Source organism: Triturus cristatus, chromosome 2_1, assembly GCF_964204655.1.
Source record: "Triturus cristatus chromosome 2_1, aTriCri1.1, whole genome shotgun sequence".
Classification (NCBI taxonomy): Eukaryota; Metazoa; Chordata; class Amphibia; order Caudata; family Salamandridae; genus Triturus; species Triturus cristatus.
Genome location: NC_140581.1, coordinates 1,085,069,552 through 1,085,141,640, shown reverse-complemented (window position 1 = coordinate 1,085,141,640; position 72,089 = coordinate 1,085,069,552).

The window sequence follows — 72,089 nt, the reverse complement described above, 5'->3', positions numbered from 1 at the left end:
GCCTTGCTGGAGCTGCGTTGCGCTTGCGACGCAACTCCAGCAATGCGCCGCCTTTCCAACGGGGGATGCGTCACGCATCTGCACATCCGAGCACCACGGTGCGCCGCATTGTCAATGCGGCGCATCTGTGTTGGCGCACGGGTGGGCAGATGCATCGCAACTCTTCTGACGCATCTCTGCTGATTAGCAGAGATGCACCAGAAGTCGTAAATCTGCCCCCATGTGTCTGTGATATATCCACACTACTCCAACCCAATGTTCCGTAACACATCACACAACTCTGCAAATGAGCACCTAATATGGACTACATGTACCATAATGCAAAGCAGGAGAAACAGAAACTGAAACTGCAGATATGTCTTGAAATGGTCTCTTCCCCCTCTTGTCACATTTTAATAATTCTCACATGCACTGTCTTTTCTTTTTGATCCACAACAGAACAGCAGGATGGCAGTAGATTTGATTCCTGGTTGTGGATGGATCTGGATGAATACAAAATGGCTGCCAACTATTTCCTGTGATGTATTTCCTGCCTCCCACTCCCTGTCAAACATTTCCTGTATGGAATTATATGTTCTGGGTCATTTTCGGAGTTTACGGCCAAAAAGCGGAAGTTCCGATCACGGAGCGTACGGCCCGTGTGCGGACGCTCCGATTACGGAGCGTACGGCCCGTGTGCGGAACCCCCGCTCCGGAACCGGAAACTGCGCTTACGGGCCGTAAACTCCGAAAATGACCCGGAACACATAATTTCATTCAGGAAATGTTTTACAGGAAGTGGGAGGCAGGAAATACATCACAGGAAATAGTTGGCAGCCATTTTGTGTTCATTCTGAGTCATCCTCTATCACAGACAGATCCTCTGACATCCTGCTGCTCACATCCTTCTTATTATCCCCATAATGGCTGAGGGTTACGAAGAGAAGGCACCCCCTTTCACTTAAAAGTGAGTTGAACATCTTGGCTGAGGGGGTGCTGGCCAAATTTCCTCAGCTATATGTGGACCCTGAACACCAGCTGAGCAATGCAGCCCGGGCCAGGCTGTGGGCCAACATCGCCGAGCGCTGCAGTGCAGTGGGAGTCCACACCAGGAGTGCGAGGGCATGCCGCAAGCTGGTGGGCCAGTCTTCCCAGCACCATGTGCATCGTCCTCGCCTATCCCCACTGTACAGGAGGGTCCTGCGATCAGCTTGGCCGACCCTCCATGCTCAGCTGGAGGAGCATGAGGAGCAGGGACATGGTAAGTGCATCATATGCTAAATGTGTCTGGGAGTATGATGTGAGTGAAACAGTGCTGTACCATTTTGTGTCCGATGCCTCCATTCACAGATTCTGTGTCCATGCAGCAGTCACCAAGCTTAAAAAGGCACACTGTGGCATATGGACTGTACAGGGCAGAGTGCATTTTGGGAGTTGGAGTTTCGTCATGACAACAGGCTAAATGAGCCATAATTGTGCATTTATACTGAAATCTGCTCCTCCCGCACCACTACAATTGGCACTAGGAAATCATGTGTGCATTGGATGAGCAATGGTACAGGACACTGTCCAGTGTGCGCATGGCAGGCCAAAGGGTATTGGGTGCTATGACTTGCATTGCATTTTTAGAGTTTGGGTTCCAATTGTGACAAAACATCATGTGCCATGGAGTCAAGACAGACTTTGACATCCTTGCATCACTCTTAAGCGCTTCTAAATTTGCAAGGGGTGTCCACTGACAGACGTCTCAGCCTCAGTGGCCTGTTTCACATTTCACATGTACAGGTAGCTGTCACTAAATTCCCCCAGTGTTCAGCGGCGTACTGCATTACCATATCAGTCACCAAAGCCAATATGTGCCACTGGATTGTCAGAACATGTGTGGGGACAGCCAAAGGCTAGACTCACAATTTAGCTACAGAAATAGGCCAGAGCCTCACTGCATGTGTGACCCACATTCGCCACTTGTCGTGTCCCATACAATGCTACAAAGCAGATGACACTTGTCCAGACCTTAAATAGCTGCAACTCTCTATGAATGGCCATAATCTGAGATTCTGGACTTCATGTTCTCCATTGGTGGACTGCTTTTGGAACCTGCACATGTAGCTGTGGCAGGACACACAGATCACCAGATTGCCAGGTTGAGGGTTGGCCAATACAGTTGTGTAAGCCACACACATCCACGTGAGATGGCCATGTCAGACTCAATCCAGTAATTGACGGTGAACATACACGTAATGTCAGCTCATAGACACTGACAACTATTGAGTGTGATCAGAGGAAAATAAGTCTGACCTTGGCTCCTCTATGAATGTGTCTCGTCCTGCATGACACAAACATAACATTCGGATTTCGCTTACATTTCAGCAGGCACAGCTGGCGAAAAAGAAGGGCAGCAGGACCAGGTCCGGAGTGCGAGGCCACCAGTGCGGCGGCGGCTACACCCTCTTTCCACCAGCGAGGAAGAGGAGGATGAGGAGGGACCCTCAACATCACGAGGCAAGGGGATTGCGCCCACCTGGACTGACAAGGGACACCCTGATGCTGGTGCCATATCCCGGGTGGAGGCTGCAGACATTGAATCGGGGGGGGGGGGGTGAACACGACACCTCGGACCATGAGGTGTTGGAGAGCTACTCTCCTCAGGACTCTTCACCTGTGGTCCCTGAAGAGGTGTCCTCGGGGCAGGCCAACAAACAATCTGGGCCTGCCATCAGCCCCTCCCTACCTCTAGAGTTCCCCATTCCATCGGGGGACCCAGCTGCATCCCCTGCAACCAGTCCCCCTCATCGTAGCCGCCAGCTCCCCAACATCATTGGCTCCGGACCTCAGGCACCACATCCCTCCTGTCCCCCCCAGGCCCCTCCCGGTGTTGTTCCTCCTGTGGCTGTGCCAGTGGACTTGATGTGGATGTGTGAGGGTCAGCCAGACATGTCCGCTCGTATCCAGCTACAAGTGTGTATGGAGGTACGCATGATGCGAGAGGACATGCTCCGATGTATGGCCACCCTCGCCACCAGCATCAATTCACTGACCACAGCCATGTCGTCTGTTGTCTCCCCAATCCCTTCCCATACCACCGTCAATGTCTCCCCCTGTCCGTTGCCCCACACTGTTTCCCCCCGTACTCCTCGTGTGGCACGAACCCAAGTGGTGCCTGTTCCTGCACCCGCCAGACGTGTGCCTGCATCGGACTCTGAGGATCTGGACATTGTGGTCCTAGAGGATGACCAGAAGGACACTTGACTTTTGACGTGAACAATTATTTCATTTTCCCCTTGTAAATAGACTGTCTTCCCTGACGCTCCCTGACGTGTTATATTTTTGTTGCCCCACCCCAATCCAGGTTCCCATCTCCCTCTGCATTAAGATCATCATTTCTTTTCCTTTCTCCCTTCCAAACGGACGGTTGTTCTTTTGTACCTTCTTAAAATACAATTAGGAATACTAATAACTTCCACTTGTTTGACTTCATTCTGAATGTCTGGTTCTGAAAATGGACACATATTTGGTGAGTCATCTGCTATGCACATAATGGCTTGTTGCAATGATGGGTTACACTTGTAACTGTGTCACACACACACATACCTTCTCACATCTCGAGGCCACCTACATCGTTATACAGGACATGATACACAACAGAATTTTATTTTTGGTAGGTGTTTATTTGGTGCACACACAATCACGTGATCACATTGTCCTGGGTTCTTGTCACTGGTGAGTGTGACGCCGCAATTTGGGGGGATGACCGCTCGGAGTGCTCAGGTCTGGCTCGCCGCCTACGTGGAGGTGGGTACTGTCCAAGGGACTGTCCAGGGTCATCCACATGTGCTGGGGCAGATGGTGTATGCACACTTGATGGTTGTGCATGCACAAGGGCAGGTTGTGCATGTGATGGGAGTGCCTGTACAGAGGTTGCTGGTGGTTGTGCACGTGGTGGGAGTGCCTGTACAGGTGGTGGTGGTGGTTGTGCAGGTGGCGGGAGTGACTGTACAGGTGGTGGTGGTTGGGCAGGTGGCGGGAGTGACTGTACAGGTGGGGGGGGGGTGGTTGTGCAGGTGGCGGGAGTGCCTGTACAGGGGTTGTTGGTGATTGTGCAGGTGGTGGGAGTGCCTGTACAGGGGTTGTTGGTGGTTGTGCAGGTGGGGGCAGTGCCTGTACAGGGGTTGATGGTGGTTGTGCAGGTGGCAGGAGTGCCTCTACAGGGGTTGGTGGTGGTTGTGCAGGTGGTGGGAGTGCCTGTACAGGGGGTGGTGTTGGGAGTGCCAGTTCAGGCCGCTGGTGTGGATGTCTCCCTTTGCTGTGTTGGTGTGCAGTTGGTACAGGTGTGGGGATGTGCTGTCCTGTGGGCAGATATGATGGCTCCCCTCCCTGCGTTGACCATGAAGGGAAAGGTTGGCTCACTCTCAATATGCCCTCCATCATCTTCATGGCCAAGGCATGGTGTCTTGCACTCTCTTCCCTCTGGATGGATAGCATGTCTCGCATATTTCTGGACATGTCCTGCCAAGTCCTATCCATCCTATCCAACACTTGGCTCAGCCTCTCCACCGCCTGAGGGAAGTGGACCATGTCCTGCAGGGAGTCCGACATGTCGGACAGGGTAGCCCCTATGGCACTAATGTCCTGTCACATCGCTCTGCTGTTGGAAGAAGTCCTGCTCCCACTGGTCATCACAGCCAGGTGCAGGCCCTCTCTGCAGCTGTCTGCCATGGATGGGATGAGCAGGTCCTACGGCAGGGGGTGGGGTGGGAGGTGGGAGCCTGTGGCAGGTGAATGGTGCCCAGGGGATTCCGGCAGCACAACAGGGCTGGTACTACCCCCAGATGGTGGAGAGGATGGCAGGGATACACTGTCTAGGGAAGAGTGGGTAGGGGAACCACCATGTTGCTCCTGGACGTGAGGACTGTGAGGGAGTGATGTCTGTGTTGTGATGCGTGTGTGCTGTGGCTGGTTTGCTCGAGTCTGGGGACAGGCCATGGTATGCCTGGGAGGAGGCGGAGGGACGTTGCTTGGCAGAGGAGTTGATGCCCTGACCGATTTAGCCAATCTGGCACGATATTGCGCATTGGCATCTTCATCGTCAGACATGTAGTCCTCATCATCCACCAAGTAGAGGTCCTCAGGAAATTCCTCCTCCTCCTCCTGAGCAGTGCTTGCAGCCGACATCACAGCTTGGAGGATCAGGGGATTCTCCCCTCTGATTCCATGTCGGCCCGCACTGGTCATAGGCCTGTCATCCTCGTCATCAGCATCCCCTGGAACAGAGGTTGCAACCGTATTAGGGATTGACCTGGTATGACATGTGGTGCAACACAAGGGTTTGTATCAACTGTACTTTGCATCAACAGATGAGGATCATGTGACCAGTGTAGGGTACCACCACAAATGACAGCTCACACCATAGCACTGAGTTGTTACACAGATACAGGCAAACTCACCAGCTCCAGCCACAACTCTCTGTCCCTTGGTGTTCCCCCCTAGTGTCACCTGCTGGACCTGTCTCCTCACTGGCCTAGCTGTCCCTGAACCAGCAGCTGAGAGGGAAGTGACAACATTCTCAATTATCTGCATCACCAATTGTCAGACAGGCACATGACACTCCTGATTTGTATTTCACTTTGTACACAACAACTGCTGATTACATGCAGAGGGGAATCAGGATCCCTGTCATGGCTTTGGAGTCGAAGCCAATGACACACCTCATGCCAGAATTACCTGAAGGACGGGTGCGCAAGGGTTGAACTGCAGCAGCCAGGATGTCATTCAGTCCCCGGGATGGTGCACGCTGCTGGGGTGTAATCCGGTCAGCAGCTGTGATAAGACATACAGGTCTATATTTTGCAAGCACAGATGGTAGCTCTGAGCCAACATGTCATTCTCAATGACCATTTGTGGGTAATCCAGAACTATGTGCAGCATGTTTAGCTCCTGAACTTTACATTTGGGCACCTGCTCACATGCAGCAGTTGCCAGCCGTTCCCTCCACACAGCAGTGACATCAATAAGATGACACATCAACAGACACCTCATGCTAGAATTACCTGTAGGACGGCTGCGCGAGGGTTGAACTGCTGCAGCCAGGATGTCATTCAGTCCCCGGGATGGTGCACGCTGCTGGGGTGTAATCCGGTCAGCAGCTGTGATAAGACATACAGGTCTATATTTTGCAAGCACAGATGGTAGCTCTGAGCCAACATGTCATTCTCAATGACCATTTGTGGGTAATCCAGAACTATGTGCAGCATGTTTAGCTCCTGAACTTTACATTTGGGCACCTGCTCACATGCAGCAGTTGCCAGCCGTTCCCTCCACACAGCAGTGACATCAATAAGATGACACATCAACAGACACCTCATGCTAGAATTACCTGAAGGACGGCTGCGCGAGGGTTGAACTGCTGCAGCCAGGATGTCATTCAGTCCCCGGGATGGTGCACGCTGCTGGGGTGTAATCCGGTCAGCAGCTGTGATAAGACATACAGGTCTATATTTTGCAACAACAGATGGTAGCTCTGAGCCAACATGTCATTCTCAATGACCATTTGTGGGTAATCCAGAACTATGTGCAGCATGTTTAGCTCCTGAACTTTACATTTGGGCACCTGCTCACATGCAGCAGTTGCCAGCCGTTCCCTCCACACAGCAGTGACATCAATAAGATGACACATCAACAGACACCTCATGCTAGGAATTACCTGAAAGACGGCTGCGCGAGGGTTGAACTGCTGCAGCCAGGATGTCATTCAGTCCCCGGGATGGTGCACGCTGCTGGGGTGTAATCCGGTCAGCAGCTGTGATAAGACATACAGGTCTATATTTTGCAACAACAGATGGTAGCTCTGAGCCAACATGTCATTCTCAATGACCATTTGTGGGTAATCCAGAACTATGTGCAGCATGTTTAGCTCCTGAACTTTAAATTTGGCACCTGCTCACATGCAGCAGTTGCCAGCCGTTCCCTCCACACAGCAGTGACATCAATAAGATGACACATCAACAGACACACATGTGTGAGAAGATTACTGATAGGAAGGGATAAATGACCCGGATTCCTCCCCATTAAACTGCTATCACCTTTGCCATTCAGACTTACATATTTCCAGAGTCTCATGTTGTTTGTTGTCAAGTCAGAAAGGGTTTCATGTGTGAGATTTGCAATAGTCAGGGACATGATGTTGCTCATTTGTGCTTCCCCACGCATGAAGTCACACATATTTGTATGAGAGAACACAGATGTCTTATATCCATCCTTTGAGTGTCCTCTCTTTGCGTACTCTATTTCCCAGATCATGTTACTACTTAGCTGACGACGATTGGTGTCTTTTACAGCAGACATCCAAACCTCATATGTCAAACACTCACCTATACATTTGAATACAGTAGGAGAGGAGGCAAGCGGAATGTAACATTTGGTTTATACTCACACATTGCGGATAGGCTGAGAGGCTTTGATGCCTTCTGCCTGCACTGGATTAGCGTGTTGCTCTTCTGCCTAGTCATTTAGCAGGTGTAACTGCATGAAGATTCACCTTAGCAGCCCCTACATTCATCTCAAAGGTACACTACTGGCATCAGTGTTGGCCTCAGCCATGCTATTTTCATCATGGTGTTTCCTATCATTGAATTGCAAGCCGGTTGTGTTTTGGTCACTTCATATGACTCATGGTACTTTTGAATGTCCATTCTGCACTCACTTGGCATACATTTTGTGTCATCCTTTCATTAGCCACCAGGGTCTGATCTTGCATGGGTTCAAATGCCATATGTGAGCATATTGTGATGCAGAACAACAGTGTTGTAATACACATGCAACATACGGGGTGGACGTGAAAGGCACATTTCATGAGCAGTCAGCCTGATATATTCTTGGGTTCCCCTCCCTTGGCCCAGCACGGGAACAGTGTGTGGGCCCTGAACAGATGTCACAGGCAACCTTGTAGCAGAAGTCAGTGTGTGTCTTTGATTCTGGGAGGACCTCGTTGTACCTACTATGATAAGTGTGTTTTGCTACTTAACATTCCTGCAGCCACATGTGATGCACTAGATTTCTGGCACAAAGGATTAGCACAAGCAGTTGTGGGCACCAGCGTCGCTGACGTGTGTTATACGTAATTTCATGATTGCTCCCACATGACTTCGAATGGGCCCACTACCTGGATGCAACCAATATCACAATGACATGTCTACGGATCCTGATGTGAGGTCCACTATCGTGTTTTGTTGATGGGCAACACAAACGCCAGACAATGTAAGTGGTACATGACCAGCTGTGTGGACTGGGAATTTGATCTATATTGGAAACATTCAAAGTTGGACAGTGCATGCATTGTCAATACTAATGACCCTGGGATCTCACTTGTTCATCATTGCCATATTTCAGTCAATTACTTAGATTGATTACGTCTACAGACACCATTACAACATAGTGGGGGCACCCTTTTGAGTAGTTGTGGCACTCGATAACAGGATTGGATTCCCAGGTCTGGGGCTGTTGCTGTAAAACATGTCATGTTCCGCAATTACGAATGTTTGATGAGCCAAGACATGTAATATATTGTCTTCAGCTGTTCACAATTATAATTAGCTAAAGGTGGATGTCCATTGACTACTCCAATAGTAATGCAGCTATTTGTTCATCTCTGGTTGACTTTCATATGTGGGCACTATATGTCCCTCGGTCACTCCTGACAATGTATGCATTTTGACCATCTCCTGGCCACTTTGACTTACCAGTCGGTGAGGGTGTACGGTGGCGATTCCTCCCAGTCAATGCAGGGACCTCTGCTGCGGCAGTTGTCTGTGCTCTGGCTGAATGTGTCAATGGGTGAGAAGAGAGAAAACTAAACATCTGGAATATGTGCTTGTGGAACATTTCTGTGATTTCCCCATTTCTTCTGCATGCTAACAGTGTTATGCAGTACTGCCGCTGACTGGGCAGGTAGGAGCAGTGGTGCATTGGGGTCGTAATGGCGTGGCAGGGTGTGAAATGTACAACAGAATAGGTGTCTGACTTTTGGATCAGATGATTCTCTCACCTTCTGCTTTGTGCTTTAAGCTTGCACGGGGTGATTTACTTCTTTGATATTTAGTGGCAGGTTTACACGCCCCTTGTAATACATTTACACCGCAGTTGCATCACTTCTGTGACACAGCGGTGGGGTAATACAGGTGACACATTTAGACTTATTCCCAATGTTATGCATCTATGGGGATGCCTCACGGTGTGCGGTCCTGCGCAACATTAAACATGCATCAGCTGTGATGTAGGCAGGGTGTGTGTTTATTTGGTTATGCCTCGTACAAGTGATGCATTGTAATCGACGGCATTTCACGTAGTCACTTTTCATAGGGTGGTGCCATGCAAACTTAAACCAGCTTGAGGCACATGTAATGAGTTGCCCTGAACGTTAGGTGTAGGCGGTCCATGGACATTGTTGGAGTTGCGTCACACTTGCGACACTACTCCAGCAGAGCATCCCCCTAATGCCATCAGTTGCGACACCCATCTGTCTATCCCAGCGCCACAGTCTATCCCAGCGCCACAGTGCACCGCATTGTAAATGTGACGCATCCGCGGTTGCACAAGAGTAGGATTGCGTGTGGCATTGTTACTGGCGCATCTCTGCTGATATTTGTCAATTGCTACTTAGCGGGCTGGTGTATTACTACAACTGGACAGTGGCCATGTTTTCTGAAGTGGAGGAGGGATTTGCCATTTCCATCGCTAAGGATTGTGGGACTTGTAGTGCTACATACAGAGGGTGACACAGGAGTCTCTGACTGACGGATTAATTCATACACTTTGGACTACTTCCTTATTCACACTGACAGTGCAACACAGACATTCTATTCATGCACTTTATCTTTTCATCCCACTTACCTGGTACCACGTAGCGGACGTCACTGACAGGCAGCCCATGGACCAAGTGGGGGTGTATGGTTGTCAGGATATCCTCCTCCAGTGTGGTGAGGCGGATGCGTGGTCCAGAGTGTGCGGCTGGGAGGATCCGTTGTAATTCAATCCTGGAGTATTTCTCCTTTACCCTCAGCCGCTCATCCTGCCATTTTTTTTTTAGGTCCTGGACAGTGCGCCTCTCCTCCCCCAATGCTGTGACAGCAGTGGATAATTGCTGCCACAGGGCTGCCTTCTGTGTCCCACTGGTGCAGTAGGTAGGGTGGGAGTCCATAGAGGCGTTTGTAGTGCCTGATAATGAACTCCACAAGCATGGTGGTCTCCTCTGCTGTGTAGTTCCTCTTTCTCTTCAGGAGCTCCATTTTTCTTAGCCGGTCTCTGCTTGCAAATACAAACTGTGTGTGGCCAAACCTGTTCCTTCACTGTGTGCTGCTTTTAAATGTTTTTTGCTGCTGGTCAATGAGTGTTAATTGGCTTCAGCTGGATCATGGTGGGGGATGGTAGGCACTAACAACATGATGGCTAACTGCAGCAGTTGGCTGGGATTGACTGGAGTGCGTCAGCTGATGCATGGTGGGGGATGGTAGGGACATGAACAGGTGTTTCCCCTTGGCTCAAATGATCAATGGCCACAGTTAATGTAGTCTGGTCCCAAATCTGATTTTCCGGCCCGGGAGCGGGATTTCCGGCCCGAGAGCGAAATTTCCGGCCCGGGATCAGAATTTCCGCCCCCGGAGCGGACTTTCCGCCGCCGGAGCGGACTTTCCAGCCCACGAGCGGACTTTCCGCCCCGGGCCCGGAAATTCCGGTCCGGGCCCGGAAATTCCGGCCCGAGTGCGGACGTAAGTTTAGTAGTCGTAAATCCATTCTGTGAATAGCAAAAGTCCTAAGTTCATTCTGTGAATAGCAAAAGTTGTAAGTTCATTCTGTGAATACCAGAAGTACTAGGTGCAATCTGTGAATACCAGAATGGTACTAAGTTTAGGATTTAGTCTTAAGTTTGTTTTGTGAATCGGGCCCTACCTGTGGGGAAAGAAAGAATATCACAGGACATATATACATACATAGTTATGACGAACAGATAATGCTGTTAAACAACATAAAATGCAATCTTAGGTGCTATGGTCATCCCAATTGACCTGCCTGGTGATGGTACCTGCAATAGAAATACATGTATATCTATAGTGCGCATGCTGCATGCAGAAATGGTGCAGCAGCTTTATTGCTTAGAAGGCTTAGCGTTGTTATGAAGCTGTCAGGCTTCTGTGCGGTAGTCTAGTGGCTACATGGGATTGTCACGATGCTGGCTGTGATCACCATTAAATTAAAGTGTTGCAACGTAGCTAGGTGCAAGTTTAGCCATGGTGCGAATTAAAGTAATGCATATAAGTAGGTGGGCGCACACGTGAAAGAACTGGAACTGAGCCGTAATGCGTGGGTCGCTGTATGGATTAAAACCAAATTAAAAACAAAGCACGGTATACATAAAGCGGCGCTTATGTAGGAGATATAATTACACTATGGTTGAGTGTGGGTGGCCGAATCAGGGCTCGGGAGGAGTTTGCTCCTCTGAAAACCTATGGGAAGAGAAAAGCGGCAAGTGAGCTACGGGTTAGAAAATGCTCACAAAATGCGTGGAAAGTGTGGCCAGCAGCACAACCTTACTTTGTCTCAGAGTGGACCCGCATGGAACTTGGTGTTGTCTCCCATCATCCCGGATGGTACTGGGGGCTGGCGTGGGCTAGGTTAATGTAGTAGTTGGAGCCATGGAGTACATGCCGGTATGGGCATGCTCTGCAAGGCTAGGTGCGGTAGGGACGTCTGCGCATGTGCAATTACTGGCCACTTCTCTGTGTGCATGCGCAGTGGTCCGACGCCGCGCATGCGTGGACGGTGGTATGTCGTATCTATAGCTAGCGTTCTAGCTGAATAGAAAAGGTGCTTGTGTGGCGCAAGTGGGAAAGGTGCTATTGCAGCACAAGTAGGGGGCGCTATAAAAAACATCTGTAGCGAGCCTGGTAGCTTAATGAAAAAAGTGCTTGTGTAGCGCAAGTTGGGGAAGGTCCTTTTGCAGCACAAGTTCGGGGCGCTATGCAAAAGCGGAATTAAACGCTCTGGCATGTCTGCTAATGAGAGGCAGATTGTGGGTGCTAAACTGGGGGGAGCATCTGTAGCGAGTGTGTCAGTTACATGGAAAAGGTGCTTGTGTGGCGTAAGTAGGGAAAGGTGCTATTGCAGCACAAGTTGGTAGCGCTGTACAGGAGCGGAATGGGATGCTCTGGCATGTCTGCTAATGAGAGGCAGATGGTGGGTACTGTACTGGGGGCAGGCCAACTGTCAGTGGTTGACTAGGTGATAAGCACTGAGCTCACGGAGGTGCTTTGCACAGTAACAAGCACAGAACTGAGCAGTGCAATGACATGGGGCTTATTGGTAGTTGTCAAAGGGTGTTGGGTGGGTGGGGCAAAAGGCGGCAGTGGGCTCAGAGGCTCTAACTGAGCGCCATAATCGGTGGGCACAGAAATGTCATGCTTGTGGTGTGGGTGGCATTTGAGGTGTTATTTGCCCCGGGTGAAAACGTGGAATCTACGATCTTCTCAGACTGTTCCATGGGATATTGTCGTACAAACCTGTGATATGGCTTGACAGATGGTATATCCATCTCTGTTCTTTCTCAAGTAGGCGGCTTTGGATATTGGGTAAGTTGGAGTCAAGTGCCTCTATGACTACCCATTTCATGTCATTGGTCGTGTGGCCAGTCTCTAGGAAGTGATAGTGTTTTTCTTGCACCGTATGGTGCTGCGATGTTCACAAATTCTGGTTTTGATTTTGCGATTAGTCATGCCTATGTACATGAGGTTGCAGGGGCAAGTAATCCGGTATATGACATGCTCAGTGTTGCAATTGGAGTGTTTTCTTAGCTCCCATGTCTTGCCAGGTTCCAGGAGGAGGTTTTTGGCAGTCTCGGTGATATGATACATGCTGCAATTCCCGCATGGGTAATCACCCGTGATGCTTGGGTGCCCCCAAGCATTGAGAACTGTTCTTGATGGTCTTAGTGGATATCTTGGTCTGGTAGACACTATGGCGTCTTTTATGGACTTTGCCCTCTTGTTGGGGAGGAGCGGTGGTTCCCAATCAAGGTTGCCTGTCTTCAGTATGTGCCAATTTTTCCATACAATCTGAGAGACTTTGTTGGAAATGGTGTAAGTTGTCACGCATGTGAGTGGCATCGGGGTGGGGTCTCGTGTCTGGGTTTCAATGAGTGCTTTGCGGTTTTGGTTTCTGGCCCTCTTGTTTGCTTTATTTGTGTTGTGTTTAGGATACACTCGTTGGTGTATTTTTTTGCTCAGATCAAGGGCCTGAGATTTGTAGTCCTTTGTTTCGCTGCAGTTTCTGCGTAGCCGAAGGAACTAGCCATATGGGAGGTTTTCGCGAAGGGGTCTAGGATGGAAGCTGGTGAAGTGAAGTAGGGAGTTGCGAGCAGTCGATTTGAAATGTGTTTTGCTCTTGAGACTTCCCCCTACTGCTTCAATATCCAGGTCCAGGAATGTGGTCTGTTGATTGGGGAAATTATGAGTGAAGCGGAGGTTGGGATTGCATGTGTTGTGCCATTCACAGAATGTGGGGAATGAATCACTTGTGCCTTCCCAGATCAGTAGAATGTCGTCAATGTAACACTTGTAGAATTTGATTTGAGGAATTCTGGGTTGATTGTTGTGTAGTAGGTGTCGAGTTTCAAAGTCATATATGTACAGGCCTGCTACATGGGGGCGTAGACACTCCCCATGGAGGTCCCGCACTTCTAGAGGTAGATTTTGCCTTCGTATAGAAAAAAGTTTTCTTTGAGTGAAAGGGTTGCACACTGTAGAACAAAGGCTATAGAGGTTCACTGTTGCCAGTTGGAGTTGTTCAGGGCACTTGCCAGTACTTTGAGAGTGTCATCTTGTGGGAGGCTGGTGTATAAGCTCTCCACCTCAAGGCACACCTGCAGTGAAGTGTTGGGATCATATGGTAGAGCCGTTATAAGGCCAAGGAGGTCTTTAGTGTCTTTTAGGTAGGTGCTGGTTGATTTTACCAGAGGTTGTAGAAAGGGGTCGCAGTAGCGAGACAGGGGTTCTAGTAGTGATTGAATCCCCTGGGATGACATGAAATGGGTAGTAATAGAAGCACTTGACTTCAACTTACCCAATATCCAAAGCCGCCTACTTGAGAAAGAACAGAGATGGATATGCTGTCTGTCAAGCCATATCACAGGTTTGAACGACAATTTCCCTTGGAACAGTCTGAGAAGATCGTAGATTGCACGTTTTCACCCGGGGCAAATAACACCTCAAATGCCACCCACACCACAAGCGTGACATTTCTGTGCCCACCGATTATGGCGCTCAGTTAGAGCCTCTGAGCCCACTGCCGCTTTGCCCCACCCACCCAACACCCTTAGGCAACTACCAATAAGCTCCATGGCATTGCCCAGCTCAGTTCTGTGCTTGTTACTGTGCAAAGCACCTCCGTGAGCTCAGTGCTTATAACCTAGCCAACCACTGACAGTTGGCCTGCTCCCAGTACAGTACCCACCAGCTGCCTCTCATTAGCAGACACGCCAGAGCGTCCCATTCCGCTCCTGTACAGTGCTCCCAACTTGTGCTGCAATAGCACCTTTCCCTACTTACGCCACACAAGCACCTTTTCCATGTAACTGACACGCTCGCTGAAGATGCTTCCCCCAGTTTAGCACCCACAATCTGCCTCACATTATCAGACACGCCAGGGCGTTTCATTCTGCTTTTGCATAGCGCCCCGAACTTGTGCTTCAAAAGCACCTTCCCCAACCTGCGCTACACAAGCACTTTTTTCATTAAGCTACCAGGCTTGCTACAGATGTTTGTTATAGCGCCCCCTACTTGTGCTGCAAAAGCACCTTTTCTATTAAGCTAGAACGCTAGCTACAGATACGACATACCACCGTCCACGCATGCGTGGCATCAGACCACCGCGCATGCACACAGAGAAGTGGGCAGTAATTGCATATGGGCAGACGTCCGTCCCGCACCTAGCCTTGCAGAGCACACCCATACCGGCACGTACTTCATGGCTCCAACTACTACATTAACCTAGCCCACACCGCCCCCAGTACCATCCGGGATGATGGGAGACAACACCAGGTTCCATGCGGGTCAGCTCTGAGGCAAAATAAGGTTGCGCTGCTGGCCACACTTTCCAGGCATTTCGTGAGCATTTTCTAACCCCGTAGCTCACTTGCCGCTTTTCTCTTCCCAGGGGTTTTCAGAGGAGTGAACTCCTCCCGAGCCCTGAATCGGCCACTCAACCATAGTGTAATTATATCTCCTACATAAGCCGCTTTATGTATACCGTGCTTTGTTTTTAACTTGGTTTTACTCCATACACCGTGCCACGCATGATGGCTCAGTGCCGGTTCTTTCATGTGTGCACCCACCTACTATTATTTACATTACTTTCATTCACACCATGGCTAAACTTGCACCTGGCTACATTGCAACACTTTAATTTAACGGTGCCACGGCCAGCATCGTGACAGCCCCATGTTGCCACTAGACTACCGCACAGAAGCCTGACAGCTTCATAACAACGCTAAGCCTTCTAAGCAATAAAGCTGCTGCACCATTTCTGCATGCAGCATGCGCACTATAGATATACATGTATTTCTATTGCAGGTACCATCACCATAGCACCTAAGATTGCATTTTATGTTGCTTAACAGGATTATCTGTTTGTCATAACTATGTATGTATATATGTCCTGTGATGTTCTTTCTTTCCCCACAGGTAGTTTTCATACGTGTCCTTAAGTACGGCGACACACAGTCCACACACGTTAGTGCGTGTGTAGGTACTAATTTTACTGTTTTTACTTTTCACGTGGCACCACATCTTTTGCCACTCACTTATTTTCACGGTCGTGAAGAAAGCCCCTCCTACATACCCCTGCGGGCTTAAACATGTAGACCCATCACATAGCCAACTACAAGATAATTAATTATTTTTTAGTTGCATCACACTTTTTAACCATATCCTGAGCCGCCAATAATAAATGCGAAGAGGCAAGGATTCTCAGCAATATTTTTAATTCACACCACATCACATTTCTGCACCACACCAGCTCCGCTGTAATCAGGCGTCGTAGCACAACCGGGGGGCGTTCGGCCACCTGGTTGGGACCCCAATGATGAAGCATGACACCAACCTGGTGGTGTGTGAGGGGTCTTTTAATAAACCCAGTGGGTCCCAAACACTGCCTACCAGTGATGGTACCAGTAATGTACCATCTTTATGAGGGCATCTCTTCCCGTACTCTTAGTTGCTGAAATCCGTGCTCTAGTATAAGGCGTCTCTCCATTCCCTGTCCTTCAGCTGTCACCCCATTCCACTTCCCAGCGCTGTTGGGATGGTGAATGGCCCATCTCTGTCTGATGCCGTAAAAAAAGTTTATAGATATCTGAGAGGATGCGCTTATCACCCCGTTTCTTGACAACTCACGAGAGTCAGGGCTTAACACTCCAGACACTCTGAGGTCACAATCCAACACCCCCACGGCACAAAATAAGATGTGGTGTTCTCAGGAATCTGAAGAAGTTCAGGTTGGAGTTGTTGTCCCCATAGGTCAAGGAGTGGAAAACACGCTAATCCAGCTCACTCCACTATGGTATAGTTTAGGGGGGATTTAATTCCTGACTACAAGCAAAGAGTGAAGTGGGATCCCCCTCCTAAAGCAGCAGGACACCAGAGGAAACCGGTGCTATTGTTTTTCACACTGGGGGAGATGTCTCCCTTCCAAGGGGCCCCAGGTCTGCCAGGTGCCACCCCAACCCACTTCCAATCCCCTTGACCGAATCTCAGGGCATGTGTGTGAAAAGATGAAGCTCAGGTGATGGGGGACACAATCTCTATTTCTTCCCCCTGCAGCTGGTGATGGAGTAAGGCACACCTCAAAGATGGTAGAGGGGCTCATACAGGACAAAGCCACCCTTGAGTCTACCTGACCATTGCCTTCCCCCACATGGATGTAGCAGGCTGACTACCACCATCTGCTGAGCTGTCCGGATGCCTCAGTGATGCTTAGGGCCCTCGCAGCATCAAAGCTCTGCAGTTGCTGGTAGGGTTCCAGGACAGCAGCACAGCCCACTCCACAAGCAAATGAGAAGGTCTCCAACTGGGCCCGGGCAGTCTCTCAGCAACCAAAGATTAGCCTCCTCAATCACACCACGCTGCCCTCAGCTGCTGCCGCAGTGATCACCAGGTTGCGAGTAGGGAAGGCACCCTTCCCTGATGACCTTACGGCAGCCTTCTATAAGATGGTCTGCCCACTATTGGCCTTAATATCGAGGCTATTATATAATGGCTTTGCACAATCTGGCACCCTGGCTCCCTCTATGTGGGTGACTGTGTTGACTGTCATACCCAAGCCAACAGAAGACCCACACACTCTTCTACAAGCCCACATCAAAATTGAATGTAGATGCAAATATTTTCATGGGGTATTTGCCTAATTGCATTCACCTTACATGCAGCGGTTGATAGACCCAGACCAAGTGGGCTTTTTCCCTGAGAGGAGATGCAACAATAATATCAAGTGACTTTTCCACGTCCTAGACAAAGCAAAATAAACAGGACAACATATGTTTATGCTGTCTATTGATGCTGAAAAGGCATCTGACCAGATGCACTGGCCATATCAATCGCAGACACTGACATTTAGAGGTTACGCAGCTTCCACTGCAAGAGTCAGGGTAAACAGACACCTCTCAAACCCATATTATGTAGAGTGGGTGGGGTTATAACCAAAGAAATTGTCCTTACAGAAAGGAGACTTACTACAGAGTATATTTGGGAATGCTTCAGGGCCTAACTTATTGGCAGTTGTTTTTGTAATTCTTCAAGACAACATGCAAGGGCTCATTCCCTATTCCTGCTAAACGAAAGAAAAAGGGAGGTCAGTTGGACACATCAGATGACAGAAATGTGATCAAGGAGGAGTCTTCAGTGACATATAGTAGTGCAGAATCTAAGTTCCTTGGGGAGTCTTGTAACAGATTCAGCCTGATTTAGCAAGCTCGGTTACAACCAATTCTTGATCATTTAGGGCAGGTTGAGTCTCATTTGGTGGTCACTTGTTCAAATCAAGCCAAAGCCCTGACAACTCTACCCAGCTCAGCTCTTTACAGTGCTGTCCTCCACAATCTAATCCAGGCAACATCCCCCTTGGCTTGGAAGCTATTCCTTTTGCACACATGATGAAGGATACCCTATTTATGGATGTAATTCTTCATCAGGGCCACAGGGACCCTCGGATACAGCACAAGTGATGGACACTAATAGGGCTCTATGTACCGTCAGTCCAGTTTCTGGAAATGAGTCAACCCGTGTGGTTGGAGGTCAACACCATGCTGTGGAGCAAGGACCTGAGTTGACTTATGATAAGCCATTCTAAATATCCATCATCAACTTGCTCTCACGTACTTGTTTTAGCGTTTGTTCACGCACTTAAGCATGATGAAGAGGAGACGGAGGAACAACTATGATACAAAGTAATTCATTGTCTGTCACGCAATAGGGGATGTAATGTAATTGACTGTAATCATGTTCTTGTGACTAGAAAGGTAGGTTGGTTGGACTCTTCTCGTGAATATTTGCCCAAAGATTCCATTGTTGTAAACTTCAGAAACCAAATTATATGTGAGAAGCCTATCATTCTTCTCCAAATGCTCTGATGTTAAGAAGGGTGTCATCACTACCCTGCCTCAGGGTTATTTCTACAAATCCCCTTCTCAGCATGAAAAGATTGACTTAATGTATGATGCAAATGCTACAATTGCCCAACCTTGATCAACTTATCAGCAACTGATAACAGGAAACATGCAATTGAGAAACAAATATAAGTCCTTTTCAAATCCTATGGGGAATGATTGACTCAAGCGCCCTACCTAAGAGGATATAATTAGTGGTGTGACACAATGTGAACAAGTCAACTTTGGCACCCAAATAAACTCTTTTGCTGACGCTCACGCAACACCTATAAATATTATAAGCTGGAATGTGTCAGTACTGAGCTCAGAGGCGTTTTTGCCCTATTGGATATCTTTGATCAATACGTTTGACAAAGTCATTTTTCAGGAAACTTGGGCTACTGTGCCGTTTTTTTGTGATGGTTATGCATGTTATTTAGTGCCTGCATGCTGATCCTGTCCGGTTCAATGAGGGCTTGGCAATTTGCATCAAACTGTCTCTGAATGTATCATCTAGGGTTGTTGAAATGAGGTGTATGGAAATTTAGATTGTTTATATCAAAGGACAGTATAATTTTCATCTACATCTAAAGAATTTCTATAACAATGATTTTGTGAGTCTGATTAATCCAAATATCATTGTTTTGTTTGTTTTTGTTGCAGTTCTAAAGGATAGACACAGACCACCTTTGCATGAGTGCCATTTGATTGTATCTGGGGACCTCAATGCTAAATTGTCTGTAATCACAACTGGTAAGGGGAGGGTCCAGTCTGGTGCCACGTAGCTAACTGCAGTGGTTGCAGAGGCACTGATCTAGGCAGCTACATTATCACGCATGACCTAGTTAATGTCCTCAAATCTGCTGACTGTGGGGCTGATTTCATACCCTTATTCTATTTGAGGAGTTGTGCCTCAGTGATCGACTACATCTTTTTGCCACAGGGTCTAATGAGATATTTATAACGGGGTGAAATTTTGGCTTTGTGCTATGTCAAACAAAATTCTCTGGTGACCTTGTTTACCCTTCCAATCCCCAAAGTCAGTTGCCCTCCTAATCTTATAGGATACCCTCAATCCCAGAACAATGGTCTTCGACTGTCCTGGGATTGAGTCTTAAAGACTCTAATCAGTTTCTTGCTTCTTGTTCAGTGACAACCTCAGTCCCTTCTTAAATTGCCTTTTTGAAGCAGTGTATTTGGAGATTTTTCTCAGCTCTTTTGTGGAGTGTGTAATTGTGTCAAACCTGCCCTACTTAGGCTCGCAATCAAACCTGCAACTGGACCTGCCTGAGCTCTGCTAGCCTCTGCTGGTGAGATGTCCTGATCCCCAACAGGTGCCCTCAGGTCTTTGACCCCTGTGGTGCCATCAGTTGAGATAGTGCTCCAAGAAAAGGTTAAATCCTGAAGTTGTGGGCTCTTGACACTGGTTTGTGGCAAGATCTTGCTGCCCGTGTCACCTGCCAACGCAAAGCTCTGATTGATCCGACGCTTCGCACCACAATGACTACCACCGACGTCCATCAATATGAGAGCTGCACTTTGTGCTATAGCATTGATAGCTGCTGTGACTGCCAGTGTGGATCTCCTGCAACGACCGCTAGGGACAACAAGCCAGGATCTTCGCACTATACCGACGACTGTCCATGACTTCTGGCCTGATCTTTGAGATACAAAGACGACCATCTGCGATTCACTTCCTACTCCTCATGGCCCCCTCCACCGCAAACTGAACTCTTCATGCTGGTCTTTTGAAGGTAACTCTTTCAGTGGGACTTACCTGGTACCTCTATCCGCCCCACGCTCCTTCATGGTTGGCCTGAACTTGAGACTTTCACCCACACTTGTACGACCTCATAACCACAATTGCCTCATTGTGCTTTTAGGCGCTACACATACCTTAAATATTTAAAATCTCATATCTCATCGCCAGTACTACCTACTGGATTTTTGTTATTTTGGTCTCAAATCATTTATTACATTTAACTATATTTTTTTAATTTGTGTGTGATTTTTCTTGTGTCATCTTCACACTTTTTTACTGTTTGAAGTGATGCATAAATACTTTGCACATTGCCTCTAAATTAAGCCTGGCCGGTTTAGTGCCAAGCTACCCGAAGGTTAAGCACAGGTTAATTTGGGGTTTGTTTGTGACTTCACCCTGACAAAAATTGTGTTAGTTGTTTGTGTGAGGTTTCACTCCCCTCAACCAGCAACCCAATTTCCAACAGTAATCAGGCTCAAATTTTAGCTCCAGTTATCAGTAGGAGACCCACAGCATATTATACATCCATATAATGGGCCCAATTCATAACAGTAAACTTACACTTTTCTGTAAGTTTACCACTTTTCAGTATTAACAAAGGTAAACTTAGATCAAAAGTCTACGTTTACTACTTTTCGATATTCATAAAGGTAAACTTAGACAAAAGTCTAACTTTACTACTCTTCGATATTCACACAGTTGAACTTAGACCAAAAGTCTAACTTTACTAGAAGTAATTTACCTTTGTGAATAATGCAATGTGGTAAAGTTAGACTTTTGTTTAAAGTTTACCTTTGTGAATACTGATAAGTTGTAAAGTTCGACTTCTGGTGGTAGAAAACTGCCGCTGAAGCGGCGATAAAGGGTTTGATAATAATCACTTGAGAATTCCAATAGAAGCCCATATTGTCACCAAAACATGGGCTTCTATGGGAATTCTCAAGGGCATATTATCAAGCCCATTATCGCTGCTTTAGCGGCAGTTTTCTGCCGCTAAAGCGGCGTTAATTTTAACTCTGTTTCTTGATAATATGCCCCTCGGTTTATTACTCGCCATATGGTCATTTTCACTTGGAGATTCGAATTGAGTGGTACTATTAAACTTTATGAAGGTGTTTGGGCAATAATCAATACTCTTGACCTTTAAATGTGGATATACTGTAATCTTTATGTTTGACCTTTTCAAGCAATCAATGTTCATTCTCATGTGGCTGGCTGTTTTTTATGCTTTTTACTAAATTAGAAGACCAATTGCACTTCATTTTGTTTCATTGAGAAATTTATCACTTCAAGATTTAATAGAGAGTTTTTAAAATGTGTTCATGCATGCAATAAACAAGGGAGTACAAATCGAACACCTAAGTTACTAGTAAAAATGCATTATTATTACAGGGAAGGCAGAAGGAAAATCAGCGCATACTTTAAAGTGCATCCCATTATCATAACAACTATTAAGAAAATATCACAGATGCTGAATCTGCAGGAGAGACAAAGTGGTCTAATCAGTTGGTTGTGTTAGAGCCTGTTAATAAGCACAAATTAATGCAATTAACATGCCGAAACAATGTATAGGCCTAAAACGAGAAGCCTCATTTTTTGTAATGCCAAATGGGAGCACTAAGCTTTCATTTTGAGCCATGTTAAGTTAGAAATGCTTCTGAAAGCAGTTTTTCTTTTCTTTTACTGACCTTAGGTCAACATTCTTGATAATATGCAGTCCTGAAGAGTTCAATGACAGAATGTGCTGAAAAAGATTGATTAAATGTTGAGATAGATAATTTTTGACCTTTTCATTGAAAGAATACAATAGTGTACAGAATAATGTTGTTAAAATGTATATAAATGATTCTACATAGATTAGACTTGTTAGTTGTGATATATGAAAAAGTATTGATTCTTTTTGTGTAAGGTCAGACCTAACTGTGAACTGTTTTGTCTTGTAGAGAACTGAATAGCAGGAACTTAACTTCAACATGTACAATGTTTTAAAATGTGCCTACATAATACTTAATATCTGTAAGACCTTTGTTTAAAAGAAACTTAGACAGTGGAAGCTTTACCTTCCCATGATGACATCGTACCCTGATTGGGTGAAGAGTTAATTCTGTTAGTTGTTGATATCAAAATGTTACAATAGTGGGTGTTCCTAGGCTAGTGGTGGCAGACTTTTCTAGCTGACATCCAAGTGAAGTCATTTCCATACTGCTACCCAGATTCTCTGTGCTCTGTAGCTTTGTGGTCTGTGCTGTCATTATTAAGATCTTCATTGAACTATTTACTGAGGCCCAATCATTTCCCCTTCTCCAGAATCTATGCTTTATCTCTGAAGACTCCACTGGATTTTCTAAACTTTTCTTAATAAGAAGTGCTATTTGAGTTGCTTTAAGCTTAATGCTTCCACCTCTCGATTTGAACTCTTTATGGGAACAAGATACTTTTCTCGTCTTAATATTTAATATAGGGAATTACTTAGGGAACGTGCTTTATGCTATAAGTTCTGGATAATACTGATAATTAATTGATGCCAAATAAAAGATAATTTCTAAAAGATTTTAAATAAAACCCATCAATCTCACATCAAATCTCATCATTGACTCTTAAGAATTAATTATTATACTGTGGTAATTAAATTGATTTCATTTGCAGCTCTAATTTTTACTTGCCTGTGGCCAAGGACCAGAGACTAAGGGTCCAGTAGAGCACAGGGACTTTTGTTCCAGAGATGCTGAGACAGAAATTCTGATATTGTAAACCAAATATGTATTTAAGTCTCTGTGCCACAAAAAGCTAGAACCAGACTGATGATTTACAGAGTAAGAAAGAAGGGCTGCATAACGTAAAGTTTTTCTGAGACGGTTTCCAGTGCCGAAGTGGATATCAGGGTTTAACCAGACTTCACAGAATTCACAGATTGTGGTATGAACACCCCCACAGGCTATTTATTCTTTGGGAGAAGGACAGGAATTAGTCTTTACAACACACACAACACCAGGTGAGACAAACTTGTTTGAGGATAGGATTTTTCCTCCATGGTTTGAAGAAGCTGCCAGAGCTAGTACTAAGACAGAATGTGATAGAGGTTTGAAACTCGGTCAAAATGCAGGAAAAGAGAGACCCTTAAATGTCCCAAAATTGAAAATAGAATTAGGGGAGGTAATTAGAGGATGTTTAGATCTGGGTCATGTTAATCAATATCAAGAAAAAGAGCTGATCTATTTGTGTATAGTTACTAGAGGAGCAGCCAAAGTACATGAAAAATATACTGAATTGGCAAGTAAATATGAAGTCAATCTTTCAAAAAGTGCCCAATTGCAGAAAACTTTACAGTGCAGCTAAACGATTAATCCATCGAAACAATGCATTCATCAGAAAAGCAACTGACTGTAAAACGATTTAAAGCGTTCATAAGTAGAGTGAATTTGAAAAATTAGAAAGTAAATGGGCAAAGAAGTACAAAAAGTAAAAGAGTCGGGCACAAGAAACTGAGGCTCAGCAAAAGACACCTTTGGGTCCCCCGGATGATTAAAGAACTTCAGCTTTTCCTTTAAGAAAGATACCAGTTGGAGGGTATTTTAAGGTTCCTTGGAGCAGAGGAGATCTTGCACCATTTACGAATAATTTTCCTAGATTGATGGAGAGTCCCATGCAATGATATACACAGGTTGAAAGGTTTGTCAAAATTTTAAAGATGCTGTGGACTGATTTGAATATGTTCTTTGACATTGTTGTCCAAAGTGATTTCTGGGCTGAATGCAAAGTTGCTGTACATTGACTAAATGCAGAGCCACCAAGAGAATCTCCTATTAATGTACCATCACCTATTGTGATGAATATGTAAAATGAGGTGATTACCTTCTTGAAGGGCAGGCTGCCTGCAAAGGACTTGGATTATGTGTGATTGGACAGATATCAGCAGGAAGAGAAGAATCAGTGCATGATTATTATGAAACATAGTAAAAGGCATTTTAGCAACATAAAGGGCAGATGTATCTTGAACCAACAAATATGGATTTCTTTATTTCGCAGTGTGTGATCGGTTTAAGACCAGAGATTAGTCAGCATATACATCAGAATGTGATTTGTTGGCAGACTAATTCATTTTATGAAGTTCTGAAGTATGTAGTGAATTTCTGTAGTGATGAACAAGAGATGAAGCAAAGAAAAATGAAAGAGAAATTCATGTTGGCACAAATGACAATTGCACATAAAGGTTTTCAGAATCAGTCTTTTGTAGGAAACGATGGTGCAATGTAGAATGTTGGATTCCAGAATAGGATGCAGAGCAATGTTCACCAATGTGTACAAGGAGGTATGGCTGGTGTTCAAGGAAGAGGATGAGGAGTTCCAATTGATCCAAGTACAGGTGCAGATATTGCAACGTTGCAATTAACTCCAAACCATCTTTGTAACAAAATTGGGCATTGGAAACACAAGTGTAAACTCAATCCAGTTTTAATAAATACTGTTAATCCAGCAAAGTGAGGAAATTCGGTCCACATGCAAAACACTCCTGTCTAGCAAATTAAAGTGCCTATGCAGACACATATCCCAAGAACGCTAGTTCCACAAGTCCCTATGGCTCAACAAAACATGGGTAGGACAAAAATAGGTTTGATCAGATGCACAGAGCAAGAAAAGGAATACATTTACGACCCAGAACCAGAATACATATCAGCAATTCCCTATGATTGAGGAGAATGAGAACTTTCATACAAATTTGGCACAATGACAAGGACTGAAAGGGGAAGAAAATTGCTTCCTTGGTGCAATCTTAGAGGCAGACCAGAGCGGACCATTTGTAGAAGGATGAGTGAATAGCCACCAAGTGTTGTTTCCCATCGACACCGGAGCTACCCGTTCCACTGTTAGGACAGCGGAAGTCCCAGACCTACCCAACTCTGAAAAGAAGATCCAAGTTGTAGGAGTTACAAACATGTCATAAATCCAATTTCAAGTGACGTGACTGTAAAGATAGATTTCTTCGAAGAAAATCACCAGTTTGTCGTGTGTGATTCAAGTAGCAAGTCAACTTGCTAAGACATGTGTAAAGATACCATTAGTGCCCTAGCCACAATTGGTGCAGTCACTGTCATCAGATGGATAGCTTCTGGGTGGCATGGTCCACCAAGACCAGAATGAATCTGTTGCATACGGCTGTCTTGGGTTCCAGAGGCTGAACGATGTCAATGCCCACCCTCTTAAAGGAAAAGTCGTTAAGGGACCTTGCACTTCTGTCCTGTCTTGCCACTTGTTTGGCAGGTAGGACAGGAACTACAGTGCACATATGAGGCCTAACTAAAATGAGGCCACTAAAAGTGGGTAACAGGCATGTCAAAGGTCTTGTCCTGCCCCAAATGACCTGCCAGTGGCACATCTTGAGATAGACCCAGTTCAAAGGTCCTGTAGCACTGGGGACTACCAACACACATGTTACACCAGGCTCAGGGACCTCATGGTCACTATACAGGAGACCATTCTCCAAGTAAATCAGGTGCTTACCAGAGGGTCACCAGCTGCCAGGGTCACAGGCCAGGGTCTCAGCCTGCTGCTGCAGACCCTCAAGAGAAGGGCATTCTTTCTATGCCCTGAATAACTCCTCCTTCTTTCTGCTAATTGGTCAGCTCAGGCAGTTTCCCCAGTTCATCAACTTCTTTCCCTGGCTGCGTACCTATCAGGGTCAGCCTCCTGCCGAGCCATGGGAATTTCAGGTGTAGATTTCCCCACACCCACACCCTTGCCCTTTTTCTTCTTGGCAGGCGCCTGGGTCATTCTTTTGGGCTCCAAGTCATCTTGACCACCCTGTCGGGCTGCCATGGACCTGGGGGTCAGGCACACTCACTTAGGCAACACCAACATCCCCATGTGGGACCTGAGCTCCACCTCCTTCCAGGCAGTATACTCCAGGTCACTGCTCATAATACAATCCACAGGCATGGAGGGACTCACAGCTACACTCAAGGAACCTGAGATCCCCTCATTCAAAGGGAACCAGAGCCACTGGGTAGTACTTCCCATGGTTGTGATCTACAACCACCTGGTGGAGCACATTATGAACTACCTGCTCTGAATACACCAGATGAGACTGGACGCTGGTCACGCCGGCTCCTGTGTCTCTCAGAGCCTCCACCTCTGCCCATTGATGGTGACACAATGACTGTACTTCCAAGTATTATCAGTCATGTGGGTCCTCTGTACCATCTCACTGTCACCCAGGGACACTGGGGTAACCTCTGCACTGTCCCCAGAACTATTTGGGGCTGTCTCCTCCCCAAGCATTGCGCAAGCCAACCACAGTGACTGCACCGGTGGGGGGGGCAGTGTTCACTTAAGACACTTGGCATCTCCCTTGAAGAGCCTTTCCTGCTGACACTTAAAGCACTTCAGGGGTGCATTCCCTCCAGACTTAACATCAGGGAACCACTTCTTCTTTTCAGTAGGGGGGTGGGAGCCCTGAATCACAGAACTAGTTTAGGGCCCTTTAGAGGACTCCTTGTTTTTTTTTCTCCCCTCTCCTTCTTCTGGTGAGAACCCTGCCCACCCTTGCAGTGATCCCCCAGATACATTCTTATGCACCCTGGTGCTGGCACAGTGGTTCCCCTCCTTAGGAAGCTCATTGGGGTCAGTGAGCTTACTATCCACAAGGTTTACAAAACAAAGACTGAACAGGTGCTCTTGTGCAATCAAATTGTACAGCCTCTGGTAATCCTTTACATCACTACCATTCACCGAACCATCCAGTGCCTTGCAAAAGGAATCCACCCAATCCACCCAGGTCTGTTGGGAAAGCTTCTGACTATCACCAAATTTCTGGCTGTACTTGTCTGGATTCAATCCAAACTTCTTGATTGGGGTCTCCTTCAGGGGGGGGGGGGGTACCTCATCCTGTCACCCCCTCCTCTAGGGCCAGTAGGGTGTCCCTCCCCTCACAAGGGATGTGCCTCCATGGACTAGCTCCCCAATCTTCCTCAGGGACCTTGTGTATCTGTAAAACAATCTTATAGGCCTCAAACCATCTGCCTATGTCATCTTCCACCACAAAGTCAAACACCAAACCCATGGGTATGTGGGCCCTCCTGTCAGAGGGCACTGAAGAAGTGCTGCCACCACTGGCCTCTACCTGCTTAGCCTTTAGGTCCAGTTCCTTTACACTCAGGTCATGAGCTAACACGAATTTCCTTTCCTCCATGGCTGGTTTCTTTTCCTCCATGGCCAATTTATTTTGTTTCTACTCCTCCTCCATTGCCGGTCTATGCTCCTCTAATGCTCTCTCCTTCTTCAATTTGAGCTTCGCCAGCTCCAATTTTAATTTCCTCTCCTCTGTGCTGTCTTCCAGCTCCTCTGGGGACAGGCCTCTGGATGTCACACTGCTCCCTGCCTTGGTTGGAATCACCAACCCTGGAAGGATGTTGCCCCCTCCTCCACAGGCAGCAGTCCCAGGCCCTGCCCTGGGCCCTGATCAAATCCTCCTCCTCATCCAACTCATCCTCATTTTGCTCTGGGGACTCATGCAATGCAATATGGGCTTCAAATCAGGCTATCAATATCTTTTGCAGGTCCACCTTCCTGGTGGTGCTCTTTACAGGAAACCAAAATTAATTGCAGAACTTCTTGAGGCAATTCCAATGTTGACCTATGGGAGAAATAGGCCTTGTAGTAATTAAAAATGAATTTAGGAGTTTTTCACTACCGGGAATGTAAAACCTTAAATGTACATGTGCAGCTTTTTAAATACATTGCTCCCTGTCCTTGGGGCTGTCCAGGGACTAACTTAGGGGTGACTTATATGTGTTGAAAAGGACGGTTTGGGCCTGGTAAGAGGATTAACTTGCCAGATCAAAATGGCAATTTAAACTGCACACACAGGCTCTGCAATGGCAGGCCTGAGACACGTTTTAAAGGGCTACTAAAGTTGGTAGCACAATCAGTGCTGCAGGCTTACTAGTAGTATTCAATTTACGGGAACTGAGCACATGTAGTGCGCTTTACTAAGGACTTATAAGCAAATTAAATATGCCAATTGTGGATAAACCAATGATACCTTGTTTTAGGGAAAGAACACCTGCATATTTAGCACTGGCCAGCAGTGGTAAAGTGTCCAGAGTCCTGAAGCCAGCAAAATTGAAGTCAGTATTTGGTGTTGTCCATAATTTCAGACAGTTATGCTCACAAAGGGGATTTATGACATTGTATGGTTCACCAATAAGAAACGGCGACCATGTCCTAACTTTACTACTCCTAAACTGAGAAAAAACCTAACTTTAAGACTTTTGGTATACACAGAAGGCATTTAGGAGTCCCAAAGTTAGGAGTCCTAACTTTACTACTCCTAAACTGAGAAAAATCCTAACTTTAAGACTTTCGGTCTTCACAGAAGGCATTTAGGAGTCCTAAAGTTGGGACTCCTAACTTCTGTGAATAACGAAATGAGTAAGTGCCTTCTATGAATACCAAAATGGTAGTAAGTTTAGGATCTTGTCTTAAGTTAGTTCTGTGAATCGGGCCCAAAGACTGAAAGTAAAAAGTTGCTAAGAAGAAAAGAAGATTACTTAGGCCAAAGGCTGCCGTAGAAGCGTAGGGATATCATTTTAGAAGAATACAGAGTGGGGTTAAGGAAGACTGTACAAACACTGTCTTAAATAAAGTTAAACGAAAACTAACTGAAATTTCAAGTCTAAGAAAGAAGAAGAATGATAGCTTGTAAAATAAAACCAGAGACATTAACTTGCTGCTGCACTTATTGTTAAGAGATCTGACTTGAGATAAACATGTATTCTAATCCGAACTAGGTTGAGGATTATTGCAGGAATTACATTTTTAGCAATGATATTAGTACCATTATTATTGGATCATATATTTTATATCTGACAAGACAAAATCTGCAATTTCATTCACTAACATGGCGCTTTCACATGATGTAAATGAGGACGAATTCAAAACTTTATTTGTAAATTCGATGAAAGAAGAATATTCAACTACCGTTTATTCTAAATTAGTGCAAGAGTATACATATATAAGGGAGTACCTGTTCCTATAGGAACGTGTAAAGAGGGAGGTGCAGTTGGATTTTATTGCGAACAGGAAACTCTTCCTTATCGGAATATAGAGCCCCCACACACGCCAAAGGGGTTTTGTGCTTCATCATAAGGCTTTGCTCCTCTTGGGGCCAGTGCTGCAATACCCCACGGGCTCCGCAAAAGGGCTCTTTTTCAGAGGTGTTCTCTTTTTGCCATTATGGTGAGTGAGGGAATGTGGAGGTATGGTAGTGTGTCTAGTGGGATGTGTTTAAAACTACCTAAGGGGTAGTGTTTGGTTTTGATAAGGGGGATATTATGAAATGATACAGTCTCACAGTGTATCTACTAAGGTCCACATGTTTCACGACTGAGTGGGCCAGAAGGGGTCTGTGGCATTTCTTCAAGACCGAGAGGTAATGTACTGGATTGAAAATGATATTTAGAGATAGCCAGGTTCGGTATACCTATATCCATGTTGAATCTCTAGCTGGATCTCGAAATCCAACCCTGCTGGTGTCTTGGTAAATGAACCTTAGATCAGGGTAGAGAACCATCTTAACTGGGCTCAATGTGGTCCCATGTGGAATTGTGTTCGTGACCTACCCCTCAGGCAGATCACGAATGCAGGTATACTGAACTTCAGCTATTCTATATACATCTATAAATAGGGAAAGAAATATGGAAATGAGAAGGGAGATAGAATTATCTGAAAACATTAACAAGGAGTTTCTAAAAGAAAGAGAAAACTTAAAATGAAAAAGGAGAGATTCAACGGAAAGCAAGAGCGAGTTATGAGAAAAATCTGTAAACGTTGTGATGGTTGTAAACCATCAAAGGGGAGAGGTTTTTAGTGTGTTTTAATAAACACAAATTAATGCAATTGATATGTAGAAATAACGTTTAGGCTTGAAACAAGAAGCCAATTTTTTGTAATGGCAAATGGGAGCACTCGGCTTTCATAGGGAGTCATGTTAAGTTAGTTTTTATTTTATTTTACTGATCTTAGGTCAACATTCTTGCTAACGTGATATCGTGAATAGTCCAATAAGAATGTGCTGAACTAGAGTGATTAAATGTTAAATAAGAAAATGTTCGTCCTTCTCATAGAATTAATACAATAGTGTACCGAATAATATAGATAACATTTTAATAAATGTTTCTGCATAGACAAGACTTGTAAGTTAGGATATGTGAGAAAGTAGTAATTTCATTTGTGTAATGTCAGACCTAACCTTAAACTGTTTTTTCTTGTAGAGAACTGAATAGTGGACACCAAACTTCACTTGTTCAATTCATAATACTAAGTACCTGTAAGACCTTCGTTTTAAAATAACTTAAACAGTGGAAGCTCTCCATTCCCATGAAGACATACCAGGATTGGTTAAAGAGTCCGGACTTCAGCAACGTTTATGTTAGTTGTAGATATCGAAATGTTATAATAGTTTGTATGCCTAGGCTAGTGATGGCAGACTTTCCCAGGGACTTCCCTGTGAACTTCTTTCCATACTGCCACTCAGATTCTCTGTGCTCTGTAGCTTTGTGCTTTCAGCAGACTTATTAAGCTCTTCATTGAGTTATTTACTGAGAGCCAATTATTTCCCCTTTGCCAGAATCTATGCTTTACCTTTACTGAATATTCTAAACTTCTCAGCAAGAGAAATGCTATTTGAATTGCTTCAAGCTTTATGCTTACACCTCTCGATTTTGAACTTTTTATGGTTTTAAGATACTTTTCTCGTCTTAATATTTAGAATAGGAAATTACTTATGGCTTTATATAATATGTACTGTATTGTACTGATAATTAATTGATGCCTTACAAAAGATAATTACTAAAAGATTTTAAATAAAACCCTTTAAACTCACATCAAATCTCATCATTGACTCTTACGAATTAACTATTATACTGTGGTAATTAAATTGATTTGATTCTCATCTCTGCTTGCCTGTGGCCAAGATCCAGAGATCAAGGGCATGGAAGAGCACAGGGACATTTCTTCCAGAGACTCCAAGACAGCCATTTTGTTACTGTAAATTAAATATTTCTTTAAGTCTCTGCGCTACCAATTGAAATTGTTCCTCAGCATTAGAGAATGAGCTACAAATAGAAAGAGTATGGGCATCAATTAGAGGTCGCCAGAAGTAGCATCCAAACGTCCTGGCTTGCCTTTTCCTGCCATTGACTTCAGATCGCATCAGCAGAGCGACAGTCCTAAAGGACTCTAATATAATGTTTGCTCTGTAAATAGAAAACAAAACTGGTGCAGCCAAACTGTTCAAGAGAGGGCTGTCATTTTTTACACTGCCTCTTTGCTGTTGTGATGAGAGAGAGTTTTGATTTTCCTTTCAGTGGCATAGCCGGCAGGGAATAGGCCATAATGCAAACAAGGAGAATGGACATGCTGGGAAGGTATTGCAATACAGACATAAATGGGGTGCAATGGGCTCCTCAGTCCCCTGTACTCTAGTGTCACTGCACCTGTGTCACCAAGCAGGGCCTCTGTTTACAGTCTCAAAATTCTTTATTCTACCTGTCTTTCTTCTCTCCTCCCTCTCTCCTTCCACCCCTCTACTCATTTCCTTCCTCCATTTCAGCCTCTTCCCTATACCCCATTCTTCTGTCTTTCTACCAATCTTTCGTCCCTTACTTGACATTCTCTTCTTCTTCCCTTTCATCTTATTTCTGACCCTTCTCTTTTCTTCTCTTCTTGCCTCATTTCTTCTTCCTTGTTTTCTTTACCTCTCATCCTATTTTACCAGTCTATCACCATTATCTTTTCTCCACTACTTTCTCTCTTTCACCTTCTCCTTTTCTTTCATTCCTTTGCTCTCTCTTCTCAATTGCTCCCTTATTCTTAACTCCCCTGAGCCACCCTCCTAAAAGAGTAAACACAGAGCTAAGTCCAAAGCAGGCTGTGTATGGAAAATGCACCCTTCTACCAAACCAGCTGCACCACTGATATCTAGGATATCTAGGACCCTGTTTCCCTTGTTTGAATAGCGACCAGGTGATGCTTTCAGTTTTGTTTCAGCCAATGCAACTGTGTTGCGGGGAGCCCCTAGGCTCTTGGTCACTCCTAGTAATCGAAGTGAGTGGCCATGTCACTTTTCTAGTGCGACCTGCTCAGTTTCTTTAAAAACAAAAGGGTAGATGTTCAAACTTGTCATGCAGTGCAGCAAGTCACCTTGCTGCGCAGCACTGAGTGACAGGTGAAAGGGGAGGAAGACACAGCATTGACTTGAATTCCTGCCTTTTGCCCTGTGCAGGCACCTTTGCACCATGATGCAAGGGTGCCTCCCTTGCATGCAGGATTGTTTTTGTGCAGGAAGGGGCACCTTCCTGCACAAAAACAATCCTGAGACCGCATATTCCTCTTTCTATCTGTGCCGCGGCATGCAGCACACATAGAAATAGGAAGTAAAGGAAGAAATAATTACTTATCTCCTCGTTACACCTCCCCTCGGAAGGATTATCTTTTTAGCACATTCCCAGGTTTACTAGTTCTGGTAAATCTGTGCTTCAAAATCATTGGAAGTTGCATGGAAGCACCCATGCAACACTCATTGAATGCAGTCCAGGGCAGAGTAAAGCAACACAGAGATTTACTCCAGATTTATGGAGCCTCTCAGGGCCACACAAAGTGGTCTTGCTTGGCTTCCTAAATCTCATTTAATGTTTGCGTTGCTCATGTACCATGTTGCGTGGTGGAAATGTAACACAAATCGGGTCATTAATCAGGCCCAAAGTCCTGGTCCTGAGTGCCTGGTTGTCTCCTTGATTCAGGGGTGGGCCTTGCCATGGCGACGCACAGTGGAACTTCATGCGTGAGCCCGTGCTTTTGTGAGGCTCTCTGCTTGCCTGGAAACAGGTGGCTTAAAAGGTGCGCAGTGCCTTATCCTGCAGTGCTGAGCAGGACTGTCCCTCTGCTGGTCTACGTGCTGCCCACAGTGTGCACCAAAAAGCAGACTTTCGTTGCAGCACCATATCTTCAATGAAAAGCAAGTTAACAAAGTGCAATTCTGAGCTATGCACATGTGCTCAGTCTATGCCTGTCGTCGTCTAATTAAAACGTTTGTGAGTATCCATGGTCTAACCGCATGATGGCGTCAGAATAGTAAGAAGCTTCCAATTGCATGCTGCGTTTTTATTATGACTGGACGAATATTCCTTTTGAATTAAGGGGCATATCAACAAGCAGGCGATACAAAATTATCGCCGCTTTTGCGGCCGTTTTCGGCCGAAAAGCGGCGATAATTCTATCGCCTAATTAGCAAGGTCACGCGAACGCGTGAAACCTTGCTTTAGCGTCAGGATTCGTAACGCCCAGCTTTGCATCTCTAATGAGATGCAAAGTGGGCGTTCCTGACCTGGCATGACAGGAGAAATGTCGCTAAGCGACATTTCTCCTATCAGCAAGCCTAACGCTATGAAGCATAGCGTCAGGAAAAGTAGCGATAACCCCTGTTATCTCTACTTTCCTTACGCCTGCTTCAGGACTGACTTAGCCATGATATCCTATGGAAGGTGGATATCATGGCTAAGTTTGTGAGTCCCTATCAACTAGCTAACGTGAGATTATCCCTGGGTTTCCAGCCATAATCTCACGTTAGCCAGTTAGTGCTAGGATTTTTATCGCTGATGAGATAAGCGTTGCTAATAGCACGCTACCTCAGCGATAAAAATCGGTGCTAGCCGGCGATAATTATCCAAGCGCTAAGTGCGCTCAGCGATAATTATCGCCGGTTGTTGTTGATATGCCCCTAAGTATGTGTTTTGGACTTCACAAAGCTGCAGTGCAGTTTCGCGATTCGACTGACTATTTACAGATTATAGGCAGGTACGCGCATTTAACAGCACACCTTGGGGACCGAGGCGGTTGAAAGGCACCAAGGGGCGCTAAATATCTCACTCTGAAGAGGTATCTCGAAAGGAGTGATTAATGTGCCCACGTTTTCTCAGCTTCAAGGAGCATTGATGAATAGCAGGCCAATATATCTCCCTATACACCCCAATGGCAGGAGCAGCAGGGGAGTGTACATGCGAGATTTCCTCCACTTGCAGAGAATGGCCCGGAAGATTGATTTTGGAAGCATTAATGTATACATGGTGTGAAGCAAACAACACCATCGTACTCCTGGAGTGGGAGACTTTATTTATAATCCCACAAATCTGCATTTTGAGTAATTCTACTTAGAAACGAAATGTCCAGATAAATACATTAATCTTGCACATTAATTCATTTTTCCTTTATTCGCTTTTTTCTTATTAAGTAAAGATTTGCCATCAGAGGAAGCCGCAGGGGACGTTCTGACCTCTAAGGCGGCATAGAAAATGTTGTTGAGAACAGTCTGAAAGCGTAAGAAAATCATCGAAAAAATGTACAGGCTACCACAGAGTAAGCAGAATTAGGGGGTCGTGGCATACCTCCGGTTAAAGCTGTGCAAGAACACCAGTGCTTAATTTGTAAAAAAAAAAAAAAGAAGGAAGTGCCAGGGCCCTTGCCAGGAGGAGGCCAGAGCAGCTTGTATTGCCCATTGCCCCTGTCAGCACTGTTTTTGACTGTACCAGCAAAACAACTAACCATCTCACTCCTAACAGTGTGACAGTAGAGACTATTCCAGGCCACTAAAAGATATAGAAATGGTCCAGGCAGCAGGTATTTGTCATTTTAAATGCATATTAAACAACTGTTGTTGTGCTCATCTCAAAAGTAGCAAACATAGCCCCAAGCCGGTGTTGACTATTAAGCAGCAGGGGTCCGTGGACGGAGTTCGTGGGGCGGAAAGGCGGGGCGGGGGAGGGGCAGGGTGGGGGGTACTAAACACCGGAACATGGATAATTGGAGGTAAGTAAACAATGAAATAAATACATCGAATTTTGTAGCGCGCCCTGCATCACAAAATGCGGTGCAGCACGCGCTACGAAATTCGTTTTATTTATTTAATTGTTTACTTACCTCCAATTATCCATATTCCGGTGTTTAGTACCCCCCACCCTGCGTCTTCCCCGCCCCGCCTTTCCGCCCCACGGAACTCCCTCCACGGACCGCTGCTGCTATTAAGTATGGGTGCTCAGCACCGGAAACCACCGGCACAAATTAAGCACTGAACACACTTGCAGTGGCGAAGCAAGGGTACCAATGGCCTTCATGGAAGTACATGAAATGCTCGTGAGCCACAGTTTAGTAGCAAAGTATGCCATTATTGGGGTGCAGAGGGGCCTAACAGTGACGCCAGATTTGAACCTCCTCCAGTACTTTATATCACTACCCCCTGCACTGCTGTATACTGCCTTGGAATGGATGTGTAGATACTTTAATGTTTGATTTGTGTGTTTACACCTGTGTGAACTCTATCTTTTTATTGTGTTCTGGGGACAACTTTTTTTTAAACTGTTTTTATTAGGGTTCGTAGAAGAAAACAAACACAGTAAAAAGCACGAAAAGAGGTGGAGCATGGTGTTTCATATCATCACAATACTCTATTGAGATGCGGTGACTAGTATACAAGGCCTAATATATAAAGTGAAACATCTTCGCGAGAAAGGCGATGAGTGTTTCGATGTGAAACAGCTGTGTATCGAGAGAGACGTCCTTATAACTGGGGCGTAAGCCCTGAACAGGGGAGGTGCGTGGGTGGGGTTGATGGTTCGGACTTAGAGGCAGACAAACCTGTGACAGGAAGTGTCACTGCAGTATCTCTGGAGTCGAGCTCCAGCCGCAGCGCTGATGATGCCTTCCGGTAGTTGTGCTCTGGGCCCTTTTATCGAAGCTGCAGAGAGGGAGACCATGTGACTGTGTAGCTGAGGGGGCAGGGGAAGGGGAGGGTATCACTGGACCTAAATGAAACCACTACTATGCTGTATGCATTTTGTATTGATAATAGTTAAGAAATACTCGCGGGCACCAGTATGCCATATGAAAGATCTAAATAGGGACGCCAACTTCAATTCATCATGCATTATATTTTTTATGCGCAGTGTATATGTCCTACTCAATAAAAAACATTGCATCTATTGTCGTATGGCCTTTGGGCATGCTCAACAGGATTTGGAAGTGATGAAGCCCCCCTGAGCACGACCTTGGGCTATGCACAGCGGTTTGCATGAATACCTGAAGTGGTCAACTCGGTTTATCACTAGGAAGTCTATCAGCGTAAAGCAGGGGAAATGTTTTTGTCACAACTAACCTGCCTCGCCGTTTTAGATGGAGGAACTGTATAATGCACAGATGCAGATGAGGATCAGAAGGGGAAAAGTAAAGCTACCAGTAGCCAAGGAACAACCACCATTCTGGTGTGCACAGAGTCGGAAGAAGTGGCAGAACTTGATCTGGAAATGAAGAGTGCGACACTCCATTGCCCTCAGGGCAAAACCCATAATTTGTACTAGCAGAAGAAACCTTTGATTAGGGGAACCTGCTAAAGACCATAAAAAGGGGTGCATCTTGAAATATGTTTTCCTGCTTCATTTTTTACCCATGTTTGTCTTCCAGTTAAATAAAACAACAAAGAAATCCTGGGGTCTTGAGTATGAGACAGATGTGCATCGATACTGAAAAATATAGACAAAAAAAGCTAAGGGATGATCCCTTTAAGGACGTAATCCCTCACGCATCATAGGTGGCATGCTTCATCATATGGGATTCTCCTCTTGGTGGGAAGGCCTAGTCCCACCAAGGGCTACAACCCCCTCTCTACAAGGGAGGAGCTCAGGGATGTTTTAAATCTACTCTGTAAAGGAAGTACAGAGGGGCATATTATCAAGCCAGGCGATAAAATTATCGCCTCTTTAGCGGCAGAAAACTGCAACTAAACAGCGATAATGGGCTTGATAATATGCTCTATGGAATTCCAATTGAAGCTCAGGTTAGATGTGAAGGACATCTAACATGGGCTTCAATTGAAATTCCATAGAGCATATTATCAAGCCCATTATCGCCGTTTTAGCGGCAGTTTTCTGCCACTAAAGCAGCGATAATTTTATCGCCTGGCTTGATAATATGCCCCTAAATCCACCAAATTAGAGCGATATGTGCTGGGGGAGGGTTTTTTAACCCTGACAGTGAGAACATACTAATAAAATACGCAATTTGTTCTCATTAGTTAGTTTTAACATCACTTCCCACACTGTATTTTCTTTTGCGCTGCACCCTCCCCAGTACATATCGTACATATTCAACAGAAGAAAAACAGGCGCATTAGAACATATACAATATAACAATGAAGAAATTTACAGTTAAAACACTGACATGGGTGTCGGTATCTAGACATATTCTTCTGGACAGTGGAGCCCCACTGAATTAGATCCAAAAGGTTTTTATTTTCCAAAGCGGTACCATGTTGTTATATTGTATACGTTCTAATGCTTCTGTTTTTCTTCTGTTGAATCTACATTTTCCACAATGGAGGATAATAACTTCTCTGAAGTTGATGCAGAGGAGTTTACCAGCTCCACACATTCATACACACAACACTCATTTGGGCCCATATACTTTCATACACTCAATGAATTAGTAAATATCCACTGGTCATCAATTTTATTTTACCCTAGGACACCTTTACACCAGTATTTGTATCATTCCAGTCTCCTGAGTAAATGAACAATTCGATAAGATCTAGTAGTAGATTAGAATAGGGAGGAAATATGATAATGCATTTATCTTTATTTAAAGAACCACAGGCTCAGAAGGAGTTTTCAAAGTTTATCTGAATTAATAATTTTGTGAGTCAAATCAACATACACATGAATATACCAGGAGTCTCCATCAGGAAAAATAGTACAGTTAGCTTATAATCCGTTTCGCATTAATAATTTCTTGCACTGACAGCACCTGAGGAGAGAAAGAACAGAGAGCCAGTACGAAGCATTAACCCTACAGTTATATTTACCTAGAATGGTGTGAGGACCCTGACATCAGAGAGTCAAGGATTCAGGACAGGTTCAGGACAGGGAAAGGTGACCTTTTCTAGTGTAACGCCAGTGTTGCACCCCTCTCTGGTGCTACTCTCTCTGGCTCTGGCTCGTCTGGACCTCTTCTTATATGTGCCTCCTCGGTTGTTCTGCGAATTTCCATATTGTTGGATTCTTCAGTCAGATTGCAGCAAAATCGGGCAGCATCTCAGCATAGCATCAGCATCTCAGCATCAAGTGTGTCTAACTAACTAGAACTTACCTCTGTTATACCAATTTGAATGTATGATCCACCCCCAAATGTTTCAATTCCATGTTCACCCGCAATTTTGATTGGGCCAAGCAGTGGGGGGAGGACATCACACCATACTAAGTGCAATATTTTCTTTTAGTTTATTATCTAGTTCTCCGCCCCTTAATTTTAATACCCAAAAAGCTTTATTCCCACAAGCATCTCATATGTGGATCGATAAGTCTATTTTACAATGTTGCTTCTTCTTCCTCTTGTAGGGTCAAAAGTTGGATTCCCATGTCCTTGCCGGGCTTAAGGTTTGGCAGTCAGTTAATTTACTAAACTTGCTCAGAACAAGCAGACGTTTGGGCATGTGTAGAAGCCAAAAGGGAACATTGAGGCGGTCACCCTCCAAGGCCCAAATGCGAACTATTAATAAAGTCAAAGAAGAACGCGTTAGAATACAAAATAAAATGAATTCACTGTATACCACTTACTTCTACTCTAACCCCATTTACTTAATAAATCTTTCACATTAATAGCTTAGTAATACGTGCATAGGTTAGCTTCAGCTCAGCATGTGCGTTTGTGCGATGGTTTTGTTCAGCCATATTTAAAGCTAGTGCGCAACTGCAAAGATTTCCCCCAAGCGACAGAAAATGTCATACTACGTAGATGCAGTAGACGCATGCGCAGAAGAGTTCCAGCGTTTTCGACCGATATTTTAGGACACTTGGGTTATTCATTAGTAAGGCACATTGGAAAGCGTCCCCTAGATACAATATGTTGAATGTGGTGCACTGTTAGTACTCACTGCCAGGTTGATTATAGTGTTACAGGTTATTCGAGAGGATTGCATACAAGCAAGTTTCTTTTTATGTGAAACTTTGCTCCATCAATCCCCTCTCTGATGGCATTTTATGCCATCACTAAATTCTATTAAATCAAATGCCAACTTTAGCATTCTACCATTTCAATGTCTTCAAATCTATTATTTCTTCCCTTATCTTTCTTAAATTGTGATCCTTTCATTCTTTTGTAAATATTTCTCTTCAATTCTTCAAGTCGTATTTCTTCTAATTTTCTCTTTCTACCTTTCTCATTCACTTCATACCTTTTTCTTTTCCCACTGCATTTGTGACAACACATTATCATCAGAACCAGCAAAATTATGCCCATGATTGGCAATAATATTTGACCTAAGATACCTTTACCTATATTAGAAAACCAACTACTGATGGTGGAAAAACTATTTGTTATTTTCTTCCATACACTGTCAATCTCCAATGGTTTCAGTTCTTCTTCCAAATGTGTAATATTTTTAATATATCTTCCAATCTCTACACTTTTGTCAGGTATATACGTGCAACAATGTTGCGCTTTCAGCATTTTACGACTCCACCCTCTTTTGCCAATAAGATATCAAGGGCAAGTCGATTTTGCAAAACCATAGATCTGACAGCAACTAATTCTGTATTGATCAGTAAAAATCCTCCAGCAGTGTCAGTAGATAACCGATCAACTACTATTGGAAATTGACACATTTTTCGAGAATTTAGCAGAACCCCCACTGAAGGTATCAATGCACCAAATATATCACCTACTATTTCAGAAAAACTAGCTCTTTTATATCTAGTTAGTCCACTACTGTCATTATTGCTTCCAGTGATTCTTTTAACATGATAAACTTTAGGGAATACTATTCCAAAATAGCAACTCCCGTACCAGTGATCAGGCAACCTAAAATAGGCTTTGTTTCCACAAATATAATAAATTCCAGGGAATACTGGATCAGTTCCTCCCTTTAGTCCCCAATCCCCAATTACTAAGAAGTTATGTTCACATTCACTGGAACCAATAAATACGTTGTTATATTCTGTTTTAAGTCAATGGAGACAGATTTTTCCTTTCTTTTCAAAGTCCAGAGACATAGCAGCATGAGTTTTGCCAGTTACTAAAAGGTCTTCCCTTTCAGCCCATTTAGGTATCTGAGGTTTCGGTTCAGAGGCTCTTCTTTGGAAATCCTGTCTCCTGTTTTCTACTAAATTCAAAAATATATTTTCCTCTTCGTGTCATTTACAGGTTAAATTGCGTTTATGTGCATCAGCTATATCTATTATCTTCATTGTTAGGAAATATTCACCCATGAATTTTGAGTCTCTAGTACTAAAGACAGGGTTCATGCTCTTTCGCATGGGAACTTCTGAAAATATTACATCTACATTTGAATAATAATACTGCTTTTTTCCAGTTCTATAGAATGAACTAGCCAGTACACTACATGAAATTCCATATGTCAAGGGTAAATGATAATAAGTTACACCTTCAGCTACTGAGCTTGGCAATTCCATGCAAACGTAACAATCACTAACTTCCATAGTTTCTACATAATGTACTAAGAGATTTGCAAATACATTTAAATCAGTTTCATTCTAATCTACAGTGTGGTGTAAATCTTACTCATCTGGTATTTCTAAGTCTACTCTATTGCCCTTAATGTTTGCAACTTCTGTATGTGCATTAGTACTATTTTGTTTGTCAACTAACCATCAGACAGGAAATAGTTTTTGCTAATATCACCCATATTATGAGGACTAATATTAAACTACATATACAGATTCTCCAACACTTCTTTATACAGTTTTGTTTTGGTTTTCCAGCAACATTATTATCAGACATCTTGGGCAAGAAGATTATCTCTTCTTAACTTTCAGAACCTTGTATGAGATAACACCTTAGGCGCCTTTCTCTTTCAGGTCGGTATCACTTCCTCTTTAATTTGTTCAACATTCAGTTCTTCATCACTTTCTTCATTTAAATCGAGATTTTCAAAGTCTTCAAGAATAACATACGTCCATTCAGGACCCTTGAACTTGTTATTCAATGTCTTTAATCTTTGAATCCTTCGTTTTGGTATTACCTTGGAAGGTCCAGAGTGACTAGTTACTTCATTTACTTGATCAGGTTCTTCATTGATTGTCTTCATTGATCGCAGTCTCTTGATAATTCTTGGCCAATTATCACCTTTTCGTCTTTTCCTAAACTTCACTGCACTGCCAGGTTTTTCAAGACTCCTCTTATTTTCTTTAGACTTTAAACAACCTGATCAGCTTCGTCTTCAGATTTCCTCTCTATCTGACCTTGTCCAGGGTCTTTTTTCCTCTTTACCTTCTTCTGACTGAACCTTTTCTCTAAGTCTTAACTGTCCCTCCTCAGACTCCGGAACAAGGATTTGAGTTTCTTCTGTCTGAGTATATTGCTCTCTCCTTATCTTTTCCTGCTCAGGCTCCCTAACAGCCGTTTCCCTACTTTCCTGAGTGAGTTCTTCTATACCTATCTGGTCCTCACTCTTCTCCTGTCTATCTAACTGTGTTTGACTTCTAGTTTTTATAAATACTTCAGGTATGTCCACCACTGGGATCCAGTCATCCTGATAAGTGCTCGGTTATCTTGGGCAGCTACTTCAGGATCTTCTATAGGAAGTTCTTCAGCTGCACAACCTGCAGCATCATTAATTTCTGGTTTCAATTGTAACTCTTCTTCTCGAGGCGCTAGTACCCTTTTAGTATGGCTTGCATGAATCCGATTAGGCAACCCTGCACACTTTACAGCAGTTGAGGTAGTCAATAAAACTTGATGCGGTTTATCCCACCTTGGTGCCAGGCACGATTCCCGAGTGTGATTCTTCATAACTACCCAGTCACCAGGATTCAGATCATGTGAGTGGCTCAGCTGTCTGTTGAAAGCGTCTTCCCCAACCCGATGAGAGATAGAACGCACTCTGTCAGCCAACTCTTTGCAATACTCCAAAACCAAGTCATCAGTTATATTCAACCGCTTGTGCCCTGGTACACATGCTTGTCTCATTGCTCTTCCCATGAGTATTTCATGGGGACTCAATCCAGTATTTCTGTCTGGAATACTTCTGAGACTCATCAGAACAAGAGGCAAAGCATCAGGCCATTCCAGTGGGGCGGATGCACACACCTTTCCGAGTCTTGAATTGATTGTGCCATTCAATTGTTCTACCACTCCAGAAGCCTCTGGACGGTAAGCGCAGTGCAATTTTTGATCGACTTTGAACGCTTCACAGATTAGTCGAATTATTTCATTATTAAAATGAGACCCTCTATCTGATTAAATCGTTATTGGAAAACCAAATCAGGCAATGAGTTCTCTTAAAAAAAGTTTGGCCACTGTCAAGCTGTCATTTCTTCGGGTCGGGTATGCTTCCACCCAGTTTGAGAATAAACAAACTATGACAAGTACATATTTCAACCCTCGACAAGCAGGCAGTTGAATGAAATCTAACTGAAGTCTCACAAAAGGTCTTTCTGCCTTTCCAATCTTTCCCATGCAGACCACAGTTTTCCTGCCAGGGTTCATTTGTTGACATATTAAACATCTCTGGCAAAGGCTTTCTGCTACATTCCTGAACCTTGCGTTAAACCAATCTTGTCTGAAAATTCGAATCATTGCATCCCTGCCCACTGTGTGTCTCCATGGTACATTCTAGCCATTGGTGCAAGCATACTGTCTGGCATGACTGGTCTGCCATCATAACAAACCCACACACCATCTTCTGCCCTTCTTTGACATCCTATTTTCACCCACTCTTCATTTTCTTTCATGTCTACTGCATCCTGCAGATCTTTCACCTCCTCCCAGGTTCCCACTCCTGCAAGTAGCTTAAGTTGGCAGCTGATTCCACAAGTTCAAAGAAGAACACATTAGAATACAAAATAGCATGAATTCACTGTATACCACTTACTTCTACTCTAACCCCATTTACTTAATAAATCTTTCGTATTAATAGCTTAGTAGAACTTGCATAGGTTAGTTTCAGCTCAGCATGTGCGTTAGTGTGATGGGTTTGATCAGCCATATTTAAAGTTAGTGCGCAGCTGCAAAGATTTCCCCCCAAGCGACAGAAAATGTCATACTACGTAGATGTAGTAGACGCATGCGCAGAAGAGTTCCCGCGTTTTCACCGGCCATTTTAGGACACTCGGGTTATTCATTAGTAAGGCACATAGGAAAGCGTCCCCTAGATACAATATGTTGAATGTGGTGCACTGTTAGTACACACGGACAGATTGATTATGGTGCTACAGGTTATTCGAGAGGATTGCATACGAGCAAGTTTCTTTTTATGCAAAACCTTGCTCCATCAAAGTCATTACTTTAAACCGATGGTTCCCATGTATGTGTTAATTTTTGGAAATAGGGACCCGCATCCAATCGGGTTTCAGTTTATCTGAACCCTCTTTTTATGCCCACGCAAGTATTTGTCCGGATACCTACACCTATGTCAGTGCACTAATTCTAGTCTGGTTTAATTCAATAATCCCTTTATTGTTATTGTATATATGTTGTATCCATACAGGTTAAAAATGTATGACAATAATTTCACATTGATGTTTTAAATAACATTTCCCTTAACCGATGGTCCCCGTGCACCCCATTGTTAGGTAATTCCAACCTGTGTGATACCACACCACGTCGGTTGTAGAGTGGGAACCTAATATATTATAGGCCGGTATCTGGAACCTTGCCGTGATTAAAATATACAGTTTATGTTGGACTCAATGTGGAGTCTTTTTTCTATGCCCGTGTATTGCTGCCGGCTGCCTTCCTTAGAATACGCGGGTGAAACGTCATCGCATCTGTGAGCCCTTTTTAAGTCTCCTGCGAGTCCGACCTTAGTTGGCTGTTACCACAATGGAGAGAGGGAGTCGACACTGCGCTCCCAGGTAAATAGAACCTCCCTAACAGCATCTGTTTCACTATTCACTTTAGATTGCTTAGGACGAACCTCTAATAGGTTTCCCCTTCCTTTCAGCTAAATAAGTGTTGCTGTGGTCTGAACTGATTCTTCAGTCTCCACTATTTTTGAACGACTGAGCCTTGGATTTGATTATTCAATTTATTCGCTGCGATTAAGTTGTCAGGCTCACACTTAATTGAGGACAGCTCTTTAGATGAGGTTCTTGCATTGGTGGTGCAATTATGGGTGTCCTTATTTTATAGGAATTCACGCTACATCTATATGGAACCCTTGGCTGCCACACCACATTACTGAGGCGGGTGAGTGCTCTCTTTTTAATTTATCTTCCCCCTTTTTTGGCAAAAGGTTTTGGTCTAATCTTCCCCTGATGCGCAATTTCCTCTCGCCCTACATTTAGGTGGTCACACCGGGCTTGAATCATACCCGCAATCTTCTGAGGTGGGTAAGAGAGACATGGTGTAGATATTAATCATAAACATTGATGCCGTTTAGTTTTTTAGTAATCTGTAGCAATTTACTTTTCCATTCTGTAGGGTTGCCTCCTTCTAGTCCCCCGTCCTGAGGAAGATCCGCGTGGCTGGGGTTGAAGTTTCCCTCTTTTGCCGTTTAGCCGGATTGAAACGTCGACGCTATTCCCAACCTAACCTGGACCATCTACTCCCTTCTATCCCCCTTCCAACTAAAGGAGATATATCCCTTGAACCTTTGAGAACTATGTGAACTATGTGTACATATTTTATATTGTGTTTGGCTAGGATACTAAGATTGTTTATTTGTTATCAATCCCATATATAGTTTTGTAATTTATATACCCCTTTATTTCTATTTGGGAATTCCTTCCCCATTTGAATTTCCTTTCAACTCTTTACACTCTTGAGCACCCTTCTTGCACGTTCCTTTGGAGCAACCCCGTCTCTTCTTTCTGACCCTATTAGGTTTCTAAATTCAGTTTGTCTAACAAAGTAAATACATATTGTTTTGAAATCATTGTCTGTTGCACATCATATATTCTTAAATGATAGTGGTTTCATGTAACCGTGAGCTGACTTTTTGTATGCTCTAAAATGTTGAGTGATTAGTCTTTAAAAAGTAATTATCTTTGAGAGATTGGTCTAGGACCACTGTTCTTTGTATCAATCGACACCCAGGTCCAAGGACTTTTTGTTGGGTTACCCCATTGATTATAATGGCCTTCTTAATATGGAGCATGGCATTGCACCAGCATAGCATCGGAAAAAGTGACTCTTCGGTGGCACAATGCCCATGTAAATATGCCCAATAGTGTCTTTTCTGCACTGTTGCTCCTTGGAACTACAAAACAATATGTTCTCAACAAACTGCAACAGAGTACTGTCACATTGGAAATTTGACAAGTCATTCTTTATTGCTCTGTTGAACACACTGTGGGAGTCACAATACCCTTGGGGTAAACAAGAGTAGAAGTACCGAGTCCTGCGATAGGAGAACACTGTCAGATAGTGGCTGTCTGGATGAAGATGAATGCTGAAGCAGGCATTATTTAAATTAATAACTGAAAAATATTTGGCTTCCTGTGGAATATTCACAAAGGTGATGGAAGGGTCAGGGCCAATTTGAAATTCTGGTACCACTATGCTATTCAGAGTGTTCAGGTCTTGAACCATGTGCCAGGTACCCTTAGCTTTATTGACCAAGTATATACGGGTGTTGCAAGGAGACACTCCAAGGTAAATCACTCCTTGCTCTAGCAATGCCTGTATAGTAGGGGTGATGCCCTCATCTGCTTCCTAGGACAGGCCATATCGCTTCACTCAGGGTAGGAGGGCACCTTCTTTCAATGTAATCCAAAATGGGGTGTGAGTGTAGATGAGGCCAACATCGTGGAGACCCTTAGTTAAGGTGTCTGGTAACTGAGACAGATCCGCTTCCTTTACTGAATTAAAAGCTCTGCTTGGTATGGGCATTCTGACTTCCAACACTGTCCTCAATAGTATGTGCTCTAGAAAAAACCCAACTGTTTTCTCGGGGTCATCATCAAATAGTTGGGCAACCAGTATCTTTCTTACCAACATTCCTGGCTCTGGGAAGGTGACACATGCCTACAAAACATGATTACGGTTGTGTGCTGTCAGAGCACCATCATTTGGTGTTATTTTCAAGGCTTCTATCTGCAATATCAACTCACCATTCAATAACTCAGGGCATTGCCTTTGTTGTCGAAAAAGGAACTCTTTGGGAAATTGAACCTCCTTTCCCAGTAACTCTGGTGTGTCTGCTATGATAGTTGATACTGCTGTAGTAAACGCTTCCAAATCATTGGGTCATGTTCTGATTTGGTCTCTGGTGGAGGAGTCTACTGTTGGTGTCATGATTCTGGAAGGTAGGACCCCAGGGGTGAAGCAAATCATGGGGTATCTGGTTCAAAATGAATGGTCATATTTAATTTGGTCATCAAATTGCATCCTAATAGATTAGTTGGGCAGCTGGAAAGAACAGTAAACAGCCATCAATGTGTCTCCCACCTACTTCCATCTCCACTGGTTTGGTAAAAGGAACCCATATAACTTCCTCAGAGAATCCCTATGTGCCCTCTCATCTTTTAGAAATCTGAAGGCCTCCCTCCCAAATACACTATTAAGTTGCTCTTGTATGTATGAGGAATGCATACCTCTTGTCATTGATTGCGACAGTCACTGTGTGTTCCTCATATAACCTGTTAGTCACTGACAAGACTGGACAGACACATAGAATTGCTCTGCAGGCACCCTTATGGTGTGTATCCTCCCACAGGATTCACCTGGAAAGGATTTCCTACCTTTACAACTACACCTCCTTATCCACTTTGGAGTGGAGTCCCTGTGAGGGATGCTTGGTAGTTCTGCTGAGGCAGTCCCTGCTGTGCTTGTCGCATTGTTGGCAGCTTCACATTTTGTGAGGGTGTCTGGGACACATATATTACTTGTGGATTTAGCTGTGGCTGCACTGTCATATTACCTGATTGATTATAAATTCCAATTCTTCCATTTTGCTCATCCCATCTCTTTGTATGCAAGTCTTTATTAAACTGCCCAGACCTCTGATAATAATAACCCCTTCTTAGAGTACCCATCCTACCTCTTCCTACTCCTCCTTTGCCTCCTCTACTACGTTCCTGTGCCCCTACGCCATGCTTCTGCTGTGGGTACTGCCATTGGGTGGCCCCTAGGACAGTTCCCTCAGATATTGCAGTCATCTGAGTGGCTGTTGCCACTACAGCACCTTCCATCGCTGCCCTCTTCTCTAATTTCTGCTGCACTAGCTTTGCAGCTGCTTTCTTTGCCATTTCCTGCTTACATACATTATTTTTCTTGTTTTTGTAGCAAAAACGGATTATGTGTGCTTGAATGTTGGTCCAGGACTTGGCTTCCAGTGTAACTAATTTATTTAAACTGTCCTGCACATCAGCAGGTAGTCCTTTCTTGACTACATTATAAAACAGTACAGCCTTAACTACTGTCACTTCCCAGCCCTGACCCACCTCCTGTGTCTAACTTCGTTTATCTTATTGATGTATTGCGTGGGGTCTTCATTTAGTTGCATAGACTGAGTCATGAGGGATCTGATGTCTGGCCTGTCAGGGTACATTTTCCTCAGCTGATCCACACTACAGATCTGACCATATTAAATGGAGTTCATCACATCTGGTGTCAGTGAGTGTCACATTTCTAACTTTAGCCTTCTGTAATACTGTGCCTATTTCATACCGTATGAGGGAACTAAGCAGGGCTTTTACATCCCCTTCTGCCAAGGTGATCCCTGTAGTCTGTCTTTCAAATGCCCTGATCCATTTCCCTGCACCCTCCGTGAGCAGTGTCAATTGCTTCCTGATGTTTTCCTTGTCAACCTGTGGCCAATGAACATACTGTGATGCCCCAAGTCCCTTACGTATCTGGGGCTTCTGATGCAAAGTGGTGGTGGCATGCTGGGGATAGTGTTGTCTCAGGTACTTCTGCCATATACGCAGATATTCCCTCATGTAAACGTAGTCCCAATCTGGCTCAACCTCACCATGCAGAATGCAGTCTTTTGAATAAACAATTTCACATGGATCAAAAGGACCCTTCTTGTGGCCATGGGCTCATTTGTGGAGCTAACCAATCAGCCCAGTTTACTATATTTTTACCATATGGTACAACACTGTACCAGCTATTTTCTTCCTCAGCGATAATGTCACTGGGAGTGAGGTCGGCGATGTGTGAATTTGATTGCCAATCATTTGCTGCACTGGTCTGTTGTGGAATGTCATTTGCCCCCTAACCTTGCTGGATCCCATCCTGGGGTCTGGCTGACCATGGGTGCTTTGGAACTGCAACCGCTCACGTTCCGCCGCTCGAGGCTTCCTAATTGTAGGGAGCACATGTTGCTGTTTTCACCTTGCATCAGTCAGTTTAGGTGGTCTCCACATGCCCCTTGTGTGGTCTAAGTCAATGATTGGCCTCTCTTGGATATCATAGGTGGGGTGACTTGCTTCTTGGGTTTGAAGCAGTTCATCCATTCTCTCCACACTCTGGTGTATGGATTCTATTGTGTCTGCTAATTTTCCAAAACTTCTCCAAGTTGGTCCTGTAAAGTCCTCGTCATACCCTTCTCTCCTCACTTCACATATCTCTCTCCTACTCTCACTGCATGATAGCCAGTCCTGCACACTCTCCGGTGAGATTATTACAACCCCCTTCTGCCAAGGGGGTGAACTATCTTAAGTACTTCTGTGCTCCTGTTCCCTCGCTTGAGATGTTGGTTATCGTTTCATACCTATAGCCCTATGCACATAGTAACTCCACCCTGCAATCCCTACGTCCCCTTGCTGAGAGGTGGACTATAGTTTTCTAATTGCCCATCCTGTGGTATCCCTTTTCTGCAGCAAATGCAACGTTGCTGATGATATATGAGACTGGTCCTCACTATCTTCTGAACTCTGTTCTTTGCTCTTATCATATTGGGGAGAGGTTGCATCGAGATGCAGTTTGAACTGTGCCTCTAATTGCCTTGAAAATTGGGGGTTCCATACCCTCGTTTGCTGCCTAGGAGTACTTGCCGTGTTTGGCTTTGGTAGTCGTTGGGTAACTTTCGGGGTGACTGTCAGGTAGTGTGAAGGGGTTCCATCTTGTTCACCCACCAGAATTCCTTTTCTCAGAAACCCATACTGGAATCACTTCTGTATTAGCATGTCTGCTTTTGAATCATTGAAAAAGAGCCACCCACTTAAGAATGTGGGGTGAAGCGATTATCAGACACTTTTTGCCTCATCGCTGTTTCCCAGTTTCCACCACACACCAGGGCTTGTTATAAAGTTTCTTTCAGCACCTTTATAAACCTTTCCACCATTCCATTCCATTCCGGATGATACAGAGCTGCCTTCTTATGTTTTATTCTTCTCGCTTTCTGAAGCTGCTCAACCACACCAGAAGTGAGTTACACACTATTGTCAGAGAGCAATGTCAAAAGTAAGACTTCTTTCTCAAACAGTTTTTCTAAAAAATCTATAATTTCTCAAGATTCAACTGAACTCACTACCTTAATCTCAGACCAGTGTGAGAAAACACACACAAGAACATAGCTGTAGTAAGATTTATTTTCACCTGACCTAAAATATCCAGGGCAATAGCAGTCGAAGGACCACTAGCCTGCTTCCTGAACACATATGGTTGTGTCCTACAATTCAGTACTTTGTTGCAACGTAAACACTCCACTCAATTCCCTACCTCTCTCTCAATAAACAAGTCTATGGTAAGCCGCCAATAGCCTTCTCAGACCCTCTGTTTGGATTTGGCAATACCCGTATTGCTGACATAAGCACTATCAACCAATTTCTTTCTCAGCCTGCCTGAGAGGACCAACTTTACGCCCCTCAAAAGCAAACCATCCACAACAACCAAATCATCTTTGACCTGCCATTACCCTTTCACATCACCACCATCTTAGTTTTTCTCACACCAATTAGGGGAAACCATTCTCATGACCTTCTGCAACACACTATCGTCCTTCAAACCTTCCCTCCATTCTTCATCAGAAACTATACCCTCAGTGATCAAACAAACAATTACTTACTCTTCATAATCCTCTCCACTATGACAATCACCTGCTTCCAAAACCTCAATCTCAGTGTCAACCATTCTAGATAAACAGACCACTAATAAATTGTTGGCACCAGGTAAATAGAATATGACAAAATCAAATTCTCCAAGGCAAAAACCCACTTGCGGATTCTGTGAAAGACAATATCTATGCCCTTCCTTGAAAACACATCACTAAAGGGCTTATGTTCCGTCTTGATTTCAAACTTCCACCCCCAAAGAAACTTCTTCAATTTTTGCACTCCCCAGAACACATGCAGTACCTCTTTATCCACCACTGAATAATTAGGTTCCCTACCCTTCAAACCACTTGATATAAACAAAACTGTCCTTTCCTTTCTATTCCCCTTTTGCATAAGAACAGCTCCTCATCCCTTTGAATTTGTATCTGTCATAATATATGACTCATCTTTCGGGTTGAAACTTTGTAAAGTAGGCGCTTCACTCAAACACTGCTTCACCCATTTATATTTACTGTTGCATTTCAGACATCAAATGAATTCTTTCCCCTTTTTCAACAAGTCCCTCATACAACAAGTTTTCTCCGCAAATTTTGACACAAACATTATAAAATGTGTTCATTCCGAGGAACTTCACCAGTTCATCCTTATTTTGCAGTGCTTGGAGCCTACTAATAGTATCCACAAGAGCAAACTTTGTTTTGATTCCTGACATTGTTACTGAATGTCCCAAATATTCGATTTCCTGGACATCAAATCTGCATTTCACAACTCTCAACCTCAGTCTAGCATCACAAAGCCTTGACAATACTTTTCTCAGCCTGTGATCATGCTCCTCCAGATTAGTCCCAAAAATTTAGATTTTTCACAGCCTGGTGGGCAGAAAATCTGGATTTTATTAAAGACACGGATGCTAATATTATGCAAATTCTCCTTTATTGCCACAGCTCAGCAGTGACGATGAAGAGAACATAGAACTTGTGAACATTCTGTAAAACAACATAAAGACAGTGAGCACACAGCCATCATCCTTCTTTGTTCAAAGCTGCGAATCCAAGAAAAGGAACAGCGAATCCCAATCTTCTAAATAACGATGAAGGAGTCATTGCATTAATCCAAAACGAGAGGTTTCTATTCTGAAAGAGAGAAGTAAATAGGTTAAAGTAACAACAGTCTCCTTAGGGAGGGTAGACATAGCGGAGGGATAATATTAGCCTCCATGTCTTTAATAAAATCCAGATTTTCTGCCCACCAGGCTGTGAAAAATCTACATTTTATGGCATGACACGGAGGCCAAGAATCAATAGAGAGTGGACCACTTGTCCTGTGTCGCCAGGCTCTATTTGCTCTTGGTTCCGTCAAAAAAGAACCCTCACAACTGTACACAGGCGCGAAGGTGGTATATACTGGGTCACCGCTAATGTGTACTAGTACAGCATCATCATAGGGTCTTTTTTAGTATGTATGCTGTCCTCCGCCAGGAGGAAGACCAACTGGTAAAACAGTAGTGTCCAGACATGAATATGAGGGAGGGAAGGTGTGAGAAGTGCTCTTGCTAAAGTGAGGTAAAATTCTCTTAATCACTTTTTCTAATAGGGCTTTATTGAGAGAATGTTGAAAAAGAGAAAAATAAAAAAGGTGAAGTAAGGGTATAGACCGAGTTACTGGTCTGCCGTACTTTCAGGTGTCAAGGATCAGGGTCAACATGTTTCAGCCTTCTGTAAAAGTCTAAAGGCTTTCGTCAGGACCAATCAGAAGGAAGGCGCGTTGTGGCTCCTTAAGTAGTGAATATTATTCACCGATTACAAGTAAAAGGGTCAGATCCATGGTATCTGTACCTGATAGAAAAAAGGAAAAGCAACAGCATTGGGTATTGCTAGGGACACAAAATAGAAATCGTTTTGTATCACAATAGTTTTCTGGACAGCTACTGTCCTGTTTGGAAAGGTGAGGTTAGTGGCTTGGTGGACCATTGAGAGAATTCGGGCAAGTGGCGAGAAGGGCGGCTATTCAGAATAGTAAAAAGGTTAAAATAACATCTTTTGGTTGTAGTTGTGCGTAGTGTTAGTTGCCTGTGGAAGGTGCATCTATTAGAGTGCTTGATATTATGCTCGTGTGAACTTCAAGTATGTTTGTAAAACAAGCGAGTTAAGCTGTGCGTAACGCGGTGCAGAAAGAAAATAAATGTTAAAGTCCGCGAATACGTTTAGCAGGCGGTGCCCCTCGTGTCTATACGCGTGTAACGGTCAAGTACTGTTCAGAGTGTAACAGACAACATACACAAACAGCCTAACCCACATTATATCGATAATCTCAATATTACCTCATACGGGTGCAAATTGCACTTCTTGGTGGTACCCGAGAGGCATTCACGGAACTATCTTCTAAGATAATAAGAAAGAACGTGAAGGAAAGGGTTAGATGCGTCTTACTTTTTTTGTAGCGCGTTCAGGCATTCGTGGCGGCCATCTGTGCTTACCGATTCCATGAAGTCAAGGACTTGTTCTGCCTCTGTTCGCGGTATCCCCGGTGACGCGGGACCGCTCAAAGTTCCGGTTTACATAGAGAAAAAGCATGGAGATGGGAAAAAGACTAATAGGTATAATTCCCGTAAGTCAATTGACATTAAAACAAATACAGAGATAGAATAAAGGTTTAAGTTGTCTCGTAGTTAATTCAAATAGTAGATGTAATTACACTATGAATCTCAGGTCGTGTTTTTACTGGTGGGTGTAGAGAGAGCATTCATTTGGCTAATGTAGTGATCTTATAACGCCAGAACTTAGTCAATGATGATAGTGGTCAGATCATGAAATTATTCATCATGCCAGTGTGTACCACGGGATATTATCGTTCAGGCCCCGTTTGTCTGTGGCCAAGCGATTGATCCAACGTTGTTCCTTTTCAAAAAGGACACGTTCGGCATTGTTGCTTACAGTTCTTAAGCTTTCCAAAACCACCCATTTTAGCTCGTTGGTAGTGTGATTACTTTCTATGTAATGTCTGCTCATTTTGGTGGTCAGTCTTTTACAATTGACATTGCTTTTATGTTCAGTGATCCTTAATTTGACTTTACGGCATGTCATGCCGATGTACCTCAGGTCGCAAGGGCATGTAATCATATATACTACATGCGTGGTGTTACAATTTGTATGATGACGTAGCGTCCATGTAAGATTAGGGAGAAGTTGGATGGTCTTAGTGATTCTAGTCAAATCACACACTGAGCATGTGCCGCAGGGATAATGTCCTGTGATGGGTTCTAAATTCCATGCCGCAGTGATCGTCTCTCTTGCTATGTTAGGGGTCGGTCTCGTGTGGACTAGAAAGTCTTTGATGTTTCTCGTTCTTTTGTTCGCAAAGCGGGGTTTTGGCCATTGTAAAGTATCTGATGTGAGAATCCTCCAATTTCGGTTGACAATTTTTTTCACTGTATTCGTTATGGTGTTATAAGTAGTGACACATGTCAGAAGATCTTTTGGTTCATCCCGTGTGATTGTTTGAAGGAGGTTTTCCCTCGGCTGGTGGCGAGCCCTTTTCTGACACTTGTTGATTATCCTTTGTGGGTAGTCTCTTCTTACAAGTCTGTCTCCTAGTTCTTTTGCTTGAATCTTGTAATCCTTGAGATTACTGCAATTTCTCTTGAGTCTGAGAAATTGACTGTAGGGTAAATTGTCTCGAAGGGGACGGGGATGGAAGCTTTGATAAGAAAGTAAGCTGTTTTTTGCTGTAGGTTTGTAGTACGTTTTGGTGTGTAAGGTGTTATTCTCAGAGTAAATAGTGACGTCCAGGAAGTCAAGTTGTTTCTTGTTTGACGTGTGGGTGAACTTTAGGCAATCATCTCTGGAGTTAATCCAATCCAGAAAGTTGAGTAGGATTTCTTCGGTATCTTCCCAAATCAAGATGATGTCATCTATGTAGCGTTTCCAAAATCTTACCTGTGTTAGGTAGGGGTTGATGGGGTTCTGTATGTATTGTTCTTCAAAGTTGCTCACATACAGTCCCGCTACACTTGGAGCAAATGTGCTCCCCATGGAAGTACCGTGGCGTTGTTTAAAGAGGGTGCCATTATACTCAAAATAGTTTTCTGTAAGGGCTAACCTGCAACATTCTAATACGAAGTGCCTTGGTGTAGTGTGATTCCAAATTCCCGAGAACAGTATGTTCTCCAGAGTGTCAAGTGTCTTCTGTTGTGGGAGGCTGGTGTAAAGACTCTCCACATCCAGTCCTACTAAATACATGGTGTTCTCATTGTAGGTTTGATTGTCTAGTAGAATCAGAAGGTCCCGAGTGTCTTTCAAATACGTAGGTGTGTTTTGCACTAAGGGTTTGAGAAACTGGTCAGCAAATTGTGACAAGGGTTCTAATACTGAACCGATTCCTGAGACGATGGGTCGTCCTGGTGGTGGTACTCGGTTTTTGTGAGTCTTGGGTAGAGAATAAAAATACGGAGTCTTGGGTGATTTCGTTCTAAGGAAGTCTGCCTCATGTTTGGATATCCATTGGTTTGTTTGTGCTTCTTCAACCATAAGATTTATTGTTCTCTGTAACCTCTTGGTTGGATCATTGACAATTCTCTCGTAAAATTTATCATCTGACAGGAGGTCCAGACATTGTTTGTTGTATCCTTGTTTGTCAAGGAGGACGATACCGCCTCCTTTGTCAGCTGGTTTGACAATTATATTTTCATTTTTGCTTAATTCTTCCATTGCTTGTTTCTCCCGTCTTGTGATGTTAACATAGGGTTTGTTGGACGATGGTTTGATGTTGTCCACTTCCTTCAGAATCGCTTGTTCGAAGGCTAGTACTTCAATTGGGACCATGTGGTTTGGAGGGCAGAAGGTTGATTTAGGTCTTAGGTCGGTGTCACTTCTCGTGATCTCACTCCCTTGATTCCTAAAAAAGGCTTTGAGTTTGATTTTTCTACAAAACTCTGACAGTTCGCATTTGACTTTGAAGACATCCAGTGGAGGAGTGGGGACAAAACCTAGTCCTCTATTTAGTACGTCTTCTTGATCTTTCGTGAGTGTGATGTTGGCCAGGTTTATCACCAATGACTCACGTTGCTGGGGCCCGGTTGTTCTTTGGACATACTGCGGGTGTGCACTTGTCTCTCCTGTTCGTTCCAGGTTACTCCTTTTCTTCTTCCTCGTTGGGTATGTTGGCCTCTCCCTAAAAAAGGAGGTGGTGGAGTATTCATCATGGGGCCCATGGTGTTAGGTCCCTGGAAATAGGGGTTCATCCAGCCTTGGAAGTTAGGTATAAACGGTTGGAAAAATTGCTGTGGTTGGTCATAGTAGCGTGGCATGGGCCAATTATTCCCTCGTCGACGTTGATTCCGTCTGAATTGACCTCTGCCTCGTCTAGGATTGAAGCCATCATCGCTGCTCCAGTCAGAGTTATTGCTAGATGTATCTCCTGAGGAGTCCTCATCATTTTGGTCAGGTATGGTATAATCCTCTCTTGCGTAGGGGTGCATCTTTTCGACTGAGAACTTCTTAAGATCTTTACTCAGTTTCTGTATTTTGTTCTGGGTGATGTATTCCTTAGTCTCATTCATTTCTCTGTTTATTTCTTCCAGTCTTTTTTTGTAGACTGAAATCTGAACTGTTGTTTTGAGTTTTGCTTCACTCATTTGAATTTTAATGGTTAGCGCTTCCACCAATCTTGTAGCTGTTTTGATTATGAGCACTAGATAGTCTCTGGTACATTTCCACGAAATTGAGGACCAATCTTTTCTAAAGATCATGTCCGTGAGGAAGATTCGTGGAGCATTCTGTATCCATAATCCTTTGGGGGCAGCGTTAGCGCGAAGGTACTCCTTCATGATAATGCCATGTATGGCAGTCCGGACTTGTTATTTCTTCATCTCGGTAAGATCATCCCATTCATTGGTCTGTGTGAGTGTTTGTGCTAAATCTTTGTCTTGTAGTAGAGAAGATTCACTGAGAATTGCATTTACTTCTTCTTCGGAATAGCTCAAGCCCTGATTCTCTGCCATTGTTCCGAAATCCAAAGTGGTGTAGGAGGCTCACTCCTCTGACGTTAAAACCACAATTTGTGGTTTCTGGTTTCAAAAGTATATATTTCCCACAGCTGCACGCTGCTTAATTACAAAATAATCAATGGGGAGGGAAGGAGAAGCTGTGGTCCATTCGGCTTCCATTCATAGATGCAAAGAATCAATAGAGAGTGGACCACTTGTCCTGTGTCGCCAGGGTCTATTTGCTCTTGGTTCCGTCAAAAAAGAACCCTCACAACTGTACACAGGCGCGAAGGCGGTATATACTGGGTCACCGCTAATGTGTACTAGTACAGCATCATCATAGGGTCTTTTTTAGTATGTATGCTGTCCTCCGCCAGGAGGAAGACCAACTGGTAAAACAGTAGTGTCCAGACATGAATATGAGGGAGGGAAGGTGTGAGAAGTGCTCTTGATAAAGTGAGGTAAAATTCTCTTAATCACTTTTTCTAATAGGGCTTTATTGAGAGAATGTTGAAAAAGAGAAAAATAAAAAAGGTGAAGTAAGGGTATAGACCGAGTTACTGGTCTGCCGTACTTTCAGGTGTCAAGGATCAGGGTCAACATGTTTCAGCCTTCTGTAAAAGTCTAAAGGCTTTCGTCAGGACCAATCAGAAGGAAGGCGCGTTGTGGCTCCTTAAGTAGTGAATATTATTCACTGATTACAAGTAAAAGGGTCAGATCCATGGTATCTGTACCTGATAGAAAAAAGGAAAAGCAACAGCATTGGGTATTGCTAGGGACACAAAATAGAAATCGTTTTGTATCACAATAGTTTTCTGGACAGCTACTGTCCTGTTTGGAAAGGTGAGGTTAGTGGCTTGGTGGACCATTGAGAGAATTCGGGCAAGTGGCGAGAAGGGCGGCTATTCAGAATAGTAAAAAGGTTAAAATAACATCTTTTGGTTGTAGTTGTGCGTAGTGTTAGTTGCCTGTGGAAGGTGCATCTATTAGAGTGCTTGATATTATGCTCGTGTGAACTTCAAGTATGTTTGTAAAACAAGCGAGTTAAGCTGTGCGTAACGCGGTGCAGAAAGAAAATAAATGTTAAAGTCCGCGAATACGTTTAGCAGGCGGTGCCCCTCGTGTCTATACGCGTGTAACGGTCAAGTACTGTTCAGAGTGTAACAGACAACATACACAAACAGCCTAACCCACATTATATCGATAATCTCAATATTACCTCATACGGGTGCAAATTGCACTTCTTGGTGGTACCCGAGAGGCATTCACGGAACTATCTTCTAAGATAATAAGAAAGAACGTGAAGGAAAGGGTTAGATGCGTCTTACTTTTTTTGTAGCGCGTTCAGGCATTCGTGGCGGCCATCTGTGCTTACCGATTCCATGAAGTCAAGGACTTGTTCTGCCTCTGTTCGCGGTATCCCCGGTGACGCGGGACCGCTCAAAGTTCCGGTTTACATAGAGAAAAAGCATGGAGATGGGAAAAAGACTAATAGGTATAATTCCCGTAAGTCAATTGACATTAAAACAAATACAGAGATAGAATAAAGGTTTAAGTTGTCTCGTAGTTAATTCAAATAGTAGATGTAATTACACTATGAATCTCAGGTCGTGTTTTTACTGGTGGGTGTAGAGAGAGCATTCATTTGGCTAATGTAGTGATCTTATAACGCCAGAACTTAGTCAATGATGATAGTGGTCAGATCATGAAATTATTCATCATGCCAGTGTGTACCACGGGATATTATCGTTCAGGCCCGGAGGCCAACATTATGCAAGTTTAAAGTGAACTGAGCACACTGTCAATGACATTATTGATAGGTCTAAAGTAGCATTTTTTAAACATATTTTCATTAGACCAGTCAGCGGCTCTAAGGATATCTTGTAGTCCACCACCAAGCATAAAGGCTTTGGAAGCAGACGCACCTCTAAGGGAATGTGCGCCAAAAATAGAAGTATCGACACCACATTCACGCATCACCTCTTTCACCCATCTCGCGAGGGTAGGAGATGAAACAGGTTTATGAGGAGATCTATAGGAGATCAGAAGTTGTGTGTCAGTACCTCTTATTTCGCGCTCATGCCCACCGCTCTACACCTTCATAGCGCTGTACCTTGGGGCCATCCTAGCTCCTCGTATCGCTGATTGTTTGGTGCCGGCACGGAGAGGGGCCAACTCATCACAGCGGCCATCTTGGGGAGGACGAGGTTGGCGCGCTAGTTGTTGGGGAGGTAGGGCGGGACACGCAGGCAGAAGGCACATAAATTGACTGTTACTGATCAGCCTGGTAAGACCTAGGGACGCCAGTTGCTCCTGAGGCGGAAGCCGGGAGTTTAGTTAATTTTAACTTTGAAGCGCTTGTTGAATTTTACCTTGACCGTTTAATTAAATTGCATTAAATTGAATTCTTACCTGTTTGTATTTCGCGCTCACGCCCACCGCTCTACACCTTCATAGCGCTGTACCTTGGGGCCATCCTAGCTCCTCGTATCGCTGATTGTTTGGTGCCGGGACGGAGAGGGGCCAACTCATCACAGCGGCCATCTTGGGGAGGACGAGGTTGGCGCGCTAGTTGTTGGGGAGGTAGGGCGGGACACGCAGGCAGAAGGCACATAAATTGACACGGTCCACCTACGCGCTAGCGTACGCGTTTGCGGACGCGCCGTTGAGCGCCGAAGGAGCGCCTAAGGAAAGCCCGTCTGTGCCCGTCCGTGCCAGGCCGGACCAGGACGGGGCACAGGGCCAGCGCAATGGATTCTATCCTTCCCAAAACAATTATTTACAATGGTGAGCAGTTAAAGGCATTCAGTAAGACGGAGAGGCCCAATTGCCCGATAGAGGCTCTACCTGAAGATATTTGCACTGTCTGCCCCCACTGTAAGCCTATGAATCCTGGGAAAGCCAATAACGTTTGTTATACATTTGCCCTACTAAATTGTAGATCCCTTCCGAAGCACGCCCCGGAGATCCATCTTTTGTTAGAGGAATGTGATCCTGACATACTCTTCTTAACGGAGACATGGCTGACAGAGTCATCTGACCCAGATGTAGTCCAGGCGCTCCCGCCCAATTACTCTATCATCAGACAGGATCGCCTGACAGGTCGGGGAGGCGGAGTTGCAATCATTCATAAAAACGCCTTCAGATGTAGAACCTACGAAAGCCCACTTATTGATTGCGAAAGTCTTGGTTTCTCCATTTCCCTGTCACCCACATGTACCTTTTCGGGGATCTTGGTTTATAGACCACCGGGCGCCCATCATAATTTCTGTCTCAACCTTGTAGACAAAATCTCTCACTCTATCAGTAACTCCCCCAACTTCTCCATTCTGGGTGACCTTAACATCCACCTTGATGACAGTGATGCTGCTGCCTCGCAATGCCTGCTTGATTCTTTGGGACTAGTACACCTGAAACAAATTGTGATAGAGCCTACACATGTTGCTGGTCACTTATTAGATCAGTGTTTCACTAATCTCTCGAACTTGGCATGTGAACAGCCCCTCTTTGTGCCCTGGTCAGACCACGCCCTACTTTCTTTTAGGTGGTTGCCAGAAACACAACACCACAGAGTCACCCTCTCTAAGAAAGTTAGACGAGTGTGGTCTAGACTCCCAGTTGGGGAATGGGAGACTGCCTTGAAGAGCTGTCCGCCTTCTCCTCACGAGGATCCAGTGGTTGCGAATGAAGCCTTTGATAACTGGCTCAATTCCACCCTCAACACCACTCTCCCTAAGAAAGAGATACATAATCGGAAGGGCCAAAACAAACAACCATGGTACTCCGATAAACTCAAGGAACTTAAGCGGGTCTGCAAACGTGCGGAAAGGAAGTGGAGAAAGGATTTTGCACCAGCTTTGAAAACCCAATACAAAGCTTCTCTCAGATCCTATAAAAACTTATTAAAATCTACTCAAGCAGCATACTATCAGGGTAAAATCTCAGAAGCAGCTAATGCTCCTAGAGAGATTTTTAAAATCTTCCAATCTCTGGTGACTACTCAGAGACCTATTAATCCAGCTTTGGATCCCCAAAAACATTGTGAAGATCTAGCCGCTTTTTTTGCATCTAAAGTCTCCAATATCTACTCGAGTTTTGCAACAACTTCACATAGTCTAGATGACTTGGAGATTAGCCCTGATACGCCGGCTGTGGTTACCACTAATTCAGCTGGAGCTCTCCAGATCTTTCCGCTGCTTGATTTGGCCAATGTTGAAAGGCTCCTTAACCACCTCAAATCGGGCTCTCCACAGGATGTTGCCCCCCCAACGGTTCTCAAACAGGTCTCTGAAACAGTATGCCCGGTGATAATGCAGGTCATCAATGCCTATTTAGCTTCAGGAGTTGTGCCCCCCAATTGGAAGAAGGCAAAGGTTCGTGCCCTATTGAAAAAACCTAATTTAGACCCGGAAGATCTGGCGAATTACAGACCTATCTCGCTTCTCCCGAGCCTTGGTAAAATAGCCGAAAAACACGTCAACCAGGTTCTTTCCTCATTTGCTGAGTCCTCTGATGCATTACACTCATCCCAGACTGGATTCAGAGCGAAGCAAGGAACAGAAACTGCACTGGTGGCGGTAGTGGAGGCGACCAGGACTATTGTAGATGCGGGAGGCTGCGCTGCGGTGGTCCTACTGGACCTCAGCGCAGCCTTCGATACTGTAAACCACTCTCTTCTGCTGCATCGGTTTCGCCTTGCAGGGATTTCCGGTTTGGCTCTTAAATGGCTTCAATCCTTTCTATCAGATAGATACTTTTCCGTCTTTGAGGATGAGGTGGCATCAAGCCAGCTGCAACTGAGTCACGGCGTTCCCCAGGGTTCATCCCTCAGCCCTACTCTGTTTAATATCTATATGAGACCTTTGGCTGAGGTGGTGCTTCCTTGGGGAATTCAGCTTGTCACCTACGCCGATGACACGCAGCTGGTTGTTTCCCTGGTGAGAGACGATAAATTACATCAGGGGATTAACAATCTTACCCCTTGTCTCTCCAATGTACTTGATTGGATGACCTCGTCCTGTTTGAAGCTGAATGGAGCCAAGACAGACATCATGCTGCTGGGCTATAAAGCCCCAATCAACTTGGACCCTTGGTGGCCGCAGTGTCTTGGACCCCCTCCGAAGCCCAAGACCAAAATAAAAAGTTTAGGGGTCTGGTTGGACTCTGCCCTGAACTTTCAGCATCAGGCTAATAAAGTAGCCTCGACTTGCTATGGGCTTATGAGAGTTCTTAAAAAAATCCTAGACCTGCTCCCTTTTGAAGCCAGACGCATATTAGTACAGTCGCTGGTTCTCTCGCGACTGGACTATGCGAATGCTATCTATATGGGGGCCTCTGCAACTACAATAAAAACTTTGCAAGCTGTACAGAATTGTGCAGCTCGCTTACTCATGAAAGTCCCTAAACGTTCATCAGCTAAACCCTCAATTAGACTGCTACATTGGCTTCCAGTCCATGAAAGGATTGTGTTTAAGACTATGTGTTTGGCACATAAGTCTATTCACAACCTTGGCCCATCCATTTTGGATCCTCTCTTTCGGCGCTATCATTCGGTCAGATCTCTTAGATCTAACCAACGCAATCTGCTGGTTGTGTCAAAGGTCAGACTGGCCCGCATGGGTGGCCGTCGACTTTCGGTCCTAGCAGCTAAAGAATGGAATAAACTCCCTGACAACATCAGGCATGAACTAAATCATACTGCCTTTAGGAAGCAATTAAAGACATTCTTGTTTAAGAACATCCTCTAATGCCTGACAGCGTCCTTGGTCTTTAACAGCGCTGGGATGCTCTAGGGTAGCCATGCGCTATATAAGAAGGTACTCATTCACTCATTCATTCACTCACTCATTCATTCATTATGCCAAAAGTTCTTTTTCCATATTCTTTAAGACATTTAACAACACATAAACATTCATTCTCAGGAAAGAAAGGATAGAAAATGGATGAAGACATAGTTTTAGTCCCCTTTGTAAGATAGAAACAAACTCCCTCGGGTTGATAAGATCTGCAGGAGATATCTAGTGCTTTAACATCTGATGTTCTTCTAAAGGAGACCAAACAAAGTAGGACAGTAAGTTTGTAGGAAATAAGTTTGAGAGAAAGAGAAGAGTTATCTCCCCAAGAGGAAATAAGCTGTAAAATATTCCTCACGTCCCATAGTGCTGTGTATTTTGGAGTTGGGGGATTGAGAACCCGCATGCTTCTCATAATATTCTTAGTTAAAAGAGATTGGCCGACAGAAACACCATCAATTAGAGAGTGGCCAGCCGCAATCGCTGACCTATAAACATTGACGGTTCTATAACTAAGACCGGAGGCAAATCTTTCCGATAGGAAATTAAGAACGTGAACTAAATCAGCTGAAACGGGATCGTAATGTCGTTGAAGACACCAGCGAACCCATTTGTTCCATTCCAATCGATATGCCTTCCTTGTTCCAGGTGCCCAGGATTCAGATATGAGTCTAAAAGCATTGAGCGAAAGGCCAGGGATCTCCCATTGTCGCCTGAAATCTTCCATGCCGTCAGGACTAGGATTCCTTGTTCTAGAAGGGGATGAAGTTCGCCCTGAGGACCTAGGAGAAGATAACTGAAAGACGGAATTAGGATTGGGAAGTTTATGGCCATCTCCAGGATGACCGGAAACCATGCTTGAGACCTCCAAAGGGGTGTTATTACTACTATGCTCTAAAGATATCTGCGAGCATGTGAGAGAAGGCGTGGGAGCATTACAAAGAGCGGGAAGGCATATGGTTTCAAGCCCTGCCAGCTCTGGAGGAAGGCATCCACTCCCGATGCTAGAGGGTCTGGCTTCCAACTGAAAAATTCCGTCATCTGAGTATTCAATCTGTCTGCGAAGAGGTCCACCTGGAAGGGGCCCCATTGTTGTTGAATGGTTAAGAATATCCTACTGTCCAACTTCCAATTGCTCGGGTCCCTGAAGTTTCTCGAGAACCAGTCTGCTATGTGGTTGTTCAAGCCTGAGACGTGTTCTGCCGTGACCGACAGTCATTTTTCCAGACAATAGTCCCAGAAAACCTTCGCTATTTCGCTCAGACCTTTCGAACGAGGTCCCCCCATCTTGTTGACATATCTTACCGCAGAGACATTGTCCGTGCGGGGAGCATTATAGAGCATTTGATTGAATTTATTGAAAAACTCCGAACCGCAAAGGAACCGGCTAGAAGTTCCAGGCAGTTGATATGAAGTTTCTTTTCCTTTAGAGTCCACCCCCCCTGTGGAAAGGTTGGTGCAAGTTGCACCCCAGCCCTCTAAACTCGCATCCGACTCTATAATCAGGTCTGGTATGGCCCTGAAGATGGCTTTGCCATTCCACGCTTCTGCATTCCTCAACCACCAAATAAGTTCTTTCCTCGATTCTTCGTCTAAGTAAGTCATCTGGGAGTAGGAGAGGCTCGACTTCAATGCTTTCGCCTTCAGTCTCTGTAGGGCTCTGTAATGGAGAGGGCCCGGGAATATAGCCTGAATGGTCGAGGAGAGGAGACCCAGAATTCTCGCTAGAAGTCTCAAAGGGAAACATTTCAGGGAAAGGATCGTTTTGAGTTCCTTTTTGAGTTTCTTTAATTTCTCCCTTGGTAACTTTAATTCTGCCGAAATCGTGTTTACCATGAATCCCAAGAATTGGGTTTCTTGTAGAGGGATAGTACATGATTTTTTCGTATTTATAATGTGGCCAAATCGGAATTGTGAGGTAGGCGTCTTTTAAGTCTAGGCGTGTTAGCCAATCCCCTTTCCTCAAAACATCTCTGAGAAGATGGATTCCCTCCATCTTGAAGTGGTGATAGGAAACCCAATTGTTCAAATGTTTTCAATTTATTACGGTCTCTGGGTTTTGTCTTTCTTTTCGACCAGAAAGATATTGCTGATGAAACCTATTTCTGAGCTCTCTCTTATAGCCCCTTTGCTTAGAAGATCTTTGACTTCTTGAGACACTAGTTTTCTCTGTTCTTGTGAAAAGACTATTTCGTGTGGAATTCTCGTTTGGAAGGGGAAGTCTATAAAATCTATTTTGTATCCTTGAACTGTTTGTAGGACCCATGGATCTTGTGTTATTAGTGTCCAATTACCAGAGAAAAGGGCTAGTCTCCCTCCCACTTTTACAGGGGTATCTGAAGGGTCTATCGATGGACCTACCTGTTGAGAAGGTTCTTCTCCTCCTCTCACCTCGAAATGGCCTTGTTCTGAAGCGTTGTCTTTGAGGAAGGAAGGAATGACTCCCGTAGAAATGTGTTTGCTGGAACCTATTTCCTCGTGCTAGAAAGGGTCTTGAAGTGGATTGTCCACGGCCGGGAAATCGACCCCGCATTCTCCCGGCCCAGCCAAAAATTTTATCCTGAAAGACTTTTTTGATTTCTCATTGAGATTTTTGTATGGAGCTAAATGCTCCCACGTATTTTGCCATATCACGAATAAAGTCTTCTCCAAAAAGGAGACCTTGAGAGCTTGGTCCTGCCTTTTGGTTTGCCAGTTCAATAAGTTTGGGGTCTATTTTGAGGAGTATACCCTTTCTCCTTTCAGTAGAAATGGCAGTGTTTGCATTGCCGGGAAGACAGATGCACCTTTGTATCCATTCGCGGAGTTCCTTCACGTCAACAGGGATGCCACCAACATATGCGTTTTCCGCCATGTCAAAGATTTTGGTTAGAGGAAAAATTAGGTCCAGTAGGCGGTCTTGGCAAGATCTAAGACTTTTATCTATGCCTTTCCTTGGGTCCTTTGCACCTTTGGCTATGAATGCAACGATTTTAGGGTCAAGTTCGGGTGTGAAGGCAATTTTTTCTGGGAGAGATGGCCGAGGGCATTCTGATCTTAATCTTGACCTTACTTCCTTCGGGATCTCTCTTCTTAGCCAAAAGCTAATGTAGTCTGCCACGTGCTGTGACGGTATCCATTCGGGAGATAGGGGGTGTGTAATTAGTAAAGGATCGAACATGATTTCTCCAAAGGGGTCAGTAATACCCATTTTCGATCCTGAGGCCTTGTTTGCCTCTTCTGTGTTGACAGTTGAACTCTTTTACTGAACCTCAATGTCCGTATCAAAGGACGAGGAGCATGAGAGATCTATCTCCGCCTCATATTGCTCATCGCTGTCAACTTGTATAGGGGTTTGTAGGCCTGATTCTTGCCCTTCTGAGATGCCCTGGGCATCATTCTGGTCTCCGCCTTGTAAGCGAGATCGATCCATATTTAATGAGACCTTTATTCTTTTAGATTTTTGGTCTGGTTGTTGTATCCCGGATCTTTTCTTTGGGACCTTTACTGTCCCTTCTTTGGGGTTAAGATTATGTGCTCTGCTAGTAGAGGGCCAAGTCTTTGTGAGAATGTCAAATTTTCTATTTATAGTTTCATTAAATTTTTTATTAATACGTTCGCTGAAAGAGTCCATGGCCTTGTCCATGGCTTTAGAAACCATTAGGTCTAATTTGGTTTCTAGGGATGCGTCAGAGGAGACATAATGGAGAAAATAAGACAAGCTTATTGAGATTGTCTTTTCCCCTTTGTATCAGACAATTTAATACTGTATTAAGAGTTAAAGAGTTGTTAAATATGTCTTCCTACCGTAGTTCTCCTCTTTTCCCCCCTTTTTTAAAAATTTTTATATAGTGAAAGTAAACACGTGCAAAAAAATAAGGGTCCGCGTGTAAGAAATTCTTCCAGTGAAGTTCAATGATACTCGTCGCTGAGGAGAGAAAAATCGTGATGACAGTTGCACTTTACCGAAGCGATACGTAGGAGCAACTGACAAGTGTTGTTTGTAAAGCTATGACAACCACGCACGTTTTTTTTTTTTACGTGCGTGGTTGTTTCCAAGGGGCATTTCTCTAATTTATTCATGCTTGCGGTGCGTGAATCAATGCCGGCAACGCAGGGGAGGAAAGGCGCTAATGGCGTCTTCTATGAGTCGGGAGAAGCACCACAATTGCACCGGAGAGAGAAGGTAAGACCGGAGCGGTCTTCGCGCTACATGGTAGGCTTGGGAGAGGGATAGACGGGTGTACGCATATAAAAAGCGGGCCCGATCGAGGCGTTGCTAGGCAACGGTTAGCGCTCGTGTTAACATTTGAAACTCGCATAAGGGAAGGCGAGAGAAAGGCTAACAGTATGAAATTCTTGCGGCAAGAGAGTGGGGATCATGAAAATGACACTTAGCAACTTTCGAAAGACCGTCGTTGACACGGAAAGAACACCCAAAAGGAAATGAAGCCCATAAGGGAGATCCAGAGAAAGAGAAAGAAAGGCATGATAGGGTCAATAGGACCCAGTCATGTACAAGCATCAGTTACAAACAAATAATCATAACATTAGTCGTAAATACTTATGAAAGTAAGAGCAAATGAAATGAGGTACTTATCTCTGTGAGCAGCAGCAACAAAGAAGGATGATGGCTGTGTGCTCACGGTCTTTATGTTGTTTTACAGAATGTTCACAAGTTCTATGTTCTCTTCATTGTTACTGCTGAGCTGTGGCAATAAAGGAGAATTTGCATAATGTTGACCTCCACGTCATGCCATAAAATTAAAACGTTGTTGTGATACACCTTGACACCTTTAATCCCCAGAAAAATGCTCTCCATCGCTCTCTGGAACACAGAGGCTGGAGAAATCAGCCCAAAGAGCATCCTCAAGAATTTGAAGGTGCCAAAGGGCCTCACAAATGCTGTCAACTCTTGGGAGAAAGGCTGAAAACGTGTTTGGTGGTCGGCAGACATTAAGTCCATGGAGGAGAAATGCCTAACACCATCAAGAGAACGCAACATTTTTCTTATATGGGGGAGTGGATAGTGATCCACCACCACAGCTATGTTGAGTCCTCACAGAGCCTGGCCTCCCCATTGGCTCTCTGAGCCATGACAACCGGGGATAACCACTATGTAGCCTCCACTTCTAGTATGATACCATTATCAATAAGTTTATCGAACTCATTTCTCATGCAAGTAATGGAACACTCCTGACCTTAGCCACTTTCGATGAAACACTGGTTTATAGCTTTATCAGATGATAATATTTTTTCCAACAACCCATCTTCTTGGCACAAACCTCAGGAAACTCTCTTGTCCAAATATCGTTTCCTCCTGAAATAGATCTGGCAGGTGGCATTTCTTTAATGCAAACAGATGGATTCTCATTGGGATCCAAGTATACATACAGATCACGCTGGTGGAACCAGTTCATTAGCGAGTCACCTTTTACAGAAAGATAAACTTTCTCTGGGATAACTCTATCTTTAAATTCAATCGTACCTCAGAAAAATCTCAGCAATGGGCTCACTCCCATTCAAAGGTTCAACGTTTATTGACAGATCGAAATACATTATTTCACTGCCAGTTAACAGACAAAAACAAAACACAATCACTTCAAAATATAAATGCATTAGTTCAAAACATCAAAAGACAACACATTAATAATAAAGAAACTCTGGTTTAACAACATTCATGAAATGGGATACTTAAAAGACTGAAAGAAAAAATAAATTTCTGCCCTAGCATTCAAGACCTCTTGGCCAGACCCATTAATGTTTCAGTAGTTCATTTTGTCTCATGACCCAGGCTGCAAAGAGAAATTTGGAAACAGAGACCACTACCACTGGGGAGGTTTCACTCTTGCATATCCTAAGGGCATCGACTCGATCTAAGATTGTCAAACTTTTGCATAAAGGAGCAATCCACCTACTTCTAGGCAAAGGGTACTAAGGGCAAAAGAAGAGTAGGTGCTCATCTGTTTTATCAATGCTAGTTTAGAATTTGCAGCTTTTAGTGCCATCTATTGCAGAAGCCAAACATGCAGTGAAGGCAGCGATAGGGAGGATACCATACCTAAACTGCAGGATCTGGGTGCAGGCGAGTATTGGTCTAATATAACCCAATAACTCCTCGGCCTTGGGTACTGCTTTATGCATTAAAAAAACTTCTAGTCAGTGTTCTTTTGCCACTGGCCTGTTCAATCCGAGAACATCCGTTCTCCCAGTATCTCTGTTAAACCATTGGAGCAGCATTTGTTGGGATGGATGCATAGTCATCCCTTCCAACCTGGTAATCCTATCTCAGTCTATGAACTACCAACTTCTTCAACCAATCAATCTTTTGCATTGCTTTTTTGCAGCACATGACATCACTAGGACCAGACCTATATATTTACAGTTCACTAGTGGTCCATAAACTGATCCAATGTAACAGTAGTCTTAAAGCTGCAAGCTCAGTGATAGGATGGATTCCCAGGTCAAGTGCTAGGGGCAACAGGGGGGTCTCTTACCCTGCCTATGTAATAGCTCTATGGATCTTATTCTCCTTTACACCCAGAATCCTCAGTTTTCACTGTCCTGCAAGTCCTGCCCTATACAGGGCTGCTCTCCTTAACTGTGTTTTATAGATGTCAACCTCAGGATTAACTGAACTACGTTTTTTTTGCCAGTCTAATAATGGATTCTTCTGGGTGGCTAGTAGCGTGAGAACTTTTAGTTATCAAAGGGAGCCAGGATCCGTAGTCTGCCGGTCTAACACCCAGATGGTTGATCTCAGTGACCCTTTCCAATATCTCATTATTCAGTGTAACTATGCCATGCAGCCTCCTCTTTTTTTGTGTATACCATCAGCTTGGTCTTGGCCAATTTAACTTCTAAGCAAAAATCTTTGCAAAATGCAAAAAAGCTGTTCACAAGATTCTGCTACCCCATCCTAAGTTTAGGCTTATCAAATGGTAATGTCATCATAGAACAGGCCAGGTATTTTTTGCCCAAATGACACAATTGGTTAGGCACCCTCTGCAATTATTAATATAGAGGAGAAAAAGTGTAGGTGCCAGAACACATCCCTGGCAAACCCCCTTGTTGAAGATTATCGGGTCTGTAATCTCACCCTCTGCATCATTACGGATCCTGGTGTAATTCCCTCAATGCAACCGTACAATTATGTTTATTAGTTCTTTCGAGAACCCCATATCCTGAAGGGTAACCCACAGTTTCCCTTTTGTTATTAAGTCAAAAGCCGGATGGTGATTTACAAAAGCCACGAATGGATTTTCGCCTCCTATGTCCACGGTCTTCCACTTAATCTGTATGAATCTGAGTACTTGGTTGATGGAGCTAGTTAGAGGTCTAAAGCATGCTCGAAGATTTGTGATTGCATTAATCTCATCAATCCCCTCCACTAACCTGTGCAGAAGTTGCTGACAGAACACCTTCTGGAGGTTATCCAGAAGGCTAATTGGACGGAAGTTAGATGTATCACTCAGGCTTCCCATTTTAAATATGGGCACTATGTCGGCCCCCTTCCACGTCGGGGGTATTGGTGCTCCAGCAGTAATCATGTTTGTAATGGTATTGATGTATGCCACCCAGATACTGATATTGGATTTATATAACTCACCTAGGATTTTCTCTAAGCCAAGCCCTCCCCCATACCCTTTTGGCTTATTAGCTGCCTTTAACAGTTTCACTTTGCCAAGCAAATGCTCCTCATAAATGTCTTTGGGACAAGAGTTATTTTAGCGCCAGAATCAAACAGCATTTTTACTGGCTCATCATTGACCATGACGACTTCCATTGAACCTTCACAGGAAGACTCCTTCACTTAAAGAATGTTGATCTCTTCAATATCCCTATCACCAAACTCAACCTCCCTTACCATCTTTAAGTCTTTTGCTAACCTAAGGCCCCTGGCAAATTGACCTTTGCATCTACAGTTCTTACTTGTGACTTTCCAGCCTGGACAATCCTAGTGATTTGCAACATGCCCAGAATTGCCACAACAAAAGTACTTGCCTTGAAATTACTTTGAGATAGATTTTGTCTAGTGGAGGGTTTATCCTTTAAAGATTTCTCCTGAATAACTTTTATAGCGACACTATCACCCTTGTCTACTGCAGCATCCTTACGTATGATATCCACAAAGGCTTTAAAGTGTTTGTGCGTCTTACCAATGGTAAGGACTTCTTGTAAGGGTGGGTTTTCCTTTTGCCACATACTCTCCCAAGCCCTGTCCAACACACACCCCAGCAGCAGTTGAGTCCTCAAGCGTTCTTCCAGAGGTGCACCGAAATTACCGATAGCCACCATCTTACACAGGTATGCTATGTACTGTTCCACCATCTCACCCTGGTTTTGTTTTCTCCTCCCAAAGTGATACACTTAAAGAACAGTACTAACCTTGAGAAGGCAATGCTAATCTAACTTTTTTAGACAAATCGTATACTCATTCAAAAATGTGGAATCCGTTTCAGAGAGATCAGGAAATTGCTCAAAAACGTCCTGCCCCTCTTGTCCAAGGCAATGTATTAACAAAGATGACTACCTCTCAGCACTGAGAGAAGTCCCACAAACATGGGCGTAAAGGCTGAATGCCTTCTTCCATTTCTGCTAAACTATGGGAGGTTCACCAGGGGCTGAGAGGAAAAATGGAGGCGCAGTGACATTCTCCATGTTGCCAAACTACCACACACTAAAATGCAAGTCAAAATGTGAAGAGTTTGCAGGTAAAATAAAGTTACAAAAATGCTAAAACAAAAGAAAAAAGCCACGGAAAATTACACTGTTGTGTAATGAGAGACACCATGCCAGTAGTAAAGCACCCCCAAAGTGTGTCTCTCAAGCAAGTCATTGCCACGCTATTATTAACTGTCCCTCCCAAAATGAGGGCAGTAAGGATGTGTGCAAATCACTGTGTGCGAATGGGCCAGCGCAACAACTGCACTTACAAAAGTTCAGACTGAAGTGAGGGCAGGTTCCAACACGCTTTTTGATTGAAGGTGAGCGTGTCACGACAAGACTCTTAGAGCCTCCGACATGCTTTGCAAATAAAAGGTGAGCGTGTGACCAACAGACTTACAGCACCAAATGGTGAGCGTATAACTACAGAAACGCTCAAATGCTCCAAACAGCTCCCCACCACATGGTATTTGTGAAAATTACAAGGCCGTCAGCCCGGCATGCAGAGCAACAGCATAACACAAGTTGCCAGGCAACTAGGAATGCTGGTACGCACCAGGCCATCTGCACTTCTTTATGAAAGGACCGGTTACCAGGCAACAAGAAATGCTAGCAACCTACAGGCTAGGCCGTCTGCGTTACCTTGACGTAGTCCTCTAGTGCCACTGGGGCACCCCACACCCCCCTTATGGTCGAGGACCCTGGGAGGAGTCCCCCCCAGCCTTGTGCGGTGCGCAAGGTGTGCGTCACTTCCGCTGCGCGAGGACTGGGGGAGGTCTATATAGGCCTCCTCTACCATCTGGATGTCCTATTTTGCGCATTGGACACACCGTGGTCACTGCATCGCTGGACACGCCGTCTCAATGGTTGTTTCGTGTCGTGGGGCTTGACTTAGCCACATTGGGAGGCGGGTTTCCTTGGTCGCCGGGCGGCGTGGTCTGGGTTACCAGTGGTTGGTGAGGTTAGTGTGTGACATGAGTGCGATGTTCGAGAACAGAGCAATGCTCCACCTAGTTGGGCAGCCAGTTTCTCGAGCCTGTGTGGGAAGGCGTTTGAGATGCCTTGGGTGTGCAAGCGTGTGTGGGGGCCGTCACAGTCACCTGGTTCCATGTCCCCATAATTGATGGCCGGCGTTGTGGCAGTTGGGGGCCTGTTTACATGCATGGCCGTGTTGGAGGGGTGTGGGTCTCCCTCCCCCCCTTCCCTTGCATCTTTTACCTCTCATGATGCAATCTCTCTCATCCTG